Source organism: Adiantum capillus-veneris, chromosome 3 (assembly GCF_014529385.1).
Source record: "Adiantum capillus-veneris isolate H3 chromosome 3, ASM1452938v2, whole genome shotgun sequence".
Lineage (NCBI taxonomy): Eukaryota > Viridiplantae > Streptophyta > Polypodiopsida > Polypodiales > Pteridaceae > Adiantum > Adiantum capillus-veneris.
Window position 1 is genome coordinate 161,196,442 of NC_140933.1, and position 72,089 is coordinate 161,268,530.

General features: G+C 41.6%; 1 protein-coding gene across 2 annotated transcripts; it reads right to left on the reverse strand.

Moving 5' to 3' along the window:
* Window positions 1-19,459: 19,459 nt before the first annotated feature.
* Window positions 19,460-41,231, reverse strand: LOC147462075 (mitogen-activated protein kinase homolog MMK1-like). Of its 2 annotated transcripts, XM_086509519.1 has the most exons (7): window positions 40,933-41,066; window positions 21,233-21,362; window positions 21,014-21,151; window positions 20,555-20,893; window positions 20,288-20,471; window positions 19,984-20,195; window positions 19,460-19,770 (listed from the first exon to the last, which is right to left on the reverse strand). In XM_086509519.1, exons 2-6 carry the CDS (start codon window positions 21,245-21,247, stop codon window positions 20,017-20,019), a joined length of 855 nt encoding a protein of 284 aa, XP_086365645.1. In that variant the 5' UTR covers window positions 21,248-21,362; window positions 40,933-41,066; the 3' UTR covers window positions 19,460-19,770; window positions 19,984-20,016. The 2 variants fall into 2 exon arrangements, with proteins under 2 accessions (XP_086365645.1, XP_086365646.1); XM_086509520.1 differs by having other exon boundaries at window positions 19,460-20,195; window positions 40,933-41,231.
* Between the last annotated feature and the right edge of the window lie 30,858 nt (window positions 41,232-72,089).

Consider the following 72,089-nt stretch of genomic DNA (forward strand, 5'->3'; position numbering starts at 1 on the left):
CATGGATGCTTGCATGCTCTTGTCCTGCTAGTTCAACCGCATCTGCTATGTCGATCCCATGCCATAACTCCTGGAGCTCGCCAACTAGTGGTGCACAATCAAGCCTAATATCAAATGACCCTTCTTGATGGCAAGCCATGGCGGGAGGTTGTAATTGACAAGGCACACAGGCCAAGTGCTCCATGACGAGCTTCTCAAGCCAAATGGATTGACTCCATCCATTGCCATGCCCAAACACAAATTGCGTGGTTCACTCTTAAAATGTGGCCAGGTATCTTCAATGTGCCTCCAAGCCTTTGAATCAGCGGGCACCCTAAATGTTGCGTCGGTGGATCTATTCGTAGAATGCCACCGCATCAACTTTGCAATGGAACCACAATGAAACATGCTTTTTATCCTCAGAATAATAGGGAAATGCCGTACACTTTAGCTGGCACTGACTCGCCAATCGCATCTTGTTTGTAGTGCATTGCTCCGCACTTAGGACACGACAGACAATCTACGAAGTCATTGCAAAAAAGAATACAATCATTTGGACATGCATGAATCTTGTTGTAGTACAAGCCAACTGAGGTCAATAGTTGCTTTGCGTCTGGCCTGGAGGGGGGCATTTCATTGCTAGCCGGGAGTAGTTGCTCCCGCAAAAACCTGTTTAAGCCACATTAAATTAAAAGCTCCCCAAGCACGTCACCATTGCAATCGAAAAATCTCTTTTGTAAGTTATTACCTAACAAAGCAGTGACGCTTGCATCTCACCACCCGTACACTGACTGCAGATTCAAAAATGACAAACAAGTATGAAGCACATATATTTTGACACCTTCATAGATTGGTTGACGTGCCAACTTTCTCAACATGTCTTCACAAGATAGGCGCACGTCTTCTGGTGCTGCTTCATTAGCGTTCTCCTCGCTTGTCTGCAAGAAGGCATTCAGCATCTCCTCCATGCCGTCATCTTGTGTCTGTAAGCCCTCCTCTGCTTCCATCCTTGGCTCTGGATTGGTCGGACCTTCATGCATAATCCTTTTTCTCTCTCTCTTAGATATAGGTGTTATGTCACAAAAATCAATGCCCGTTTCGTAGGAGTCGTATCGTAGATTCTGTACGGTTTCTCTAGCAAACTCTCCGTACTTGTGCACATGCTCATTACATATCCTACGCTTGCGCAGGATTTGATACTTGCAAAGCGTGCACGAGCATGCAATCTTTTCCTCCATGTTAGTTGATGACGTTGCCATCTACAATGATTATGAATGTTGTCTCAATATATATACTCCTCACAATATAAACTACCTCGCAATCTCTAGCCTTGCCCGATCTCCGCACACCTCGGTCCAGAGGTGTACGGAGATCAGGACCACCGGGTCAAAATCTCGTCTTTATTGGTCAAATCCTATATGGGTTGACACATACGTGCACACCCAGGTGTACATGACAATGCATGTAGCGGGCAAAACCCCTTTGCCTCTTTTAGTTCCATAGTTTCTTCTAGAGAAAGAGAGAGAGATAGAGAGAGTTTCTGTCCTTTTCACACAATTGGTCAGCCAAGCTAACTCTTTCACCACTACTTTTTCTATCTACTACTATCTCTCTCTCTCTCTATCCATCTCTGTAGCTATCTCTAGTTAATTCTCTCTCTCTCTCTCTCTCTCTCTTGCTCTACCTCTATCTCTCGCTCTCTCTCTCTCTCTCTCTCTCTCTCTCTCTATTTTCCTATCTCTATCTCTCTCTCACTCTCTCTCTCTCTCTCTCTCTCTCTCTCTCTCTATTTCTCTATTTCCCTCTCTCTCTATCTCTCTTTCTCTCTCTATTTCTCTATTTCCCTCTCTCTCATTCTCTATTTCTCTCTCTACTTCCCTCTCTCTCTCTCTCTCTTTTTAATTTCCTACACATACATTTCTCTCTCTCTCTCTTTAATTTCCTACACACACACATCTCTCTCTCTCTCTCTCTTTAATTTCTTACACACACATACACACATTTCTCTCTCTCTCTCTCTCTCTCTCTCTCTCTCTCTCTCTCTTTAATTTCTTACACACACATACACACATTTCTCTCTCTCTCTCTCTCTCTTTAATTTCTTACACACACATACACACATTTCTCTCTCTCTCTCTCTCTCTCTCTCTCTCTAATTTCTTACACACACATACACACATTTCTCTCTCTCTCTCTCTCTCTCTCTCTCTCTCTCTCTCTCTCTCTTTAATTTCTTACACACACATACACACATTTCTCTCTCTCTCTCTCTCTCTAATTTCTTACACACACGTACACACATTCTCTCTCTCTCTCTCTCTCTCTCTCTCTCTCTCTCTCTCTCTCTCTCTCTCTCTCTCTCTCTCTATCCTACACACACACACAATGTAGCTTGAGAGAGAGAGAGAGAGGGAGATGGGGGGGGGGGGGGGGGGGGGGGGGGGGGGGGGGGGGGGGGGGGGGGGGGGGGGGGGGGGGGGGGGGGGGGGGGGGGGGGGGGGGGGGGGGGGGGGGGGGAGAACAATACTTGCGCTGTAGGTTTCCAAGAAGGCTAGATCTGTGCGTGCTCACAGGCGAAAATGACCGCTTGCGCAGGGATTTGGTTTTTTTCCCAAATTTGTTTCCGTCGATATACGCGTGGAAATACATGTGGAAATACGCGCCTTTTGACAGACATTGCCATGTGTATTACCATGTATGTATCGACGCGTATATCGACGCGGGGTATGCCTGTCAAAATGCGGGTGGAAAGGTACGGCGCGTCGAAATATTGCGCGTCGAAAAGCACGTAACATGTTGTAGTGTAATAGCAGCTATATGTACCACTAATACTAATTCATAGATAGCTCTCACACTCACTCTCACATACTAATTTGTAATCCATCACTAAACAAACATCTTCCTAATGATGGACACCCGCCCATTCAAGATAAGATCATCACAAACGGCACAATCAAGGATAGCTTTCTGAGCATTTTCTTCCTACTCGGCTTGGGAAATTTAATTTTTTGTAAGTAGGGAATATTTTATTTTTTGTTGTTAAATATAATTTTCTTTCCTTGGTTTTTTTAATCTAGTTATCGACATTGCATGGCAAATGATAACATCTTGTGATTCAATTTTGTTTTTACAGAGTAGTTGAGTGCAAAGCTGTTGTAGTATTCCGGTGAATGATAAATAAATAAATCACATAATTTTTTAAGTGGGATCACACTATCTATCTTGAACTTCTCTTGCAATAAAAAAAAAATTGTACCATTTTTTCTTGCAATTGAAAACAGTTTGTGCATAAAGCATTTGCATTTTACTCTTCTCATGGATCTCCTAGGTAATTATTTATGGATGCACTATTCAACACAGCCTTTCATAAACAATACAAGCACTTAGTATCAATAACTTAATCGAAATAGGGGACAACTAATTTGTGTGATGACTAACCTTACCAACTCTCACTGTCCTCTTTACTTTGTCTTAACAAGACTCGTACATGAGCATTTTTGTTTTCATTCTAATGATTTTACTAGTCATTCCTACCTTCAAGGAATTTGTTTAAAAGTTTTTGTAACTATATGGTTTTCTAATTCTGGTATAAACAGTCATAAACATCCTCCATGTGCAATCAAACTAAACATGTGTTCTTTTATACAATGGTATCACTCGAGAGGCCATGTAGTATTGCTCTTCTTTTGTTATTTCATATCCTCTTTTCATCACAATTTAACACATTCTGGATTTGTTAACTCTATCTTGGTCCGACAGTGATAGTTGCAGTTGTCTCCTATTTGTACCTCTCTCTACACGCACACAATGGTGTCTACATTTTCAAATACGGTTATCCAAGTACGTGCCTCCAATACCTACTTTATCTTTTCAGGTTATCTTATGAGCTACGAACCCAGCCATCTCTCATATAATGGCTTAAATTTTGCACTAAATGGAATTTATTAAGATCATTTGACATTATATAGCTACTCACATGAGCTAATGTGTTTTCCATTCATGAACAACAGTTTGTATGTACTTTGCTATTCCACTATACCCTAAAGTGGTGTCAAACAGATAGTAAATATTTTTCTCTTTTATGTTTTGTTTAGTCCATTGGTCACGTGCACACAGATTCGCGGATTTAAACAATGTGAAAATGCTTAGTTTGGTGTAGATTCATCGATTTAAGCAACAAGTGCAGATTTGCCGATTTAGGCAGCACATCGACAAATTCCATATTCTCAAAGGTAAATGCAGATATGTCGATTTAGGCAGCATCAGTGTATATTTGCTGATTTAGGCAGCACGTCTTATTGGTGTAGATTCGCCAATTTAGGCAACACCGACCATAGGATCATGCTACAGTGGCTGGCCACCACTGTCCTTAGTATGATTTTGCTACCCGGGTATACAAAATGAAGGATATTTGGATTTGGATTTGAAACTGGATTTGGAATGGGCATATGATGATTTTTTTGTCGCGACATTAACTTGAGATTGATCAAAATTGTTTATTGAATGATGAGTGTGACCAATGATATCCTGATTCATTAGGGTATGACATATACTGCTTATTCTAGTGGTATGGGACACTAGAATAGGTAGTATGTGGATAACGGCATGCATAAGCAATGTTGTTTTGTTTCATAAATTTTTCATTTTACTACGTGCTATTTCTGACACAAAATACTAATCATTGTTTTTGACAAGTACGGTTTGCAAATCTAAGGACAATTGCTTTCTAATGGAGAGGTATGTAATGGAATTGATATTTTATTATCTAGTGCAGCTGACATGTGGAAAAGGCTTAACCAAACAAAGGCCTATGTGAACAGATATACACTTTATGTACATTTTATTATTCAAGTGCTCTTTATGTGCTTCCGCCATTTATGATCGACCGACCAGTTTGTACTCATTTTTTAGCATTCAAGAAATCTATAAGTAAATACGTGCAAGAGGGAAATGCTCACTCTTGCACGAGGGGAGATTGCACCCAGCTTATGTGTCATTCTTCTCCTCCCTCACTTCTCCTCTTATCGTGCCGGCGTAGCACTCCTCTCTAGGAGGTACACCTGCACGCTTTATTTCTCTCTCTCTCTCTCTCTCTCTCTCTCTCTCTCTCTCTCTCTCTCTCTCTCTCTCTCGCTCTTTGTCTCTCTATGTTCGCGTGTAGTCTCGATTATGTTCTATGCAATTTGTCAAGTATGCAAATCATGGTTTTATCGCTTGTAGCATGTTGTTCTCGGTATTTTACAGGGCTCGCGACGCCCTTGTCTGTAGCACCAAGGGCCAACTACCTAAATGTGGACAGGGGAATATCGAATACGGAGGCCAAGGGCCTATTTAAAGGGTGGTTGGGTGGATGTATTCTCACGGCAGTCCTTGGGTCCTCGTAGGTCGATCCTTACACAGAGTCTCGTGCTTCTACTAGTCATTTACATTTTGAAGTTATGGTATACTTAGTTTATAAACTTGCATTAATTCATGGTTTCCTATTTCATTTAGATGGGGCATCTAAAGATTCTCTTTCATTCTGTCTCTACGTACTATATTTCACCCTCCTCTCCTCTCCTCTCTCTCTCTCTCTGTTAAAAACAATGGAACCTAAGCATGCAATACATTGTTGGAATTAGGGTTGCAGAGAAACACACACAGCTTGGAGAAGATGAAGGGAGCTCAAGGCACACAATAGAGAGTGTGTTACTTAGTGTGCAATGGAAAGATAGATAGCCCTAGAGTGATGGGTGTATATACAATGCACGGGGGAAAAGACCTCCTAAAGAGGGAAAAAATGCCCCGGCGGTCCTAGTGTGTTCACACACATCACTACCACATATATATGGTAACAAATCCCCCCTAGAGTGATGCGGTGAACGAGAGCTGGCACATGAGTAAAGGGAAGTGCCATGCCCTGAGGACAGGATTAGTCCACAAAGGGGAGTAAGCCCAAAGCTTTGCGGAAAGCTTCAAGCTTCTCACGAGACAATGCCTTTGTGAAAAGATCTGCAAGGTTGTCCTGTGTTGGCACATAAGCCAAGATGATCTCTCCTGCTGAGAGCCTCTCCCTGACATAGTGGTAATGCACCTCAATGTGCTTTGTGCGAGCATGACAAACTAGGTTCCTCGCAACTGCCAATGCGCTCTGACTGTCAGTGTAGATAGTATTGGCAGTGTTCTGTCCAACACCCAAATCAGCCATAAGGCGTCTGAGCCATACACACTCAACCGTAGCTGTGAAGACTGCCCTGTACTCAGCCTCACAACTCGAAGTGGCCAAAGTAGGTTGCTTCTTGCTCAACCATGATATACATGAACTGCCAAGCATGAAACAAAAACCACTTGTGGACACTCGCGTGTCAAAACAACCAGCCCAATCTGAGTCCGAAAAAGCATGTAAGTCTGGCGGCAATGATCCCCCCTTGGGATAAAACAAGCCAAGATGTAAAGTGCCACTAAGGTAGCGGAAAATCCTCTTGACAGCCTGCCAATGTTAGACCCTGGGCTATGCATAAATCTGCTGACTTGTGAGACTGCAAACTGAATATCCGGCCTCGTGTTGCATACATAAATGAGGCAGCCAACAACAGTTTGGTAAAGAGTGACATCAGCAGGATCACCAGCATCATGTAGACTCAACTTCAAACCTGTTTCCATGGGAGTGGCAATAGGTTTGCAATCCTCAAGTCCAAACTTACATAGCAATGTCTCTATGTAACTTTTCTGACACAAGGCAATACCACCATCATACTGCTTAAACTATATACTCAAATAATGATGCAACAGCCCCAAATCTTTCATCTTGAAAGTAGCATTCAGATCAGCCTTAAGTTCAGCAATATGTCTCTCATTTGGTCCAGTGATTAGCAAATCATCAACATAAAGAACCACGATGAGAAATACATCACCCTCACGCTTTACATACAATGTGCTTTTTGTTGGACTGTTACAAAAGCCTTGTTTGACCAAATGAGTGTCAGCTTTCTCATACCAAGCACGAGGAGATTGCTTCAACCCATACAAAGCCTTGTTACATTTGCACACTTTGTCCTCTTGTCCTTTTATGACAAAACCGCGAGGCTGCGTTACATAAAATTCCTCAAATATGTCACCATTCAAGAAAGCAGTAACAATGTCTGATTGATGTACATCCCAACCAAAATGAGCTGCCAATGCACATAGAAAACGCACAGTAGTCATACGACAAGTGGGAGCAAAAGTCTCTTCATAATCTATGCCTTTTTGCTGTGCATAACCCTTTGCAACAAGTCGAGCCTTATGGTGATCGATCTCACCATCCGGCTTGCGTTTCAACTTGTAAACCCACTTCGTACCAATGGCCTTTTTGCCAGGAGGCAAATCACATAAAGTCCATGTGTCATTTTCTACAAGTGCATCATATTCTGATTGCATGGCAGCCATCCAATTTTCTGAATTCTGTGCTTCATCAAAAGACAGAGGCTCCTCAACATCATGTAAACTAGACAGAGCCAAAGCATAACAATCTGATGCATAAGATGCATGGCGAGAGCCTGAACGAGTATGACTAGACAAAGGTGCATCCAATTTACTGTCACGCAAAGTGTGCACCAGCCATTTTGGCATACCTCTAGCCTGCTCATTTTCAGCTCTTTCCTCATCAAGTACATCATGTACATCTGCATCAGTAATAGGCTGATCTACGACATTTTCAGAAACCCCCATAGGCTGTACATTTGCCTCATTGGAACTTACATTCGTATTTCCACTACTGAAAAGAGGCAACAAAGTGTCATGAATGTCCTGTGAGCTTACATTACTGTCTCTAGTACATGACAGCAAGGGCTGAACAGAATCTTCCACAAACTCTACATCCCGTGAAACCAGAATACGTTTTGTTTGCGGATGATACAACCTGTAACCTTTGCTTTCAGCACTGTAACCAACAAAAATACATTTGACAGCCTTATCATCCAATGTTCTGCGCTGCACTTGTGGCACCAAAGCATATGCCAAACAACCAAAAACACGCATGTGCTCAATAGAATGCTTTCTATCATGCCATGCTTCATATGGAGTAATAGACTGCAAAGCTTTCGTAGGACACCTGTTAAGTACATAAGTGGCACACATGATGGCCTCAAGCCAAAAAGAATGCGGTAAAGCTTGACTTTTGACCATACATCGTGCCATTTCCGTCAGTGACCTGTTTTTCCTCTTAGAAACACCATTTTGCTGAGGTGTATAAGGCATTGTACATTGGTGTTTTATCCCACGACTAGCCAGAAATGCATTAAATTCATGAGACATATACTCCCCCCCTCGATCGGAACGGAGGGTGCCCATAGTACATTTCGAGACATTTTCAGCCATAGCCAGAAATTGTTTGAAGCACATAAAAACTTCGAACTTCGCTTTAAGCGGAAATACCCATGCATGCCTGGAGTAATCATCAATGAAAGTCACGAAGTACAGGTAATTGCCCAAGGACGGAGTTTGCATGGGCCCACAAACATCACTATGCACAAGCTGCAACCTGCATGTGGCCCGAACTGAACCATCCTTTGAAAATTTAGAACGCTGCATCTTACCCAAAATACAGCCTTCACAAACATGTTTGACAGGTGCTTCAAGAGGTGGCAAAGAAGCAACCATATCAGATTTCTGCAAACACAGCAAACTGACAAAATTTAGATGACCAAAACGTGCATGCCAAAGTTTTGCATATGAAATAGCCCTTGAATCTGCAACAGCATTTGCAAAATTTTGTCCACACTTGTCATACAAAGTGAGCTTATACAGCCCACGGCACAAAAGCCCAGATGCAACAATTTCATCACCAAAACTGAGATCATGAACTGTACATCTGTCATCCACAAATTTGACTACAAGTCCAAGTCTAGCAAGTGCGGATACAGACAAGAGATTCTTCTTGATCCCAGGTACATAAAGTGCATCAACAAGTGTGAAGGAACTGCCATTTGCAGCAGTGAGCACAATCTTTCCAACTCCCTGAACTGGATAAGAGGCATTGTTGGCACAAGTGACTGAATTCCCATGAGGGACAAACTCGAGAGAGGTAAACAATTCACGATGTGAGGTAATGTGCTTTGTAGCACCACTGTCGAAATACCACACATGTGAATCTGCAGCAACTGACAAGCATGCATCATGGACAGCAAGATTGTAAGTGCACTCTGTGCTAAAAGCTCATTCTACATCAACATCAGCAACACAGTCTCCTTTCTCAAAAGACTCAACAATGGCTGCATTTGTAGTGGAACCAGCATTTCGATTGGAACCACCCTCTTTCTTCTTAGCCTCTTTGGCCTTCAACTTAGGACACGACTTGATCAAGTGATCAGTGGCTTTACAATAATGGAAACGCATCTTCTTTTGGCCCTTATCACCAGAATTGCCAGACGAAGTACTGCCAGCAGAAGCATTAGGAACATAATTTTTGGCACTCGCAGCAGAACCATAAGAAGTGGCTGCATTGCTATTACCACCCTTTCTTTGAGAAGCAATAAAAGCCTGTTCAACTGCACGCTGTCTAGTCCTGTTTTTTCTGGACAGTGACTCTTGCAACAACAATGTGCATAATGCATCAAACTTGACATCTTCTGGATTTCCTTGGGTCATCAGTCTCCAAGTACTAGCAAAAGTCTGGTAGGAATCTGGTAAGGCATCAAGAACAGTCTGCACAAGGGAACTGTCTGAAATGACTTCACCTGCAGAAATAAGCTTCTCATTGATATCCTTGACACTAGCAAGGAAAGTTTCCATATCATCTTCCTCATGCATAATCTTCGACTCCAGCTCTTTACGCAGCAAAGGAATTTTAGCCTCATTGCGGCTTGCATAAAGACCTGCTAAAATATCCCAAGCTTGTTTTGCAGATTTTGCTGAACGGATGTGAGGAACAATGGTGCGCTTCACAGACAACGCAATCAATGCATGAGCCTGCGCAGCCTTAACATCCCAACGAGCTTGTTCTGTCGTAGGCAAAACAACTCTAACAGCTGCAATGCTTGCAGCAAGACCTGCAACATCACCTACATCCTCAGAAGCAGGACGTACATCAATGCCCTGCACAATGTTCCAGACACCTTTTGACACAAGAACATGTTGCATCATATAAGCCCACATAGGGTAGTTGTCCCCATTCAACCTGTCCTCAGCAGCAAACATCTTGAACACATCTGTGTTGTTGTTGTCAGCCATGGTAAATGCTGCACCTGATGTGAAAACTGCCCGAAAATAGGAGAAACGGAGCGGGAACAACCTGTGCTATATAGCACAAACCGTAGAGGACTATAAGGCACCTATTATGCTGAAAACGGCACTGACAGAAATTTTGCACAAAATGACGAAATAGCCTGTGCAGTACTGCCTGTAGTGGAAACGGAGGCCGAAATGAGCCCAAATCAAAATTCTGAGCAGACCAAGCTCGTCGAGCTTACCCAAAAATTTTATCGACCTGCGAACGCTCGCCAAAGCTCACTGAAATCGGAGAAAGTGAGCAGGCGTGTGCTGGAGCAGCTGGTGACTAAGCCCGGGAGGACGTGACCTGCTCCGATACCAATGGTTGGAATTAGGGTTGCAGAGAAACACACACAGCTTGGAGAAGACGAAGGAAGCTCAAGGCACACAATAGAGAGTGTGTTACTTAGTGTGCAATGGAAAGATAGATAGCCCTAGAGTGATGGGCGTATATACAATGCACGGGGGATAAACCTCCTAAAGAGGGAAAAAATGCCCCGGCGGTCCTAGTGTGTTCGCACACATCACTACCACAGGTATATGGTAACATACATCAACCAAATAATTTACCTTGGAATCTATTAAAGACAATAAAACATTCTCTGTATGTGCAATAGGATTCATGGTATCATCCATGATCTCAACATAACCAAGAGTGTCCAAAATTTTTAAGTCTCTAAACTATTCACCATGGTTGGCCATGTGACTCAATGCCCCACAATCCGCATACCATACGTTATCACCAAAATTTGATATGTTTGTAGACATAGTATATGTCATAGATTTCATTCTACCCCCCCCCCCCCCCCCCCCCCCCCCCCCCCCCCCCCCCCCCCCCCCCCCCTTCTCTCGATAGTACCTACATAATCTTTTTGCTACCTTCTTGGTAGACAGACATGCTTGAAGTGGTCATGACTCTACCACATGTCCAACATCCCATAGTATTATCGTGCACTTTTGTTTTGCAAAATTTTCCTCGACCTCTTTAACTCCCCCTACCTTGGAAATTTCCTCTTCCACACTTATTTTTCTTCTGGTTTTTGTTGGTGGTTGACCTAATTTTGGTTTCCACGGCCATGGAAACACTCATTGACCTATGGCCCATCCTCGACCTCTATCTCTATAATTGTAGAAGGCCTATTTAAAATTACTTGCATTTTAAGAAGATGAATCTTCACCAATGTTCTTCTTATACAATCAACAAAGACACAAGATCTATGAAACTTGGAATGTTTTCCTAAGTATAAATAGAGGTTTTGAACTTCTTTCATGCATGCCCTAATCGACATAAGCATGCATAATCTTTTCATCTCATCATCGATCGTGGAACCAATGGGTGCAAGAGATTTGTATGTGTCCTTAATCTTGAAGGAAAATCGTTCACTAACAAATCCATTTTCTTCATAGTGTTGAACTCTAGCTTCAACAATAGCTTCCTTGCCTTATTATTGGTCACACCTATTGAGAGCAAATGATTTAGTGCCTACTTGAGGGAATCGGCATCCTATGTAATTCCTAATCATAGTATTTTCCACATTGACAAATGACCAATACATGACCTTCTGTGTTGTCATTCTGATTTTAAAGGCTTTCACTCTTTGAGAAGTAGGATTCTCTGTAGGCAACAATGGTGCATCATTGTTCACCTTCAATGTACTCAAGATAACCTTTACCCATCAATAATATGGTCATTCTAAACTTTCAAATAGAAGTTGTTCTTGTATAGCTTCCCATTGACAATAGTGTTGATTCCATCAATGACAGACATGTCTGCCAAAAATGAGAAATCTATACAAAATCTACATCAACACCAAAAAGTAGCAAGTATTTTCACATTTTGTGACCACATTATGTGTGCATACATCCTATACAATGCTTCATACTACTAAATAGTAGCTGTGAAAAATATAGTACCAACCAAGCTTCCTACAATACCAAAGTGGGAGATTTGCAAAGACCCAAACCTTTGTGTCCCTGCACACAAACACATTCTACCTCCAAAACAAAGGCCAAAATATGCTTGAATGTATAGAATCCTAAACCGCACAATCTCCCATATTAATTTTCAAAATCTAAGATTGTTACGGACGCCTCTCAAGAATCCTAGGGAGTAAGTGTAGTACATACACACGAGGGAGGAGAATGAAGAAAACTTGCCCTAAATTGGTTCTTTTGTTTCTCCTTCTTGTGCCAGTCACAACTCCTTATCCATAACTGCTCTAATACCATGTAAAGAGATAGTGGAGGAGAGAGCTTAAGCTCTTAGCACACATGGAATGGAGGCTGAAAGCTACCTCTTCTTCTTCTTCACTACTCAAAATAATGATTAGGTCTACAAAATAGTAGGAAAATTTACAATGGTCAAATCGCTAGTGAGTTAGCTGACAAAATAAGTGTCCACCATTCTTGATAGTAGGAAGACCAAGTCAGTGAAATTCAGTTGTAGTACCACTGGCAATGATTCTTGTGTTTGCTACCTCGTGCTACTGGGTGGATAAAAGTAGGCAAGAAGTCATTCAAGTCGCAGACCATGTGTTGACCTTGATATCTCAACAAATTTGTCAATCCTCGTTTTTCTAAATGGTTTTAGGCCCATCAACTCTCATTCTTTGAGTGAGCTAGAGTGACATGAAGGAGTAGCAATAGTATCAAACCTTGGAGCAATTGGGGATCGCATGCTCACCACTAGAGATCTTGGAAATCCTCACACCATCATCTGCATGAAACTAGTTCTTGGGTAGTGGTAAAATTGGTATCCTTGCCTTTGTGTCTTGCAAAATATGTTGTCGCCTCAAACCTTGAGGTGAGATGTAAACTTTTGGTGATGGATTCAAGCCCATAGTGGCTCAAAGGCTTGCCTCTTATCATAAAAATATAGATCCTAGGGACAATCACCTTCTCAAAATTTTGTGAGGTTTTTTTGGCCAAACTTTATAAAAACTAACATGCATTTTTGCATATACGTCTTGCAAAATCCATGTGAAATGGACACAGTGGAGCTAGTATTGATAGAGAAGAGCATGCCAAGGGAAGAGGTCGTGGGGTGAGGCAATCATGGACACCTACACATCTTAGAGTGTGGGAGCACTTCGGAACTCAAAAATAGTTTTATGTGCTTCCATGGGGACCAAACTTTAGAAGAGACTACAAGCTACTGACAAATGGGTAGGATGACAATACCATAGTAACTGAGTTTGAAGGCCAACCTTGAAGGATACACATTGATGGTATAGCTTTCTAGAGAAGCATTTTCGTTGAACCTAGGCTAGCAAGTGATGAAAATAATTCCACCTGTAAGAGAAAAATATTAGATCCTTAAATTATATGAGCCATAAGAGCCATTCACTTGGAAGAAGTTGTGTTATCAAGGGATCAAGCTTCCATTGTGACTTCGCACGCATCTCTTCAAATTGTTGTGTCTACATTGATCTAACATTCTAGAGCACAAATATGCCACAAAATTTACCTAGTATGTGGTCGCTATAGCATGTCATGTCTAGTATGCATATATCCCCTAAATTGTCAATCCAAGAGCATGGAGCCCTGCCAAGGCTTTGAACCCCTCACTTTGGGTAAGATGGCACACCTTCGTTTGATGTTGGAAAGATGAACTATTGGAGAGGAGAAGCTATTCGAGAGGAGCCATGGCAAGGTACTCTCGTATTTTTCTCCCAACCTCACATACTCACAATTCACTAGTCTACCTTGTTATCTACCAATACACACTCTCTCACACACACAATCTGCTAGTGTAACTAGCTATGTACATACACGCACTCTCTATACGCATAGATGTGGCAAGCAATCACACACCTCTACACTACTCACTGGCATAGACATGCATGGAGATGAGTGGCCTCATATGTTTAGTTAAATATCCAGCACCCTCTAAACATCAAGAATACAATCACAACAAGAATGATCAAGCATACAAGGATGCAAGAAAATAAAGCATGCTTAAACACACAAAGCATGTAATCAAGAGATGCATAGAGAGAGAAAGAGAGAGAGAGAGATGATGGAAGTCTCCATAGCCAAAGCTTTTACACTCCCTTAGTTCTTCTCACCTCTAAAAAGGTAAGTTCACATATCTAGGGTTACAATATGCATTGTTTAAGCTTCCAAAATTTTTGAGCACCTTAATCGCTTTCCTAGTCAACTCATAGCTCTTACAACTTGAAGCTCAATCAATTTACAATGTATAACAATACATAGCAAACATTCCTTTGAAAACACTACTACACCATGAATTTTCGTAGAACATTTCTACACTCCTAACTCAAATTTTTTCTTCACTTTGGAAATTGTAGCTTGCATCTGTGGACTCCATTGGCACTACATAGCTCCCCCCTTTCTAAAGGTTACACATCCTTAGGCACCACTAGAAAAGATTGCTCCAACCAACTTAAACATTCTCCATGTTATGGAGTTTCTTTTGAGTTACCCATTTTGGATTTGATGTCCCACCATCAAGTGGGTAATGTGGTCCTTGTTGTGGTTGAGAAGCTTTTGGTCTTTATACCAAGTCTATATTCATACATCCATTGGTCCCATGATGTTAAGATGTTGTTCATTTGGTTGGAATTGTGTTTGTTGGTAGCCACATTGTTTATAGATATTATAGTAGCCTTGTGCATCTAAGGGATTGGGATTTTCAACGCTTCTTCTCTCTTATGGCTAGATGTCAATGATGCCTATTGTTGATTTTCCTCTAGGTTGATCATGTAGCTTGACACATGTGCTATGGATTTCTTGTGGTGAGTACTTGAACTTATAATGCCTCAGAGTCTTTAAGATCATCTATATTTCTTAGTTTCACCTTTACCTAAGCTATTAAAAACTCTTTGTTAGCATGTAATTTGTTAAATTATTTTGAGAAAGAAGATTTGGCATATAAGGGGAGAGAGCCATGGGGCTAGTGCCATCATCACAAGAAAATAGCATAATCAAAGTATTCATATAGCTTTGTGTCACATAAGATTTGCTACTTGGGTACAATCAAGCATATCCTATAGTGTTGCTTTGAATTTCCAACCATATTGCAATCATAGCATCGAGTCCATAATAATCAAAGTTCATACAGTTTCTATAATATAGTTCAATGCTATCTAAGTAACACTAGAAAGATTGCATATATTAGTAACTCCATGTATTCTTATCAAGAATCAAAGGAAAATTCCTATTTTTATTGGTGCAAACAGGTTAAATTCTATAGCAATTATATAATTCTAAAAATATATTGAGATTAAAATTTTGATAATACATACGTTCCAAGCTACTTATGGATTATTAAAAATTCAATTAATAAACCCTTGATAGTTAACCATATGTTAATTGCCTTGATTCCGATTTCCACAAACACGGCCACCTCCTTGATCGAGCAAAATGATTCAATAACACCCAGAGTATTCTACAATGATTATTAATCTCTTTTTAAATCTCGTACAATCAAGGATCTTACACAACTTTTCTTGTAGGGCATCTCTTCCCGTGACAAAGAAATCTGTATGCTTCATTACATAGCCATGTCACCTTCCATCACTCTTATCAATGTGCAATAATTGTTGTACACTATTCTTCATATACCGTTCTTTGCTTACTTCTTGCAATATCCTAAAGGACTATTTTATATTCACAATGATTGGCAAAATGGAGCAACTTAAAAAAACTATACACTCCCTAAGTCTTAGGGTATCTACCCACTAGAGGAGGATCTCTACACCGGCCCAAAGTTAGCTAGATTTCTAACCTCTACCACATGTATTTTGCATTTGATAGTGAACCATATGCTAATTGCCCTGATTTTGATTTCGATGAACATGGTCACCTTCTTGACCAAGCAGAATTAAAAAAAACCTAGTCTACTCTACAATAATTAGTCATCTCTTTTTAAATACTTGTAGAATCATGGATCTTACACAAATTTTCTTGTAGGCTACCTCTTGTCGTGACATAGATATTTGTATGCTTCATTATAGTTGTGTTAGCTTCCATCACTCTATCAATGTGCAGTAATTGTACACTATCGTTCTTCGACTGTTGTTTGCAATATCCCAAAGGACTATTATATATTCACAATGATTAGCAAAAAGAGTAACTTAAAGACTTTACACTTCCTAGGGCGTAAGGAATCTACCCACCAGAGGAGGATCACTACATGCACTCAAAGTTTGCTAGATTTCTAACCTCTATCCCATGCATTCTGCCTTTGATTGTCAACCATATGGTGATTGCCTTGAATTTGACCCAATTTCGAGTTCCATGAACCCGACCAAGTGGAATGATGTAAGAATACCGAGCGTACTCTACAATAATTATTCATCTAAGTTTAAATACTCATAGAATGGGGGATCTTACACAATTCTTCTTGTACCCTCTCTCTTGCCATGACATAGAAATTTGTACGCTTCATTATACATCAAGTTTTGCCACTCTTATTAATGTGCAGTAATTGTACACTATTGTTTGTTTATTGTCCTTCAACTGCTACTTGCAATATCCTAAAAGACTAATATATATTCATAACAATTAGCAAAATAGAGGAGGATCTCTACACCCACTCAAGTTGTGTAGATTTTTGACCCTTACCACAAGTATACCAGTTAGTTGTCAACCATATGATAATTGCCTTGATTCTGATTTTCATAAACACGGCTATCTCGTTAACCGAGTGAACTGACTCAAGAATATCCAATGTACTCTACAATAATTTTTCATCTAATTTTTAAATACTCGTAGAATCAAATATCTTACACAACTTTTCTTGTAGACTACTTGTCGTGACATAGAAACTTGCATGCTTCATTATGTATTCCTTATATAACCATTAGCTTTGCCAATTTCCGTCATTATATCAATGTGTTGTAATTGTGCATTATTGTTTGTCTATCATCCTTCAGTTACTGCTTGTAGTATCCTAAAGGACTATTCTTACCTTTCCAAAAACCAGTCGCCAATGCAATCACAAAGAGAAACTAGAATGGTATTCGAAGGATGTTTTGTTGTTCATCAAAGCATATTACATTACAAATAAGAACTACCCTTACACTACGCAACAAAACAAGGCCACGTATCTACAAAGCTGATGGACACCTATCTAATCCAACAACAAAGCAATGGACAAATTTGGAGCAAAGAAAAAAGAGTCTAAAAAGACAAAGTACTACAAGCTAGAAGCCACACTAAAGAGAATCGAGACAAAGGTGCCTAGTCAAGCAGCTACAAAGTGTGTTGGAGCAAATAGAACCATTTCTATGCAAAGGTCTTATATGAAAACACTAATGTAGGAAATTCAGGAGAAAGCCAACAAAAAAATGTACTATGAGGCAATGCTGGTTGATTGGATGGCTGAAATGAAAGTGGCATTGGATAAAGAGATAAAAATGCTTGTGAACAAGAATGTGGAGTTGGTTACGTTCAAATGAGATCTTGTTGTAAGAGATGACAACCTTGAAGCTAATTCATGGCCAACTAAAGAATCTACTAGATCAAATGAGACGGATGTTGAACCGAGTCCCAAAATGGAGCTTTGGAGTGAGTAAAATGCCATTGGGAAAAGATTGCACCACATTGAGTAGAGACCAAACAGCGGCTATATAGTGCAACATAACAAGTCAAGAAGGTGAGTTTAAAAAGCCAAAAACTAAGAGAGCACAAGAGACACATGGAGGAGTTGATTAATCTAAGAAAGATATTTGATTAATCTAAGAGTGATGGCACTAAAGACTATCCAATAAATTGAATATCTGCGCTCTCTCTCTCTCTCTCTCTCTCTCTCTCTCTCTCTCTCTCTATTTTCGAGCTCTGTAGAAATGGGTTGAAATACATCTAACATTTAAGTCCATCTTGAGCATCAGTTAACATAGGGAATTATTGCTACATGCCATGGATGGACCCAAGCATGCATCGTGCATTCTCCCTTCTGTTGCGAGGAACGGAGTTGTATTTGTTCCAACTTCATAGTTAACATAGGGAATTGTTGCATCACGCCATGGATGAACCCAAGCATGCATTGTGCACTCTCTCAAGTTGCAAGGTACATTGTCACATTTCAACGACATTGCCACTCTCAAGTTGCAAGGTACATTGCCACATTTTAGCGACATTGCATCTTGTGTGAGACAATGCAAGTGTGTCAAATGACCATATTTCCTTTATACATCTTTAGTGGAGAGGATCACGTCTAGTATATAGCAACATCACGGCAAGCATCCCTAGAGGCTGAGACATTATCCAAGCATAGAAACCAGATCCACATGTAAACCCTAAACACACTCTTTAGTTATTCTGGAAAAAATCACCCCACTGAAAGCTGCGTTGATAGAACTGTGTCAAACCCAAGAGTTAGTAGACAGCCATGTGTAGAGACGCAACTAAACTACCAACAGAAAAATATGCACGAAGGAAGGCACATGCCAGGCATCCATATGCAAGCCTCCAAACATAGTTCACCACTATAGACGCATAGACAGTAATAAAGTGGTGTGGACCTTGAAAACAAAGATGCCATCAATCTCCCTTGTTGACTTCATTGCCCTGGCAATATAGTGGTGTGGACCTTCAAAACAAAGATGCCATCAATCTCTACAAACAATAAATTCTTACTGACCATTTTCCTCCATCTTAACTATACATGCTACTCACAACACCACGAGCATCGACTCACACGTTCGACAAATTTGTAGAAATTCTCTTCCAATTTATCAAAGCTCCCCAAACATCATATGCACAAACAGGGTAACGTGAGGCATTTAGGCAAACTTGCCTAAATGCTATAAAAAAAAAGGGACATCTTCGCATGCTATCACAAATACCTTTCTTGAATTGTTTTCTGAATTCAACACACTTGAGCTTAACTGCACAAATTACAGATGTTCTCGGTCACTTGGTTACTGAGCAAGCGACCGTTATAATCGGATATAGCCCCCCCCCCCAATACTGGTTAGGAGCTGCTTTTGTGCCTACCCAACATTATCTACATAAACAGTAAACTTTGAGGATAAAATGTCTCCCCGCTTCGTAAAGGTAAACCATTTTTTGCAAACATAATCTCCATTGTCACCAGCAGACACTACACAGTTTCCTCTGAGATGCATCTTGACCAGTCTGATGTTGAAGGCAGTTAGTCACCATCCCAAAAGGCTTTTTTATATGATGTAGCCAACACATCTTTGGCATAGTGAGTCCCCCTTCCAGCAGGCTAATAACAGTACTTTCTAGCCACCTGCCACCACTATTACTTTTGGGACTGTACTTTGATGAAACAAACTTATTGCTTTTGCTTTTGCAAAGAGAAAAACTGACAGTAGCATTTGCCTGGAATTTACAAAGAAGGAACAAATAGTTCATCCTCTCTCAGTGTTTCCAATGTATGAGTATCTTTACCAGCATACACTTGACAAAAATATATTTTCAGTGAGGCTTGCAATATCAAACAAATCGTTTGTTTCACCAAAGTGACCCCATAGTGAATGCAGCTGCATCTATGGCTCTTTTGAAGAAACACAAATATGAGCAGTTCCTGGTTATCCTTCAATTGTAAGAATCTACAATGTTTCCAACAACCTACACATTGACAGCCAAATCTTCATCTAAGTGAGCTTTCAGGAAAAATAAATAAAATTACATTGTCGTGCGCAAGGGTGGTAGAAATTAGTTGCTGCTTCTTTTATCAATAATGCCCTGATACTCGGAAGACGTTGCTTTCATGGCAGATTCATGCTAATTATGTGTCGGTGACAGCAGCTTATCTGAATTAACAAATTTTGGATCAAAAACCTTTTGGATGCACAAGATATTCCGTTTCTATCATCAGCCTTGCACCCTGAACTTTGGATTAAATAGCAGTGCCTCCTTGTAAATTAGCTCTCTTATCTTCCCCTCTGTTAATCTGTGCTCATCCACGTCGAAAGTGAACGGTTCCGGACAAATGGGCTCGTCAGATTCGTCGTGCATGGATGCTAGGTAAGGATGAACAAGCGCATCCTCCACTGGTCCATGCCACATCAAATGTCAATTTCTAAGTAAACATGATTCATTACCTATAACAAGAAGCAAGCATTGAAACACAAGCATGCTTTACCAGTGATCCTTTTTGCAGGATTGAACTCCAGCATTCTCTCCATAAGATCTAGAGCGTCTGGAGGCACCATAGGAAACTTCTCGCTTAAAGATTGCTTTTCGTAATGAGGCAATTCACGGAGATAACGCTTAGCATTTTCACCCTTGACAAAGTTCATACTTGATTCATCGGGTACTCCAATCATCTGCAATACAAAGGCCCTTAGTGCCTCTCAAAGACACTGGGGTAAACCATGACTAATCAGAGACAAGGCCTGAAGCACCATACCTTCGCAATGGTTCGCAGTTGATGCATGTAGTCCCTGCCCGGAAACAAAGGCTCATGAATAAAAAGTTCCATAAAGATGCACCCAACAGACCACACATCAATAGCAGCCGTGTAGTCTGCAGCATTGAGTAGCAGCTCTGGAGCTCTATACCATCTTGTCACCACATACTCTGTCATAAAATCAAGCTCCGAACTTGATGATGTACGAGCCAGTCCAAAATCGCCAATTTTTAAGTCACAGTTGGCATTTATGAAGAGGTTCCCGGGCTTCAAATCTCTATGTAGAACATTGGCAGAGTGGATGTATTTCAGACCTCTCAAAATTTGGTACAAAAAGTACTGCAAACACATAGAATGGAAGGGCAGCTCAACACTTGCTGTACATGTAAAGCGTCATCGTATTTGAGAGCTTTTACAAAGGAATACTAGAAAGGCCGCAAAAATTAGCAGCTGACTTACTTGACAGTGGCCCTCTGACAAAGTTTGCTTTGACTCGATGATTCGAGAAAGATCAGTGTCCATCAGCTCATAAGCAACATATACATCTTCAAAATCACGTCGCCTTGGAGGAGGTAGAATGTCTTTAATGGCAATAATCTGCACAAGTTGTTGAAGTCAACTCAAAATTCATCGAGCCTCAATCAAGATATCAATAATATGAGTTGGCAAAGAACACACATTCTCATGCCTCATGTGGCGAAGAAGTTTAATTTCCCTGTAAGTCCTTTTGGCATCCACTCTGTTGCTTAGAACATTGCAAATCTTCTTTATTGCAACATATTCATTTGTTTGAGAGTTCAGGGCTGAGCTGCAAGGATGAGAATAGAAACAACCTATCTGTTTTAGTGTTTACAATACAACTGAGCTTCCCACATCTTCTTCAATAAATAAATTTCAGCTTCTTGCTTTTATCAAGAAATGCACACGCACCCAAATTTTTACATGCAGCTATGCTGTGTTTGAACCCTTCTACATGTTTATATTATCAAGGCCAACAAATCGAGAATGCGAACACTAGCAATAATTCATTTTCTCACATTAGCAATATAAACCACCTGATGACCAATCCTCTTTTGACATTAACTATTTATCACACACGACTTGCCTAGAATTAGTTAAAATCCAAGAAGCTGCAGTATTTCATTTTGCGTAAATTTGATTGTCTATCTGCTGCATCCGGACTCGGCACAGGAATGTGTAGCCATACCATGCTCTGTGACCCTCTAGACTACTACTCACCAAGGTGAAGAGAGATGCACACAAGGAAGGAGACAAACACGATATGAAAGGACGAGAATGAGAGACAATGACCCAGGGGCAATAGCTCAATAACTCAAGAGAATGCTCATTGTCACAAGACGGGCACCATGTGCCAATAGAAAAGAACGACTGAACAGACTTTTAGCACTTTAATAACAACTGAACTGAAAGAGAGAGACAGACGACACGCGACACGGAGTGGCGGAATTCCACCCCAGAGAGTATTGGCCCCAAACCTTGGCACCCCTTTCGGTATTTTTTTATATTGCATCAACAAGTACAAGCCGGTACTCCAAACTCTGCACCTTCTCTAGGAAGCATGCCAAAGGATGAGCCCTAACCTGGCCCTTGGCCTGAAAAGCAATCACAGTGAAAAGCCGTCAAACTCAAAAGCATTTGGTCCAAAAGCAAAGCCAAAAAGCTGCCAGCGCAATTTACGGAAATCCGTAGTCCTGCCATGTCAGCACCGCCAGCGTGAAAAGTGGAAAGCCGTACAGTTCTGCCACGTCATCAGCCATCTTGATTTTCGAAAATCTGCGTTCTTACGCGTATTTTCTTACTCAGTTCGGATTTCCTCCTTAGCCTACGGAATGCCCCCTTTCTGATGCACCCGTCACCCATCATGTGACGTATCACGGGCACTCGTAACCCCGCCCTTTCCACCGAACTTACGGAAACTCCTTCACGATGTTTACCGTCACCCATCAAATGACACATCAGAGTTGTCCGTTCTTGATGGCACTTCCTGTAGCTACAATCTTTTAACAGTTCTTAGTGTACACAATAAAATATCCTAGAAAAAAGAGATTAATCATTTAAAAAATTAAGAAAATAGTCCAATTAGCAACACCCTTTTTGGATTAAACAGGCCGGTTTCAGCATGTGCTGGAGCAGCTGGCGACTAAGCCCGGGAGGACACAACCTGCTCTGATACCAATTGTTGGAATTAGGGTTGCAAAGAAACGCGCACAGCTTGGAGAAGACGAAGGAAGCTCAAGGCACACAACAGAGTGTGTTACTTAGTATGCAATGGAAAGATAGATAGCCCTAGAGTGATGGGCGTATATCCAATGCTCGGGGGAAAAAACCTCCTAAAGAGAGAAAAAATGCCCCGGTAGTCCTAGTGTGTTCACACACATCACTACCACATGTATATGGTAACAAGAGCAACCCAGAACAAAAAGATAAGGATGCACGACCCAAGCTTACTCTTCAAGAGAGGGCTCTCTACATAAAGGAGGGGAAGTGCTTTGAATGCGGGGAAACTGGGCATATCTCCGCGAAGTGCCCTAGCAAGGCACCGAATGAACAAGATGAAGAAAGGCCAGAAAGTTCTAAAGCAGCTGAGAGACGTGGCAGAAAAGGCAGATAAAAAGCAGAAGTGGTACCACATTGCGTGGAGCCTGAACCGAATCAAATGAATGGAAGTACAAAACTGATTTGGAATGAGCGGCTCGATTTGGAATTACGTCCGACAGGCTGAGGCCACAGGCGGAGGTAGTTTGAGTGGCACCCGGACGGGATGTTGCCATTACACCGAGCATTGGCAAACTTCGTTTGCAATGACGGGTGTTTAGGGCACGAGGAGTTTTACGTATTTTCCTTGGAAGGTTGTGACGTTCTACTCGAAATCCCTTGGTACCACAACAACAATGCAGTGGTTGACTACCGGGCTGAGAAAGCGACTTTGAGAAATGAAGGGCTTAGAGATTGTACTTGATGAACTTCAGTTTCTTTACTCACTTTTTTTTGGGAGAGAATTGAATGATGGATAAAGGTCGAATATGTTTTGGACCTGAACAAACAAACGCCAAGATTTTCTCCACACTCATGCCGATTGCTTTTCAGAGGGCCTGTTAGGCGAGTTACCACCTGCTCGTCCTGAGGATTATACTATTGATATGATACCAGCCACCTTACCGTGTGAGCCGAGCCCAGAACGAAGAGATTATGAACCAAGTGAAATACCTCTTGGAAAAGGTCTTGTCCGGCCTAGTACTTCACCGTATTGCTCTCAAGTATTGTTGGTTTTGAAGAAAGATGGATCTTGGAGAATGTGCATCGATTATAGAGCTCTCAACAAAATCACCATCAAGAACAGATTTCCGATTGATGATATACTCGACAGATTACAGGGATCCTCGCTCTGCTTTTGGCATCCCTTGTAACTTTAAATATGTGAGCAGACCTCTCACAACTCAGAGCATTTGGATGCACAGTCTGAGTGTGAGCGCCTGCCCGCACTCTTGTACCGAAAGGGGCGCCAGTCTTTGGGGCCAATATCTCTAGGTACGGAACTCCGTCGGGCCAGTGTCGAATAAATTGTGAACTGTGAACTGTTTTGAAGTGATTATTTGGTGTTGTCGCGGTAGATTCTTGACTTGGAGTGTCCAAGTCTGTTACACGTACTACCTGCGACGTCAGCATCTATACTGCCTGCCATGTCAACCATACTGACCGGGTGGTCATGACACGTCATCACTTTGTGACATACCCCCCTCTTGAAAGAATTGTAATCGCCCTCGATTACGCCTGCAAAACAGACCGAGGCCATAAACTAGTTTGGTAGACACTGACTCTAAGTACCGACGCACTAGACGACACCAATCAGCACTTGTAAAAGACGATAGTCACATCACATCAGATCACATTCACATTCACATCACATAGAATCTAGGACCGTGATTCTTGGCAACGTATTTAGCAATCGCATCTAGATCCGCACTGGACCTCACTGATGTCGATTTAACTAATCCCATATCGCAATCACGTCCATAGATTCTGAGAGCGAAATGCTACAATCATTTGGTCAATCATTCCACTCAAGCACTGTCGTGTGCGAGTCATCATTTTCGGGGATCCCAATGCCCATGTTGAAGTACTTCTCTCATAAAGTCATTCAACATAATACTGTCAGTCCATCAGTATACCTGAAACCCAAAGGGAGTCAATGACTTTATTCCATCGAGGTAATCTGTGACAAAGGAGTGGAGTAACTCCCCTCTTGTGTAGTCCCGCTTGCACCAAATTCAGCCCGCTGATCAGTGAGAACTCTTGGAATAGTCATAGCTAGACCAAAAGCGTCGAGGTGAAGTTCCAAATCTGAGGAGTATCTACTAGGTCCTCCTCCATCCAAATCGCATTCAATTCCGGATGGTTCTTAACTAAGAACCACCTTTCTCTTTCATGTCTTGGGAAGTCGGTATCTGTTCCTGAACGAGAAGTTACATACTAGGCAATCTCACCCAATTAGGAATATTTAGTGGTTGGCACATCAAGTGTCACAAACAAGTGATGTGGCATGGCTGCCATTATACACACACCCCAGGCAAGTCCGGATTTTCCATTGTCTTGCTCACGTGGCAGGCTCGTACGGACGGTCCCAAAAATCACGGCGCATTTTTCGGAATGCTGACGTGGCGACAACTTACAGACGGCAGATTTTTCCCCTGCTTTATTCTACGCAAAGGCTGAAGATTTCCTACGATGGCAGCTTTTTGGGAGTTGTTTTAATTCCCTAAGAGAGCTTGTGAGAGAGCCTTGCTTTATTTTTGAAGGCTTTTGATTTACAGCTTTGGGGCTCTGCTTTTGGCATCCCTTGTAACTCTTTATAAGTGTAGTTGGCCTCTCACTTCTCAGAGCATCTGGACACAGAGTCTGAGAGTGAGACCCAACCACTCTATTGTACTTTGGCAACAGATTTAATCCAAAAAGAAATAATGAAAGGGACGCCAGTCTTTGCGGACAATAACTCTAGGTAGAGAACTTTTCTGGGCCGTGTCGAATCAATTGTGACCTGTGAACTGTTTTGAAGTGAATTCTTGTCGTGTCGCGATAGAATGTTGACTTGGAGTGTCTAAGTCTGTTACAGTGGTATCAAAGCGCGGCCGATTTCTCTTCTACCGGGAAATCCAATCCTTTTTAGGCAACACTTCTGAATTCAGATAGAGATCAATCGACTTCCTCTGCATCTCAAGATGTGGGAAGAGATCACAACGAAGATTCACGCGAGGAGTACGGTCCGCCTCAGCCTACTCAGGCGGAGCTCGAGGACACGGAGCGTCGATGATTGATCGATGATGCAACAAAGATGCTGTTAAATTTGCGAAGGACCAGAAATTTGCAAAATTTACAACTTAGACCTCCTTCGACGAGGTGCACTCACAGTGGCGGCAAACCACAGAACCACCCCTCAAACGGGCACTCAAGAAACCTCCTACTCCAAGGATGTTTACGGAGCAAGAATTAGAAGAGGTGGTTGATACACGGATTTCTCAGCTTTTTGACGCACAGAACAAAGCCGAAAAGCACGACAAAAAGCAGAAGAATGAACCGACTTCCCGGGTTATTTGGGTTGTCAGTCTACATTTGCCTCGGCAAAAAAGCAGAAGAAGCATGTGCAATTTGAAGGAGTACCCAGTTCTTCTTCTTCTTCTTCTTCTGACAGGTCTTCTAGCTCCTCTGACTCAAGCAAAGAAGACAAAAAAGGGAAAAAGGGAAGCAAAAAGCAAAGCTTCGGAAAGGACAAGAAAAAGGCAAAGAAGTCTAAATCCCGCCCAGTTGTTGACAGTTCTACGGGGGACTCGTCTTCAGATTGTTCGCACTCTGACGACAGCAGCTTTTATGCAAAGAAGAAGAACTTTTATAAAGTCAACCTGTATGACTTTCTGGAGGATAAAAGCAAGAAAGTCCGAGAGTTTAAAGAAGGTGGACAGTCAATTAAATTTGACACGTTTTTTGGATATCGAGCTGCTTCGAAGGCTTTGGCCTTCATACAACAGTTTGACATAGCTTTCTCTGGAGAGCGTTACTCAGAGCACTCCAAGATACGGAGGGCTACCTCTTACTTCAAGGGAAATGCTCGAACTTGGTGGTCCACGCTTCAATTGAACAAGACAGCGCTAGTTAAATGGCTGAAATTCAAAAGGCTTTTTATTTCTTCTTGGCTGACTCGAGAGTACGAACGCCACATACGAACTGCTTGGAACCATCTTCGGATGACCAAGAAGGATACATTGGACGCATATTGCGAGAGATTCTAGAGCTTTTTTCTACCAGCTTCTTCATTTAAGAAGATCTCGTTCAAAGAACAGATTGAGCGGTTTACCTTGGGACTTCCTACAGAGATCCGAGATCACTGCTTAGAGCAAAAGTCAGATTCCATTCAAGAATAGATGAGTCGTGCAAAACGGGGTTTTTCCATTCATTCAGGCAGTTTGACCTACCCCACATATGAAATCATGACACAAAGGACCGAACAGACTTCGAACAATGAAAGTAGAAAGAGGAAGAGCAACCCAGAAAAGAAAGAAAAGGATGCAGACCCAAGCTTAGTCTTCAAGAGAGAGCTCTCTACATCAAAGAGGGGAAGTGCTTTGGATGCGGGGAAACTGGGCATATCTCCACGAAGTGCCCTAAAAAGGCACCAAAACAACTGAATGACAAAGATGAAGACAGGCCTGAGGGTTCAAAAGTAGCTGAGGAACGTGGATGAAAAGGCAAGATGAAAGCAAGACTGGTTCCAGATTGCATGGGTATTGACCTAAGCACGATTGATGAGAGTACAGAACTATGCCGAGCTTGGGGCAAAGTGAAAGACCAAGAAGCCCTCATCTTCTTTGATGGAGGAGCCAAGGCCAGCTTCATTTCACCTGAATTGGCGGCACAGCTCGAGATCACACCCGATCGGATGGGACCACTAGCAGAGGCAGTTCTAGCGGCACCCGTCAAGGACGTAGCCATTACACCTGTCATTGGCAAACTTCGGTCGCATTGTCGGGGGTATTTGGGGCATGAGAACTTCTACATAATGCCCTTGGAAGGTTGTGATGTCCTCTTGGGAATTCCCTGGTACCATAAGAACAACGCCATGGTCAACTATCGGGAGAGAAAAGCGACTTTGACTACAGACAAGGACCGAACCATTGTACTTGATGTAAAACTTAAGGGCGAGTCTCTCCCTATTGTATCGGCTTCGGCCGTTTCAAAATTAATGAAATCCAGTCTGTTTGTTTACTTGATCTTTTTGAGAGAGTTGATTGATGAGAATAGGACAAATATGTCTGAACTTGATAAAGAACGCCAAGATTTTCTCCACACTCATGCCGATTGCTTTTTGGAGGGCCTACCAGGCGAGTTACCACCAGCTCGTCCCGAGCATCATACCATTGATCTGATACCTGGAAGCACACCACCGAATCGGCCACCTTACCGTGTGAGCCGAGCTCAGAACGAAGAAATTAAGAGCCAAGTGAAAGACCTCTCGAAACAAGGTCTTGTCCAACCTGGTACTTCACCGTACTGCTCTCTAATGTTGTTGGTTTTGAAGAGAGACGGATCTTGGAGAATGTGCATCGATTATAGCATAGTTACCAGGAACGGGAAAGTGGAACGGGAACGCGGAACGGGAACGCGAAACAAAATGCCATTCCCTGTTACGAGTACTCACGTTTGAAACACGGAACGGGGATTCGGAACGGGAACTTAGAATGGGAACGGGGAACGGAGACCTGAAAACGGCCATTCCCTGTTACTATGGATTATAGAGCTCTCAACAAAATCACCATCAAGAACAAATTTCCGATTCCTAGGATCGATGATATTCTTGACCGACTACAGGGATCCTCGTGTTTTAGCAGGATCGATTTGAAGAGTGGATATCATCAGATCCGAATCGCGCCAGGAACTGTCTATAAGGCAGCTTTTCGGACGACTTTTGGGTTATTTGAGTTTTTGGTGATGCCTTTTGGCCTAACCAATGCTCCTGCGACATTTAATAGGATGATGGATAGGATTTTTCGAGAGTACAGACTATTTGTGGCACTTTCTTTGACGACATCATTGTTTTCTCCAAGGATAAGGCAGAACATAGACAACATCTGCTACAGGTCTTTCAACCATTACGAGATCACAAGTTGGTGATTAATGCGAAGAAAAGTGAATTTTTCCTACCCAAGATACACTTTTTGGGACACTGTCTCAGCAGTAGGAGTGCAGATGGACCCGGCCAAGATAGAGACTATCCGTGATTGGCCCGATTTGAAGAATGTCCATGAAGTTAGAAGTTTCTTGGGTTTGTGTTCGTACTATAGGCGGTTCATTAGGAAGTTTGCAGATGTTGCTTCCCCTTTGCATTTGTTGACTCAGAAAGGAGTCCTTTCTCGTGGGGACCCACAGAGGTGACTGCCTTCCAGACATTGAAAGAGAAATTGACTAAAGGACCAGTTTTGACTTTGCCGGATTTGCAGAAGTCATTCGAAGTATATTGTGATGCTTGTGGTCGTAGTCTGGGTACGGTCTTAATGCAAGAAGGCCATGTCATTGCCTACGAGAGCCGATTGTTCTCAAGGCCGGAATTGACAGCACAGATTTATGAGAAAGAGCTTTTGGCGGTTATCCATGCTCTTACTCAGTGGCGGCGTTACCTACTCGGAGCGGATTTTATTGTCTTTATAGACCATCAGAGTTTACGCTGCTTCTTGTCACAGAAGCAGCTATCGGAAAAGCAGATGCGGTGGGCAAACATCATGTCACAGTTTCACTTTCAGATTGTCCATGTGCAGGGACAGAAGAATTTGGTAGCAAATGCTTTGTCCCGGAAGCCGTTGATTCTTGCTCCTTCCGCGATACATCATAAGAGCTTCGAGGATATGGTCGATCAATAAGCCACAGATACAGATTTTGCAGATATTTTCACTCGAATACGGAATGGGGAGATAGTAGCGGGATATTTCATTCGGGATGGCTACTTGATGACGAAAACCATGTTGTGCGTTACACAACCGTTGAGGGAAAAGGTTATGACCGAATGCCACTGTCCACCTTTTACGGGTCACCGCGGCATAGCTACCACCTTGAAGGGTGTGAAGAGATACTTCTATTGGCCGAGACTCAAGAAGGATGTGGACGATTTTGTGCGCAGTTGCTTGGTATGCCAGAAGGTCAAGTTTGACAAGCATAAAGCACAGGCATTGTTATAGCCTTTACCCATACCCACCCACCCCTGGGAAAGTATTGCAATTGATTTCATTTTTTATCTCCCAAGAACACAGAGTTGTCACGATGGTATCTCGACTGTTATTGATGGATTTAGGAAGCAAGCTCATTTCATTCCAATGAAGAAAACAGTCAAGCCGAATCACTTAGCAAGACTGTTTGTGGCCCAGATCTTCAGATTACATGGCATGCCCGATACGATTGTCAGACAGGGACCCCAGATTCACGAGTTTGTTTTAGAAGGCTATTTGGGAGAACATTGGCACGAGGTTGCAATTCTCGTCATCGTTCCACCCGCAGACTGACAGGCAATCTGAGATTGCCAATTCAATGGTACTAGATTTATTGAAGTCATACATCTCGGATCAGAAGACTCAATGGGAAAAGTATTTACCTTTAGTGGAATTTGCCTACAATAACACAATACACTCTTCAAGGGTGAAGACACCGTTTTAGATTATTGAAGGTGCTACGAAGGTTCCACCCTTCCTAAGCACGAAAGATAAGATTTTTGAAGACGATGAGTACACGCGTGACTTGGACACGGCTTTGGCCAAGGTCCGCGAGGCTTTGCAGAAATCTCAAGAATGACAGTAAAAGGCAGCACACCGCCATCGTCGCTATTTGAAATTGAAGGAGAACGATTGGGTGCTCTTACGTTTTGAGAAGGCACGTGTGAGAAAGAAAAAGGGAAAGGAGAGGCTTTTTCCAAAGCTTAGTATGCAATACTACAGACCTTTCCAAATCTCCAAAAAGATAAATGATGTCTCCTTCCGACTGAAGCTGCCCGATACTTCGAGAATTCACAATGCTTTTCATGTGAGTCTCTTGAAGCCTTTTAAAGGCGATGTGCCCGAAGATGGGGGGCCTGATGAGCAACCCGAAGTGGAAGAAAACGAGGAGATCCTTGTTCCAGAACAGATATTGGCACATAAAGACAGAAAGATTAAGGGTAAAGTGATAAGGCGGTTCTTGGTTAAATTCAAGAACTATCCTGCATTAGATGCGAAGTGGATGGAGGAGGAGGACCTAGCAGATACTCCTCAGATTGTGAATCTTTACCTTGAAGCATTTGGATTAGCATAGTCTATTCTAAATGGAACCCCGAACTCAGCTGCCGTCAAAACTTTGCTATTTCCTATCTTCTTAGTTGTCGCAAAATAAACATTAAATTGATGCAACCAAGAATGAATAACCGTAGCATCCATCTTACCATCATGCTTACTGAAAATCAACTTCTCTGTGACTGGTTGTTGGAATCTGCATCGTGGCTTGCGCCACTTGAGGAACTCCCACAATCTTTGGCTCGTTCGGACTTCGAGGCAAGTACTTGTCGAACCAATTCTTGAGTGCGGAGTTCTCTTTGAGCCTCACGCTCGACCTCCAAGGCCGCTCGTCTTGCTTAAGATTCCTCTTGTCTTTGTGCTTTCCTTTCTTTTCGTTCAACGCGCTCGCGTTCAAAGGCAATGCAAGTCGCTTCTTGTTGTATGGCAATTCTTTCGTTGCGTTCTTCGCGCTCGCGTTCCAAGGCAATGCGAGTAGCTTCTTGTTGTATTGCATTTCTTACGTTTCGTTCTTCGTGCTCGCGGTCCTTGGCTTCCTGTCGTTCTGCTTTTCTTTCTAGTTGTGCCATCATCTCTATCATCGACTTGACCATCACCTCCATAGAATTTGGTACAACTCGTGGCGTAGATGGGGAAGGGGGAGGGTCGGAAAAATCTCTTGGTGGGAAAAATTCTTCGTCGCCTCTCTCATGCTCATCACCTGTATGCGAAGTATCCATTCCGCTTCGGGTGATGACCATGCACTATGATCTCTGGTTCTTAAGTTCATGAGGAACTTGGGTTCTTGAGGGTCTTGGGTTCTTGGGTTCTTGAGGGTCTTCAGGTTCTTGAGGTTTTCTTTCGCTTGCAATCTGTGTTTTAGAAGGATCTTCTCTTTACCCGAGTTCTACTCTTCTCTGCGGGCGCACCCCTTGGCGGCCTTGCGCTCACACCAAGGTTGCTTTTTCCCACCTCACGTCGATTGGCCGGCCGCTAAGTGCACGGTCCGCTCTCAATGAGTGAAAAGAGGTACAAGGGGAGGTTGGACAAGCCCTTCTTTCCTGGGATTCCTGTCACTCTTCAAAAACACGATTAGGAATCGACACGCCCAAGCGAACTTGGGTTCGTGCGACCGCAACAAGCAAAAAAATTCTTGTGATTTTTGTGGTTCTTTCCTTGAGAGGGGAAAGGTTATGACCGAATGCCATTGTCCGCCTTTTACGAGTCACCGCGGCATTGCTACCACCTTGAAAGGGGTAGAGAGATACTTCTTTTGGCTGAGACTCAGGAAGGATGTGGAAGAGTTTGTGCGCAGTTGCTTGGTATGCCAGAAGGTCAAGTTTTGACAAGTATAAATCACAGGGATTGTTACAGCCTTTTACCCATACTCACCCGCCCCTGGGAAAGTATTGCAATGGATTTCATCTCCCGAGAACACAGCGTGGGCACGACTGTTTATTGCCCAAGTCTTCAGATTACATGGCATGCCTGAGACGATTGTCTCCGACAGGCACCCCAGGTTCACGAGTTTGTTTCGGACGGCTATTTGGGAGAACATAGGCACGCGGTTGCAGTTCTCGTCATCGTTCCACCTGCAGACTGACGGGCAATAAAAGATTGCTAATTCAGTGGTACTGGATTTGTTGAAGTCTTCTTTGTTGGATCAGAAGACTACTTGGGAAAGGTTTTTATCTTTGGTGGAATATTTCGGACAGCTATTTAGGAGAACATAGGCACGCGGTTGCAATTCTCGTCATCGCTCCACCTGCAGACTGACGGGCAATCAAAGATTGCTAATTCAGTGGTACTGGATTTGTTGAAGTCTTCTTTGTTGGATCAGAAGACTACTTGGGAAAGGTTTTTCCCTTTGGTGGAATATGCCTACAGAAACACGTTTAACTCTTTGATGGGGAAGGTGCCATTTGAGATTCTTGAATTTGCTACGAAGGTTTCACCCTTCCTTAGCACGAAAGATAAGATTTTTCTTTGAAGCCGACCAGTTCATGAGGGACTAGGTCCGGCAGGCTTTGCAGAAATTTTGGGAAAAGACAAAAAAAGGCAGCAGATCGCAATTGTCGTGATTTGAAATTGAAGGGGAATGATTGGATGCTCTTACATTATAGGAAGGCACTCTCGAGAAAGAGAAAAAAAAAAGGGAAAGGAGCGGCTTCTTTGAAAGCTTAGCATGAGATAGTTTGGACCTTTCCAGATTTTTCAAAAAGATAAATGATATCTCCTTTGGACTGAAGCTGCCAGAATACTTGGAGGATTCACAATGTTTTTTATGTGAGTCTCTTAAAGCCTTTGAAGGCGATGTGCCCGATGATGGGAAGCCATATGTGCAACCCGAATTGGACAAAAACGAGCAGATACTCATTTCAGAACAGAAATTGGCATAGAAAGAAAGAAAGAAGGTAAAGCGAACTGACGGTTCTTGGTTAAATTCAAGACCTACTTTGCAATGGATGCGAAGCGAATGGAGGAGGAAGATCTAGCAGATATTCCTCGGAATGTGAATCTTTACCTTGAAGCTTTTGGTTTAGCATAGTCTATTCCAAATGGAACCCACAATTCAGCTTGGCCGGAGATTTGGTGCAATGGGATGCACAAGAGGGGAGTTACTCCGCTCCTTTGTCAACAAATGCCTCGATTTTTGAAGACTAGAGTCACTGATGTCTCTTTGAGCTTCAAGGATACTGAGAGCTGACAGTATTCTGCTGGATGACTTTATGAAATGAAATTCCAAAAAATATGAAACTGACTTGCCCTTGACTTGTTTAAGTGCAGGAACTGATCAATGAAATGACTGCAGCATTTCGGTCTAATTGATCTTGAGTATACATGGTTGCAATAGGGGTTAGTCAATCGAGCATCGATGATGTCCCAACTGGATCTAGATGCAGTTGCTAGCTACATTGCCGATAAATCATGGTCTAAAATCCGAATGAATGTTGAATGTCGTGTGATGTCCTGTGATGTCGTGTGATGTGACTGTCGATTGGTACATCTCCTAGATGTGTGTTCCTAGTACGTAGGTACTAACAGTCAGTGTCTACTAAGACGGTTTATGGCCTCTGTCTATTTTGCAGGCGTAATCGAGGGCGATTACAATGCTTTCAAGAGGGGGGTATGTCACAAAGTGATGACGTGGCTGCCAAAAACCCTAATTCTGTTGAAACCCTAACCCTAAAACCAAAAACCCTAATTCTGTTGAAACCCTATCCCTAAAATCAAAAACCCTAATTCTGCCCTAGCCCTAACCCTGATTTGCTGGACATCAACGTGATTTACGGAAAGCAGGGTAGCTTTTTGGCGTTGCTTTTTCTACACAAATTGTTGAGAAAGAGAGAGAGAACCCTCTTTGCTTTATTTTAGCAAGAGAGAGAAAGAGAGAGCCTCTCTGCTTTATTAATTAAAAGAAAGAGAGAGGAAGAACTTTTGCTTTAATTGCCAAGTTTTTGAGCTTTTGATTTTCAGCTTTTGGGGCTCTACTTTGGCAACCCTTGTAACTTTAAATAAGTGAGCACGCCTCTCACAACTCAGAGCATCTAGACGCAGAGTCTGAGTGCGAGCGCTTGCCCGCACTCTTGTACTTTGAACTCAAATTAATACAAAAAGATATACCGAAAGGGGCGCCAGTCTTTGGGGCCAATATCTCTAGGCACGGAACTCCGTCAGGCCAGTGTCGAATTAAATTGTGTACTGTGAATTGTTTTGAAGTGGTTATTTGGTGCTGTCGCGGTAGATTCTTGACTTGGAGTGTCCCAGTCTGTTTACAAGGAGAACTCTTTTGCTTTATTTTTAGGCTCAAGAGAGAGAGAATTTGAGAGAGAAAAGCACAAGCTTTTAATTTTCAGCTTTTGGGGCTCTGCTTTTGGCAACCCTTGTATTCTTTAAATAAGCAGACAAGGCCTCATAACTCAGAGCATCTGGACGCAGAGTCCGAGTGTGAGAGCCTGCCCCCACTCTTGTACTTTGAGCACAGATTAATACAAAATGAAATACCGAAAGGGGCGCCAGTCTTTGGGGCCAATATCTCTAGGCACGGAACTCCGTCGGGCAAGTGTTGAATCAATTGTGAACTGTGAACTATTTTGAAGTGATTATGTGTGCTGTCGCAGTAGATTCTCGACTTGGAGTGTCCAAGTCTGTTACAATGGTAGCGTTTTTGTAGACAACAAGACAGCGTTTTCATCAAGGCATCAAGTACACGGGACAGCCCCAACTTGGCGCAGTAGGAACCAACTCATAGCATTTAGTTTTTCAGCCTTAGCATCGTCGACCTCAACATAGCACCACTTAGATTTGCATCAGCATCTTGTACCAGATTCTGCAATCAATAGCATAGACTTCTCTTGCCAACGAGAGAAGGGCCCTTGAAGAGGGTTTGACAACATTATGGTGTCTTATTCTTCTCTCTCTATCTCTGAGACTCATGCACCTTCATTCACAGTGTTCATCCACTTTGTTTGTGTCCATTGCACTCTCTCACTAAAGGAACGGAAGGCTCTCCCTTCCGTAAGTAAAAGGAACCCTTGAGCACAGTTCGGAGCACTCATCTTGAGCAAAGTTCAACATTCACTTCCGCTGCACCTTACAGCAATGGACACAAACAAAGTGGTGAACACTGTGAATGAAGGTGCATGAGACTGAGAGATAGAGAGAGAAGAATACGACACCAGAATGTTGTCCAACCCTCCTCCGAAGGCCCCACTCTCTATGGCGAGAGCAGTCTACTATTGATTGCACAAAACTCTACAATGCTTTGGACTTGTCGACGACGATGAGACAGGCTGAAATCTGAAAACGCTAATGGCTGAAATCTGCAAATCTTTATCTGCTGAGTTCTGACTCTATGTCGGTGACGACGATGCAACGACGACGCGCTGAAAACGTAGATGCTGAAATCTGCATTTTCCAGGCTGAATGTGCAAACTTCTGTGGATCTGACCATCCGACGAGGATCTACTGTGGGAAGGTGAGATCTGCGACGTTCGGGGATTCTATTGCGGAGTCTTGATGCTGAAAACTGAAAACGTTGATGCTAATGATGATCTTGTCGCGATGAATCTGCAAAACGCTAGGGGGACTGTGCTGATCCAAAACGCTAGGGCTGATCTGGTACTTGATGCAAAACCGCAAACCGCTAGGCTTGTCCTTGGCAAAAACGCTAGGCTGGTCTTTGGCTGAAAACGTTGTCTTGACGGGGGGGGGGGGGGGGTCTTGCTGAGAAGGAGCCTCCTGAATACTTGTTCCTGTTGCCTCTTTTGCTAGTAATGCTAGAGCTAGGTTTTCTTATGTACTTGGCTATCAAAATTGCCCTACCTAGTTCCCAAAAAAGTCACTTAAAAATAATAAGTGAAAATTGGCTAAAATAGGTCTATGCACTGTAAAAATGTTCCTGATGGATTCAGATGGAAATCTGATTATCATGCTGTGTGCAACCAATCTAAGTGTCTGGACACGCACGGTCTGCAAACAGACTCACAAAAGTGCCAGAACGCTTCCTAATCTAGACTGAACTGAACCCTTGCCATGAAGTAGCTTGTCCACGTACACATAGGGTTAGATGTGCACGTGACACTTTACCCTCTAAGGAATAAAGAAATACCGAAAGGGGCGCTAGTTTTTAAGGCCTACAAGTTGTCGTGGTCTGCTCGGAACATTCTAGATTCCGAGCCGTGTGTGCTTTGAAATGTTAGTTCCTGTTACCGTTCCTTCTGCAAGGTTTCTCTCTGTGTTAAAGTTTAAAGTAAAGTTTCGGGTGAAAGCCAAAGTCTACCGCCCTACTGGCCGATTTCATGGTTCCGTCGTCGGGACAAAATCACTTTTTCCTCAAGAAGTGAGCGTAGGTTGGTTTGGTGAAGACACAGAGTACAGGAACGTGGGATTACAATATGGCCGACAAAAGGAAGGGCATTATGAAAGAGGGTTCCTCTTCAGAAGACGGTCAGGAAATTCCACATGTTCCTATATAACCTTTTCTGCGTTCACCCTACCAAAAAGTGGTCAAATTAGGGTTGATTTTCTGCTGCGTTTTTCGGGTTTGCAAATATGAACCAAGATGAGATAGGGAGAGGTCTCACGGTGGTAGACTGGCCACTAGATCTCTTGCGGGAGTGAAGTGGGTCTGCCAGGTGGCACGTTGCTCGCCGATTCTCTGAGGCATTGGTAAATCATCTTGAAATTTGAGCTTACTTGGTCGTGGGTAGTACGCTACAGTATTGTGGAATTAAGCTCGTTTGCAGAAGCAAGAGCCTCTTGCACATGTAAAAAGTTAAGGGACAGGTTGGATGTCACAAACTGCTAACGTGTCAAAGCCCTGAAGAAGGAAGCCAACTTGCACATGTCGGCCGAGGGGCCTAAACCCTAAGAAGAACAAGTAACAGAAGAAGAAGTCCTACCAACTTATGGGGATCCCGTCCGATGGGGCCTCAAGTGACATTAAGGATTAAAATAAAGCATGACTCTCACACACACACCAAAAAGAGACTTGCACAAACTGATGACGTGGTAGATTTCCAAAAATTGCGCTGACAGGATGACGTAGCAGGCAGTACGGATTTCCGCGTTTTGCGCTGACTGTTGTACGGACTTCCGTGATTTACGCTGTTAGCTTTTGGGCATTGCTTTTGGACCAGATGCTTTTGAGTTTGAAGGCTTTTCAGTGTAAACTGCTTTTGGGGCCTAGGGCCTTTAAATATGAGGCCATGGGCTCATTCTCGGGCATGCTTCTTGGAGAAGGTGCAGAATCTAGAGTACCGGCTTGTACTGTGTCAATATAAAGAAATACCGGAAGGGGCACCAAGGTTTGGGACCAGTACTCTCTGGGGTGGAATTCTGCAACTTTGTGTCGCGTGTCGTCTCTCTCTCTCTCTCTCTCTCTCTCTCTCTCTCAATTCAGTTGTTATTGGAGTGCTAAAAGTCTTTTCAGTCTTTTCTTTTCTATTGGCACGTGGTGCCCTGTCACAATCTCTCTCTCTCGGTTCAGTTGTTATTGAAGTGCTAAAAGTCTTTTCAGTCTGTTCTTTTCTATTGGCACGTGGTGCCCGTCTTGTGACATTGGAAGATGCTATGCGGTGAAGTTCAATAACTATCCACCTATGGATGCAAAGTGGATGGAAGAGTATGAACTGTCAAAGTCACCAAATGTATTGCAGCTTTACCTTGAGGCCTTTGGGTTACATCCTACGTATGCCCCAGCCTAAGTCTGCAAAGGAGGGATAATGATAGAACTAGCACATTAAATGTACTCATGGATTCAGTGCAATAGCAGTGTACATTGTTTGACAAAAGTATAAAGGTCTCCTTAATCGTTTGTACACATGTTTTGACAGTCTTTCTTGCGGATACATGCGATGATAAAAGGGTGCTTACCACACTAAATCATCTATGGCATGTATATATGACACGCAATCGAGGACGTTTGCGCTTTTAAGAGGGCGGTATGTCACGAGGACATGGCAATTGCTAACTCAAGTTATTGGTTTCTTTCTGATGAGTTTTGTTTAATTCTTTGGAGCCTCTTTTTGAAGTTGCAAATGGTCAAACATTGTATGGCCAGTGTGAAACAATAGTTTCACCCACAGACGGGAAGTTGGTCGGCACTGGAATTCGAGTAGTAAAAGGGTGTCTAGGCTCGGTTCAAAGTCATCTAGGTCCCCTCGCCGCACTTTGCTGCAAAGCCAAATGATGCACCAGTTGAGAGATTTTTAAGCGGGAAGCCCAATGCGGGGATATTGCATGCATGAGTGCCAAGCGACACTTTTTGGCCAATTTACCATGTCTAGGAGAACAAAACTCGTAACTAAGTTTTTGGAGCAGTTTTGGAGACTGATAACTCTGATTTTCAGTCATTTCTCTACATTTTTGAGCTTCCCATGACTCTACCAAGGACCAAAAGGCTCATTTACAGCATTGGAAGGCATCAGATGCGTGTTTACAAGGCTGTTTTGTTGCGTTTTCAACAATACACAGGTTTTGGCAGCCATGGAACTCTTCCCCTTTTGCATCTATTTGTTCACAGATGCATTACAGGTCAAGCGCAGAGGAGGGGGCGCTCGATTTATCCTGGGGAGATGCTTCATTGAGAACCTGTCTCATAGGTTAAGAGCTATTGTGTGCTTTGAAGTGTTAATTCCCGTCACCGGTTCTTTCTGCAAGGTTTCTCTGTGTGTTAATGTATAAAGTAAAGTTTCGGGTGAAAGCCAAAGTCTACCGCCCTACGGGCCGGTTTCAATGGCTGCAGATAGTAGCACTAGGCTACATCTGCTACATCAAGGTGTCTGCTCCCAAAAACGTTGATGTATGAGTGTGGACGCAAAAACGCTAGGGTTGTGTGGATGTTGAAGAAACCCCAAGGTGAAGATGGGGAAACGCTAAGGCTGTACTTGCGCTATTGGGTACTGGTACTACCAGTACTGGGATGCAAGGAGAGGTGAACCTATATAGGTAAAAGAATCTGGATCGAGCAGATCCTACAAGAGCCCCGACGACTTTTGATAATGCTGCTAATATGTCAATTATTAATAAGTCATAAACCTATCAATAAAAGGTGCTTCCTATGTAGATACTACATAGGCTTGGTATTAATGCTAGTCTATGGGAAGATGTGAACATGAGAGAGAGAGAAAGAGAGAGAGAGAGAACACACCAATTACAACCATCTGAATTACCACCACCCCACCCCATTCCTGACATGGTATTCCCCCTCCATTGCATAACATAATTAAAGCACCATGGACTGACTTGACTCCAACTCTTCAAAAGAAGCAACTTCAAGCTTGATTTGACGATTCAATGTGGGCTCTGTATGGCCACCACGAGAGATATCTAGGGCTGATTTTACACACCCAATGCAGGTGGGATCGAGGATGGGCCGCAAAGGCCCTTAAGGCCCTTGCGCCTGCTGTCAAAACCCGCCAGCGAGGGGGACTTCCTGGAGGGATTATTATCTCAGCAAAACACCAGCGGGGGGAAAGGCTGAAAACACTTGGAATCCCCAAACGAAGAAAAGCATGTGCTAGAAATGGGCAGCAGGGGCTGCTTTTATAAGGAAAAAGTGCCCTAGACTTTCAGAGTTCCGACTTAGCCAATAAACTTGCACTCAAAGTGTGAGCGTGCGCACATAGTTTGGGGTCAGTGTGAGTTCTATATCTCCCACATGGGTGATTCATTTTATGTGAGATCTGGACCATGACCCAATCCTATCCTACTCTACATGTCAGTGTTGTTGAATGCCCACCAGAGTGTAATAACACCTTCCCAGCACTTCTACAAACCAGTGCAAAAAGGGGATACGAGTAACAAAAATCTTCTAATGACTCCGGACAAGTCCTAAGAACTCCGGAACAAGTTCGTAAAGTTGCCAATACAAAATCCCTTGGACTCAACAGACAAACCTTCGCTCTGCAGACGTAGCAGAAGCACATCCATGTGTGTGTGACATAATCAAATCGTTAGATTGAATAAGAAGGCCTTCACCTTCCTGCTGATCATGCTTGTAACAAAATTTACTCCCTCCGTTTAGTATCAAATTAAGAATGCAAGAAAGACGAACCATCTTCTGGTCTGATGTGGTGTCTGAATCTTCCCTTATATTCTTTAAACTTTCTATTTTGTGGAGCCAAAGGTGCTAAAATACACAGATTAACAAGCTAGAGACTTTTGAGTTGTGAAATTTAAATAAAAGATTGGTCCGTAAATGGTTCCTGCTTATGACACTTGAAAATAACAATCCTTAATAACTTCCAAGAATCATCTTCAACCCCAACGTTATTATACAATGGCTCATTCATACCTATGGCCTGGTGAAGGCTTTACACATTTGATGCACGTGTTGACAATATGTTGAAATGAGAGATCCTATTATAGACACAAAGCCGCTGTGGTAGTGATCTCAAATCATTAAGATTTGACACATTAAAAAAATCACGTCTAGCCTGACCACAATTTGCCTGCATGCTAATATCCTGAAGGTATAAAAGTGGATTTCAATAATCCATTAACGACATTCATAAGGCTTTCAAGTCTCAAAACATGCCCACAAGAGCAAAATTCCCAGAAAGGAGCACATCATACCAGACAATTCCATAAGCACCCCGACCGAGGATCTCGATGGGCGGCTTGTACTTAGCAGTAACCTCAAAGGGGCTGCCATATACATTGTACACAACATATTTGCCACCGTGAGAGGGGACCCCCCTTGTGATCACATCACCATCGTCTTCTTCTTCCTCTTCTTGTGTGTTTTCATCATTTGCCTCTTTTTGCTTCTTCTGCTGCCGCTCTTCTTCTCGCTCTGACGGCAGCTTCTCCTTTGAGAGGTTTCCACATAGAAGAGAGCACAAAGCGGCCAACCAGTACTGCAGAGCCAGCTTGAAGGCTCAACAATTAGCTCCCGCAAGGGACTATACAGATGTGTGTGTATGCGCGTGCGCGGGCGCGGGCGCGTCCGCGTTGTGTGTGACAGTGTATGTGTGTGTGTGTGTGTGTGTGAGAGAGAGAGAGAGAGAGAGAGAGAGAGAGAGAGAGAGAGCCCATGCATTTTTGGAGCGTTGTGCGCTCAATACTGCTTTTGACCTCGTGGCCTCCAGCATCTTACGACCGCATTCCGGCGGAAGACAGAAATGTATGGGTGGCCGGCTAGCTAAGAGGGCTCCGCCATAGGCCCTCGACAGCGGAGTGCCTTTTACTTGGCAGAGAGAGTCTTCTCATACAAAATGCGCACCTCATTGGCAATCCTTCAGCAGGTAACTTCATATATTTGAAAGAGCTGGCAGCAGCCGCACAAAGCTTTGCAGATCATACCCCGCTTCTTGCTTGTCAAAAGGCGCTTCTTGACTCTAGGGGGCGGTTGAAGCACCCCCTAGCTATGTTGCCCCTAGCTATGTTGCCGCAGGGATTCTCGATCAAGGGACTATCAGCTCCCAGTTAGGTATGAGGCAACACTTTCTACATTCGAGGGCCCCCCTTCAGTGACTCTAGCAGGCCTATGGGGAAGCCCTCTAAATTGATAAATCAAGAGTCTCTTGTGTCCAAACTGTTGGGTTCAAACCCCCCTTAACTCGACTGAGATGCTCCACCTCACGCAGTTGAAATTTCAAGTTGTAAGTCTCTCTCTAAAAAAAGACAAAGAGATTAGTCATTATCTTTTTGTCAATATCTTATATGCGTGAAGCATTTCAAAGAAAAGGATGACCGAAGGACAACTACTAACTCATATAGTAGTATGAAGGGGCATGTAGAGACGTAGACACCTAGAGAGAAGTGGGAAGGGAGGGCCTCTCACAGCACTAGTTCACACCTCTTTGCGATCCCGGATGGTTGTTGATCGAGGACTCTCTAATTTATTTGGAGGAAGGATTGGACGATGTTTGACCTCATGACCTCTCCATCATGAAGTGAATGTCTTATCACTAAGCTGGCACATACTTTTGTTATGCAAAGAAAAAGGTAGCAATAAATTAAGTAGTTTCAGCAGACCTGCGATCTTAGTTCACTTCGGGTTTGCACCAACTGCACATTAGTTCACATCACCAAAATGCGGTGTACATACCTTGTAGAGTTCACATATAGTTCACATGCAATTTCACGACGAGTTTCATCATATCGCATTCTTTCTTTTGGATGCATGTAAATTTTTCATAGTAAAGATTTCAACATTTGAAATTAGTGTCTCATTTATTGGATGTTGAAAAGTAGAATCATTACTCATGATCATGGAAGTCTTGAGATAGAAAGATGGGCCTTCCATATATTTCCCTCCCATCTCCCCTCTTTTTTCTGGTGGAGTGATGTGTTTGTAATTTTGTAATGTCATTTGGTACATCAAAGCAAATAACATAGCGAGTGAACTTCTTGAAATTTCTGAGTGTCACTTTGAAAATAGCCAACATTCAATGACTCCATGAGTCTAATATGAGACCATGGAAGAAAGTGTGGCCACTTGATATTTTAATATAGAGTGGTAATTTTACAAGACCACATACTAAGAAGAAACTATAACTAATAAAACTCAAACATAAAATTGGAGAGGTTTTAGAAAATAGAGGCCACATCCCTAGTGTGATTTGTTTTCGAGTGGCCCAAATTGAAGAGAAGAATGTAAATGGGGTTGTAGATGGCTCCACCAAACTACTACGATAAGGCAATACCAAAAACCATGTCGCCCAGTTTCTTACTAGAAGGGCATCCTAAAGCCTTGTAGCATAGTCGCTAACGACACTCATACCGATCCAACAAAATTGTCAATTCATGGATTGTTAACCCCCAGGGAATGGAAACACTCACTGACTCTTGGTGATCTAATCAATGACACACAAAAAGAGGTGAACTCCTTGAGGGGCTCAATTGCAATGGGAGATCAAAGCCATGGATTGGCATTCTCCATCCGACTTCTCCTTGCTTCTACTAACTCGATTTGCACACATATGGACAATGGTGCACACACTAACTAATCTCAACTAATCACCCTCTAAACACAAGCACACACGCATAGATCTAATGAGTTGAGCATGCACTATTCAAGCATAGCAACAATTAGGCCCACATCAAGGAAACCGTACGATTCCATGCACACAACCATACCTAAAAATGCTTCTGAAAAAAAGAAAAAACAATAAAGATTAGAGAGCAATTAACCCACTAATTAGTGGTTGATCCATGTTTATGTATGCACACTTTAACACTATGAACATATAGAGTCAAGTAATGGAAATAAAATGAGCACTAGCATTAGATATAAACCCCATGAACATGGAGAAGCTCAAAGACTTCATAATGATAGCTATTCACTCTCTACAATGTTAGAGTGTACAAGGTGAGTGTCCTTTCACACTTTGCATATTGCCTTATGCATTCATTGGGTGTCCAACACTAAATAGGGATGCACACTACCTATATTTGTTATTTAGGCATATAAATTGATCTCCTCATTGCAAGCTAGAGCTCTCAATGTACCCGTTACAATTTACACAAGATTACATTTGTAGAAAAATAAGAGGGATTTTACAATAGGTGACACTATAAGCATAGTGTCTAACCACTTCTAGATGCATCATTGCATAAGCACTTCATATTCACTTCAATCTTTGTCTTGAGCCTTGGCGGTAATCTCCTACCTGTGTTGAAGCTACTTAGCACTCCCCTCTTTCGATTCTAGTGCTCATACTTCGGCACTATTGAAAAGTTTTCGTGGAGATTAAAAGATTCTTTAGAGTAGGGCCTCTGTTTTTGTCGATTGTTTTAAAGCTTGAATCTTAGAGCTTAAGAGGTTCTCTTTGTTGTAGTACTTGAGAGGTATTATCGTTGTAGAACTTTGTATATACATAGTTGTCAAAGGTTTTGTTGTACATGGTAGTTTAAAAAAACATCTTCATTGAAGCTATATAATGGCTAATTTGATGCTCATTATTTATTAGGGGTTATTAGGTGTCTCTAAGAACTATTCTGAAAATGTGGATGACCAAAGAGGAAAAACCCATTGGAAAAAAAGTGTTTTTGGTTTATGCACATTTGTAGTATAGTTAGCATTGGAAGTATTAATAAGTTACATAAATGAATTACTTATTGCTAAAAAGATGTAATATAGTAAATTGGTAGTGGCTATAAATGTCAAAATGCTCATATGATTACATAGGTGGAAGCATAAAAGAGTGTTTAATGCATAGGTCCAATGATGGGACATCCTATATGCACACATAGAAATGCATTAGAAACAATACGTTGTACAAAAGAAGGAGTTTTAGTATGGTTGTTCAAAAAGACGTGCTAGCGGGTAAATCCATTAATTGGTAGAGGCCAATCAAGCCGGTTCAGATCTATCATTACTTGTTTGGCCGTTTTGATCACATAGTCGTGCAAGCAAACAAATATGAATTTCATTCTTCCATGGTTGTACTATAGAACATAGAAATTCTCACTCCCATTTGCAGTGTTTATTATTCATTTAGTTTGAAAGAGGTGCACATCACATGCATGACTTTGCAATAACTCGACATGCACAACACCCATGTTGGTCCTCACGGTCCAACACTTTCTGCAATCGCGATGGGTGTTACAATTCCGAGCCCATGTAGTGGCATCAAATTGATGAAATGTATGCCAGATAAAGTTTTACATGAAGTTTGGGCCGAGTTCGTAACTAAATGGTTGCATTTAGTAAGGTAATGTGATGCTGAATATGTAATCCAAGAATAGATCGAAAAGGTAGTCTAGGAATTTTTCCTGCTAAAAATATGTCCAAATGGGTGAGGTTCATCATTGTGGTCGCGTCGGATGCTTTTAAGCTCCAATCAAATACAAAACGAGGCTAATACATCCAATTTAGCCTAGATTATGGTCTCCCAAGGGTTTTGTTGTATAGTAGATTGTGTAAATGACACGGGTTTTTGGCAAGTTGCACACCCAATTTGAATTTCTTGGGAAGCTTGGGAAGTTCGATCGGCTTTACGACAAATCGGGATCAAATTGGCTAGCTTTTGCTCAATTTAGTCAAGGTTGAATGGGTTTTGCAAATTTTGAGAATCTTTGAATGGGGACAACTTAAAGCAAGGATGGATTGATTTGATGACTTGAGGGCCAGAGTTAATGCTCGAGGTGTGGAAATTTTCTCAAGATCCTACAAGGTTTTACAAGGAAGAAATTGCGCCCCCTTTGGCCAAGTTGTGAGTATTTCACTTTTTTTGTGAAGCATCTTAGTGAATTTTCTTGTGGCTTTGGAAAGTTTGAAGGTGTGGCCCTCACGAGCCACCATGTGGCCAAGGGATAAACCCACATGCGGGTGCATTGAAAGGAAAATAGGGGTATATATAGTGGAGGAGCATCACACTTGATTATACCACCCTTCTCTCTCACAATCTTGTGTGGCTGGCCAAGTGCATGTGCATGGGCACTGCTCGCAATGGCTATAGGTGGCTCTGGCAGGAATGACCTATTAGGCATTGTTGTCGACGACTGAATTCCGCATCCATCATTGAGGATGCTAAGGAGGGGTCCCACCTGGGCGCCCTTTCTTAGGGGGCGGCCCTTATAGAAGGACCTCTCTTATTGCTTCCCAAGAGGGGAACAATCATGTTGTCGTGATTGTTCCTCCTCAAAGGATTTGGGAGAGGAAGTGCTCATGCAAAGCCAAGTGGAATGTGTGAGTGGTCGAAGAAGAGAGCTCCTAAAATTATGAGATGAAAAACCAAATTTTTTCTATTTGGGGGGGACATAAAATGAGGAGAAGAAGGGGAGTTGGGAAAGGTTTGGACTTTTTTTTTGGAGTAGTTTTGGGAGAGCTTTTGGGAAGCAAGGATCAAGCAAGAGATGAAGAGAAGTCTTCTTCTTCTTAGCACGAGCTTATCAAGCTTTGGAGGAGGAGAACTCTCAATGGGATGGAAGAAGAGAAGTAGTGGGAAGCTTTTGTAGATTTTCTCTTGTTTTTGCTCTCTAGCTGGAGGATTTGTGCTTTTTGGAAGACGTTTTCCTTTGATCGGTTTTATGAGCAAAGGACGCTACAAAATTTTGGGAATTTGTGCTTCACAAATTCTGAAAGGGTTGAAAATTTTTGATTTGGGAGTTTCAAATCCAAGTAGACATCGACAATAGCATGTGCAATCAAGTTGTAATTTGTGTTATAAGGATCATTTGAAAAATTTTGTTCTTTTCAAGCCTGATTTATGTGTTGATTTTTTGTTTCCTACTATTATTAACCTCAATTTGTGTTCTAAATCTCTATCATCTCTTGCAATTAGTCTCTAATCTTCATCGTACCCAGTTATTAGTACTCTAGTATCTATATTTCTACCCTAAATACTTGGTTCTTAGCCCTAAGCTAATCTCCATCCATAGCCAAAGGCTTTGGGCCTACCTAGTCTCCCTTGGAATGTAGCGAACTCCGCACTTTGGTGAACCCAACCACAAAAGAGAGTGGGGTGGATGGAATTAGCCATGTCTATGAGCCAAGATACGGGATGCATCAGGTGTTATGACCATTGACCATTTGCTGCACTTATGCCCCAACAACATCTACACCATGAGCAAATGATGAATCATAGCACAATCAGAGAGCTGAAAGCCAAAATTTGAGAAGCTAGGCATGTGGTAATAAACAAATTGGAGTCGTTTGAAGGTCGAGACCTGTCAAAGTTTTGCAAAGTGTATGAGTAGGCTATGGAAGACAGGGGACGGATGAACAAGCTACAACTGAGAATTTTGCTTCTGTTGGGGTACCATAATTGTTATCATTATTACTACTTTTGGACATTTTATCGATTTTCCTTATGTTTTATCCTCAAACACCATTCAAAAGAAACAATGTAAATAGAACTCTTCTTTACCTACTACTCTTAGAGTTTAAGTAAAGAGCAACCACTTCTACTTTTGGGTGCATGCATGAAGAGAGAAAGATATTCCTGAAATCACGTCTTTGCGAGTGTTGGAATTAGGGTTGCAGAGAAACACACACAGCTTGGAGAAGACGAAGGAAGCTCAAGGCACACAATAGAGAGTGTGTTACTTAGTGTGCAATGGAAAGATAGATAGCCCTAGAATGATGGGCGTATATACAATGCACGGGGGGAAAAACCTCCTAAAGAGGGAAAAAATGCCCCGGCGGTCCTAGTGTGTTCACACACATCACTACCACATGTATATGGTAACAAATCCCCCCTGGAGTGATGCGGTGAACGAGAGCTGGCACATGAGTAAAGGGAAGTGCCATGCCCTGAGGACAGGATCAGTCCACAAAGGGGAACGAGAGCTGGCACATGAGTAAAGGGAAGTGCCATGCCCTGAGGACAGGATCAGTCCACAAAGGGGAGTAAGCCCAAAGCTTTGCGGAAAGCTTCAAGCTTCTCACGAGACAATGCCTTTGTGAAAAGATCTGCAAGGTTCTCCTGTGTTGGCACATAAGCCAAGCTGATCTCTCCTGCTGAGAGCCTCTCCCTGACATAGTGGTAATGCACCTCAATGTGCTTTGTGCGAGCATGAAAAACTGGGTTCCTCGCAACTGCCAATGCGCTCTGACTGTCAGTGTAGATAGTGTTGGCAGTGTCCTGTCCAACACCCAAGTCAGCCATAAGGCGTCTGAGCCATACACACTCAACCGTAGCTGTGAAGACTGCCCTGTACTGAGCCTCACAACTCGAAGTGGCCACAGTAGGTTGCTTCTTGCTCAACCATGATATACATGAACTGCCAAGCATGAAACAAAAACCACTTGTGGACACTCGCGTGTCAAAACAACCAGCCCAATCTGAGTCCGAAAAAGCATGTAAGTCTGGCGGCAATGATCCCCCCTTGGGATAAAACAAGCCAAGATGTAAAGTGCCACTAAGGTAGTGGAAAATCCTCTTGACAGCCTGCCAATGCTTAGACCCTGGGCTATGCATAAATCTGCTGACCTGCGAGACTGCAAACTGAATATCTGGCCTCGTGTTGCATACATAAATGAGGCAGCCAACAGCAGCTTGGTAAAGAGTGACATCAGCAGGATCGCCAGCATCATGTAGACTCAACTTCAAACCTGTTTCCATGGGAGTGGCAATAGGTTTGCAATCCTCAAGTCCAAACTTACATAGCAATGTCTCTATGTAACTTTTTTGACACAAGGCAATACCACCATCACACTGCTTAAACTGTATACCCAAGTAATGATGCAACAGCCCCAAATCTTTCATCTTGAAAGTAGCATTCAAATCAGCCTTAAATTCAGCAATATGTCTCTCATTTGGTCCAGTGATCAGCAAATCATCAACATAAAGAACCACAATGAGAAATACATCATCCTCACGCTTTACATACAATGTGCTTTCTGTTGGACTGTTACGAAAGCCTCGTTTAACCAAATGAGTGTCAGCTTTCTCGTATCATATTCTGATTTCATGGCAGCAATCCAATTTTCTGAATTCTGTGCTTCATCAAAAGACAGAGACTCCTCAACATCATGTAAACTAGACACAGCCAAAGCATAACAATCTGATGCATAAGATGCATGGCGAGAGCCTGAACGAGTACGACTAGATAAAGGTGCATCCAATTTACTGTCACGCAATGTGTGCACCAGCCATTTTGGCATACCTCTAGCCTGCTCATTTTCAGCCCTTTCCTCATCAAGTACATCATGTACATCTGCATCAGTAAGGCTGTTCGGAGGGTGCCCATAGTACATTTTGAGACATTTTCAGCCATAGCCAAAAATTGTTTGAAGCACATAAAAACTTCGGACTTCGCTTTAAGCGGAAATACCCATGCATGCCTGGAGTAATCATCAATGAAAGTCACGAAGTACAAGTAATTGCCCAAGGACGGAGTTTGCATCGGCCCACAAACATCACTATGCACAAGCTGCAACCTGCATGTGGCCCTAACTGAACCATCCTTTGGAAACTTAGAACGCTGCATTTTACCCAGAATACAGCCTTCACAAACATGTTTGACAGGTGCTTCAAGAGGCGGCAAAGAAGCAACCATATCAGATTTCTGCAAATGCAACAAACTGGCAAAATTCAGATGACCAAAACGTGCATGCCAAAGTTTTGCATCTGAAATAGCCCTTGAATCTACAACAGCATTTGCAAAATTTTGTCCACACTTGTCATACAAAGTGAGCTTATACAGCCCACGGCACAAAAGCCCAGATGCAACAATTTCATCACCAAAACTGAGATCATGAACTGTACATCTGTCATCCACAAATTTGACTACAAGTCCAAGTGTAGCAAGTGCGGATACAGACAAGAGATTCTTCTTGATCCCAGGTACATAAAGTGCATCAACAAGTGTGAAGGAACTGCCATTAGCAGCAGTGAGCACTATCTTTCCAACTCCCTGAACTGGATAAGAGGCGTTGTTGGCACAAGTGACTGAATTCCCATGAGGGACAGACTCGAGAGAGGTAAACAATTCACGATGTGAGGTAATGTGCTTTGTAGCACCACTGTCGAAATACCACACATGTGAATCTGCAGCAACTGACAAACATGCATCATGGACAGCAGGATTGTAAGTGCACTCTGCGCTAAAAGCCCATTCTGCATCAACATCAGCATCACAATCTCCTTTCACAGAAGACTCAACAATGGCTGCATTTGTAGTGGAACCAGCATTTGCAGTGGAACCACCCTCTTTCTTCTTAGCCTCTTTGGCCTTCAACTTAGGACACGACTTGATCAAGTGATCATTGGCTTTACAATAATGGCAACGCATCTTCTTTTTGCCCTTATCACCAGAATTGCCAGACGAAGTGCTGCCACCAGAAGCATTAGGAACAGAATTTTTGCCACTCGCAGCAGAACCATAAGAAGTGGCTGCATTACTGTTACCACCCTTTCTTTGAGAAGCAATAAAAGCCTGTTCAACTGCACGCTGCCTAGTCCTGTTTTTTCTAGAAAGTGACTCTTGCAACAGCAATGTGCATAATGCATCAAACTTGACAACTTCAGGATTTCCTTGGGTCATCAGTCTCCAAGTACTAGCAAAAGTCTGGGAGGAATCTGGTAAGGCATCAAGAACAATTTGCACAAGGGAACTGTCCGAAATGACTTCACCTGCAGAAATGAGTTGCTCATTGATATCCTTGATACTAGCAAGGAAAGTGTCCATATCATCTTCCTCATGCATAATCTTCGACTCTAGCTCTTTACGCAGCAAAGCAATTTTAGCCTCATTGCGGCTTGCATAAAGACCTGCTAGAATATCCCAAGCCTGTTTTGCAGATTTTGCTGAACGGATGTGAGGAATAATGGTGCGCTTCACAGACAACGCAATCAATGCATGAGCCTGCGCATCCTTAACATCCCAACGAGCTTGTTCTGCCGTAGGCAAAACAACTCTAACAGCTGCAATCCTTGCAGCAAGACCTGCAACATCCTCAACATCGCCTACATCTTCAGAACCAGGACGTACATCAATGCCCTGCACAATGTTCCAGACGCCTTTTGACACAAGAACATGTTGCATCATATAAGCCCACATAGGGTAGTTGTCCCCATCCAACCTGTCCTCAGCAGCAAACATCTTGAACACATCTATGTTGTTGTTGTCAGCAATGGTAAATGCTGCACCTGATGTGAAAACTGCCCGAAAATAGGAGAAATGGAGCGGGAACAACTTGTGCTATATAGCACAAACCGTAGAAGACTATATGGTACCTGTTATGCAGAAAACGGCACTGACAGAAAATTTGCACAAAATGACGAAATAGCCTGTGCAGTACTGCCCGTAGTGGAAACGGAGGCCGAAATGAGCCCAAATCAAAATTCTGAGCAGTCCGAACTCTTCGAGCACACCCAAAATATTTGTCGACCTGCGAACGCTCGCCAAAGCTCACTGAAATCGGAGAAAGTGAGCAGGCGTGTGCTGGAGCAGCTGGCGACTAAGCCCGGGAGGACGTGACCTGCTCTGATACCAATTGTTGGAATTAGGGTTGCAGAGAAACACACACAGCTTGGAGAAGACGAAGGAAGCTCAAGGCACACAATAGAGAGTGTGTTACTTAGTGTGCAATGGAAAGATAGATAGCCCTAGAATGATGGGCGTATATACAATGCACGGGGGAAAAAACCTCCTAAAGAGGGAAAAAATGCCCCGACGGTCCTAGTGTGTTCACACACATCACTACCACATGTATATGGTAACAGCGAATACCGCACTTTTCCAACAGGAATAAAATTTGGCATGAAGACTCTCAAGAAGATCGCTTTTGGAAGGCTCTCTCTTTGCTAAAGATGCAAGAACAACAAGCTTCCTCATCTCAATAGTTTCAATCACAACTACAAGGAGCCTATTTCAAAGAAAATGATGCAAACAATTGAAGAAAAGTAGCAAAGGCAATTCATGCATCACTTACACTCTCAAGGAACAATCACAGAGTGTTGAAAATTAGTCTCAAGTCAATCAAAGTGCCTGGAATCATTAATGAAACAAGAAGATGCTCTCTCAACTACTTCTAGCCATCATTTTGGATTGTTCAAAGGCTTTGCATATTCACTGGAGGTCTTCTTGGAAATTTTTGGGCTCGTTCAACATACACAGATATCATCTTGTTTCTTTTCTTATGCTCTTTTATTTGTCCTTTCTGCAATTTAACTCTTTCATATATTTTGGATTTACATCTTTATTTTAACTTTTGTTTGCTTGAGTTAATCGACCATGACCACCAAGATTATCTCGTTATAGATCAAAAGATTGATGTTCTTTTTTGAAAGGAATGTGTTGCTCGTAATCTCCTTCATCAAAGCTTGACAAGTTACAAAATCAAAGTTCCCACGAGCGCAATCATGAAGATGACAATGAAGACAAGTGGCTTCTCAAAGTGATCAAGCATACTTTGGATGCTCAAATCAAAACAAAACAAAACAAGATCTCCAAAAAGGAATTCAATTTTATTAATTATGATAGAAGAAAGGATGCATGTACGCTTCTTATCCTTAAATGACTACTTTCAAGGAGAAAAGTTCAACAGACGAAAACAAATTAAGTGTGCAACAAACCAAATGACATAATGTGCTTCTCTTTGGTGGAATGTGACTTGCAAATGACACAAATCGCCATGAACTTGGAGGAAATTTCAAAGAATGTTAATGAAGTAATTTTTTCCTTCTCAATACAAAGAGAAATCTAGACATGCATGGGATACTCTTCAATCTAGGACATGGGAAACTATTACACAATACACAAATAGATTTTGGCAAATTCTACTTGCTCTTCAAAATGTAGAAAAAGTTCCCGCTCTACTTGCAAACACAAACATATTGCCAGCTTGGAGTATACTTTGCATGCTGAGGTCAATAAATTTTGTCCTCATACATTGGAAAGAGACGTTTCTTTAACTCATGATGTTAAAGCTATGAAAGGTAAAGATACAACTCCAAAAGGGTACCCAATTAGAAAGAGTTATTCTTTTCTTCTACCACCACAATGTACAAATTCTACTACGTCCCAACCAAGGATCAACAACACCAATGGACAATGATGGACACTGTTATAATCAATATCGACCACAATCAAGCAATTCCAATCAAAATAGTTATGAAAACAAGAAGGTAAATAATAATGGTTTGAGTAATGCTTTCAAACCTTCATGTTTTCAAAATAGTTTTGCAAACAATAAGGTAAATAGTAATGGTTCAAGTAATGCTTTTAAACCTTCATCTTTCCCTTTCTTGAAGTCACATAACAAGGCTCCACATAGTCACAACAACAACAATATTGGCAATATAAGAATAATGGAAAATTTTATATGAGACCGTTGTTTGTTACACTTGTTACAATATGGGACATATAGCTAACAAGTGTCCTAAAAGCAAGTCGGCACATTCCTCACACTTTATTGAGGGGATGAAAGAAGATAATGACCATCAAGTGTACAACATGGAGATGGATGTCAAAATTGCCAACACTTTTGAAGGTAGCAATCAAGTACCTCGAGGTAACTCAGACTACCAAGATCACACAGGTACTCCTACTTCTCAGTAAGCTTGTGAGCGTCCATCCCTACTTGCTCCACTTCACATCATTACCTAGAATCCTGCGAGGTCACACACAATGAAAATTCTTTCACATTACAAGCTAACCAAAAGGTAGAACTAGAATCTCTTCTTAGTCACGCTCGTGCTAAAAGGTTGGCTCGAAAAGATAACAAACAAATTTTGGCTCTAATGAATGGAATTAAAAGACACAAAGACCAATTGTCTTCTTCTCAAGAAATTTTAATGAAATTTAAAGAATTTTTGGCTCAAGATTTACCTTTATGATTACCTCCTTCTAGAGTAGAAGACCACGCTCGAAATGACTACAGAGAGTGCACCACCTTGTCGAGCACCATATCATCAAATCCAAATTAAACAAAGATAAATTTAACATTAAATTGATGAATTATTAAATCTTGGTTTAATTAAGTCAAGTAGTTTACCTTTTAGTGTACCACATCTCTTATTCAAAAAGAAAAATGGTACTTATTGTTTGTGCATTGACCATAGAGCACTTAATAAAATTATAATAAATAATTGTTTTCCCAACCCTCGTGTTGATGACTTACTTGATAAACTAAGTGGTGCATCCATTTTAAGTAAGGTAGATCTTAAAACAGGATATCATCAAGTGCGTATGATGGAAAGTGATGTTCATAAAATTGCATTCACTACAAGAGGTTGTGTGCTCTTGTGACGCTGTTAGCGACGGAAATACACTGGGTTTTTATAACCCCCGGCGTTGCTAAAACCGTCGCTAAGAGCGTCGCTATAAGCGTCGCTATGAGCGTCTCTATATAGAGACGCTCATAGCGACGCTCATAGCGACGGTTATAGCGACATTTACACTGAAGACTATAGCGACGCTCATAGCGACGCTACAGAGCCATAAATAGCGACGCTTATAACGACGCCCGAAAGATTTTTTTTTGGTGGCAGGGCATTGAATGCCCTGCCACCCATCAACCATATTGTACTTGATTCACTTTTTAAAAAAAGTGCAAGGGTAGATAATAGACCCAAAATAGTCACCCACAAGACACATTGTTTGCAAAATTGACAATTGTACACATCATAGGCAAAATGAATTGATTGGCAAATGTAATAATGACAATTGTACAACATCATAGGCATAAAGAATTGATTGGCAAAAGGAACTGCGGTGACAAATGTAATAATATACATGGTTCAAAAAGACGTATAAAATCCGTCTCATGATACATAAGCTATGAGAAACCCTAAACTAATGCTATCTAGCTACGGCTAAACTGACGTCGTCTAGTCAGACGTCTCATCGCGTCCAAGCGGCGTATCTGTCGGATTCTGCAAAAAAAGACAATAAGACAGCTTTCAGTAAGTATAAACATATAACGACATTTATAAAACAATACAAAAAATAAAAACGAGTAAACCCTAATACTAACCATGCCGCCGCGAGAACTGAGAATGTCCATCAGGGCGTTTAAGCCCTTCCTGCATGCGTACTCGCGCTCGTACGGTGTGGGATCACGTCCTGTCATCGACCACTGTCAAAACATACAAAGATTTCATTATGTTAGAATTAAAAAACTCATAAACCCTAAACTATCGAACATAAAGAGCAATGCGAAAACACTTACAAAATCGGCCTCAAATGATGCCCATCCACCGCTCCCCAAGTGGTGCGAGCTCCCTGCCTCTACTCGCGCTCTGGCTGCATCCTTTTGTTGCTTCCACTTGTCGGGATTCTCGCGCGCTGCTTTCTTCGCATTCTTCCAATCTTCTTTGGCCAGCCAATCTGGCCTGTTCCACCCATTCTTGATTGCTTTTTGCACTTCGGAACGCTTGTGTTTGCAGTATTCGCGCATTCGAATCTTCATCAGGTCTTCATTGAAGCGCTGATCCCGTGTTGGGACGGGAAACTCATCATGAAGTATGCTGATGACTCTGTTTTTTAAATCACTTGGTACTTCACTCCATTTGTTTAGTATGTAGTGTCTAAACAGTTGAGAGCAAAGACCACGCATGCGCGAGATCACCTTCTTGCCGTCATCATCCATGATGATGCCGCCGCTGAAGTCGATGGAGTAAGACAAGCCCTCTGGCCGGTGACGCGTGAATCTAGGTGTCCCGGCAGGGGTCTCTAGCGGCGTGTCGATGGGGGTACGGACGTCAGGTGTCTCCACCGGCGTCTGGGCCCCGAAGCGAGGAGTGTCGAGTGGGGTGGCTCCTGGCGGAGTAGGTAGAGGTGTGTAGCTTCTAGGAACAGTCAGCCGTGCAAAACCTAGCGTAGATGGTGATGCTGTGGCTGGTGTGGGGGCGGGCAAAGAAGGGGAGGGTAAAGAGCCTCGTCAAACACGAGGCGGTGTGGAGGCATCGGTGGCAGAATCCCCACAACAACCGCCACCGCCACCACTAGAGCGCCGGTGTCTAGATGAGTGTGAAGCTCGTCTCGTCGACGCCAAAGCTTCGGAGCGCGCCGAATGCTCCGAAAGAGAGGGAGATGCGGATGGAGTAGGAACGTGCGATGATGCGCCAGAGCGATGACGCTCCACGTACCACTGTCTCTGCTGCGGTGACAAAGAAGAAAGAAACTCCTCATCATCCATACCTGCATTAAACACACGAATATTTAAACTTAATATTGAATGAATAGAGCAGACAATGACGCAAAGACCATTAAATACAATGACGTAATGATGCATATAAATACAATGACGCAATGAATTGAGTGATAGAAGAGGCAAGTCGAAAACTCAGAATTTTCAATCAAAAGATGTGAGCGCGAGTAGAAAAGAGCGTTATACACCATGGAAGGTACTTAGAGAGCCAGAGCTTTTACAACACGGAGCAAAATTGTTCAAATACAATATTTGTGGCTTTAAGAGATCTCTCTCTCATCCTCGCATAACTCAGCATAACTTCCTATATCTATATAGAGCTCTCCGTTTAAACACATATCCTCTGTTTCATTTTGTAGCTCCTCTGCATGCACCCCATATAGAGTAGTAGCATCTTGATGCTCGTCTGGCACCACCGCAGCGGCTTCTGATTGAGCATCTTCTCTGATCTCCTCCATTGATGCCGTTGTGATTGGCACATGGTAGCCTTCATACGTCCTTGCACTATGAGGGGCTACCTCTATGACGTACCACCAGTTTGATGTAGACTTTGTAGGATGAAATATTACCTGCCAGAGCTACATAACTTACATGAGAGCTTTCAAGCACATAACTTGTAAAAGGGGGATGTTAACTATTTACATACTTACTTGTTCGCAATGCTCGGGTAGTACGAAAGTGTCTCTTAGGTCAGTCCATTTCTTAGTAGAATCCACCTCAAGAAAACCAGACTCTCCTCTACGCACAGTAGCGTTGCGACCCTCCATGATTATCTTGAACCATTGCACGTCGAACAAGTCGACAAAAAATCCTCTGTAATCGATCCTCAAAATCTCTTGCAGCGTGCCAAAGTAAGTGAGTTCCGCCACCACAGGATCTGCATCAGAGGAACGTCGTCGACTAGACTGTTCAAATTTTGCCATGATTCCACAATCTTGAGTAAAACGCTTTTTGTCGATTCTTTCCACCCTAAAATGTCGACCTTTACACCATGCTGCTGTGTATGACTTATACTACAATGAACAAAGATTATGAGTGGCCGTTCAAACGTTTATAAATAAAGTCACTTGCTAGTCGTACATTGCAAACTTACCTTGGTCGCACAACCCCGAGAGTACTCCCACTCTTCCTCAGTCACTTCGTCACCGCATTGTTGTGCGCTTTTCAATTGGTTGTGCAACCATCTTAAGCTCATGAAGGTTGGTAGGCTCTCCAGAACCGCTGGATAGTGCATCGGTGGTCGTCTTCCCCGTCTCTACTTGATTCGTGCCCTTTGTTGCTCTTGCTTTGCATCCTCATATTGTGAAATCCACTTTTGCATCACTAGATTGTGAAGCATGCAAAATCGGTTGATTTTAGCCTCTAGATCTTCCGTCATCTTCTTCTCAACACCGAGATTGCACATGACAATCCCAGATATGCGCTCATCATCTATGGTTCGCCATAGCGTGTCCCGGGCTTTATCAAATCCGTCTAGCCACTCTCCAATGTACACTAGGGACTCTGATACCAACCAACCTTCTGCCATGCTACCCTCCGGACGTGCCTTTTGACGCACATATCCCTTAAGCGTTTTCATGAAACGTTCTAAGAAGAACATCCATCTGGAATGAACTGTGCCAGCTATTTCCACCTCATCAACTATGTGAACAAGAAGATGCACCTGAATGGTTAGCATTGTAGTAGGAAAATGTTTCTCGAACATGCACACAAGCTCCGCAGCATTTAGTTTAGCGAATGGTATGGAGTCTACGTTGATCTCCTTTTGTGAGATCCATTGCACCAGCTTTGCAAGTTTGTAGATTGTGTTACGGATGTCGAGAGACAAACATCCCTCAATGGCAACAGGTAAAATAAACTGTAAAGTATGTGCAGCAATGATATTAAAGTCCACATTTTATGCAATGATATTAAAGTCCACTATGAATGTACCTGACACATTTTATGCCAATCGTGTGACTTCAAACCGGTAAGCTTTCCTTCTTTAGTAAAACACGTTCGGAGCGAGTGCATTACGCCAGTGGGGGTCCGCAAAGATCGAATGGTCTCTTTTACTTTGCGTTCTTGGGCTCCTGTGAAAATCCATGGTGCTTTAGGGAGTTTTATCGATCCATCAGACGCTGTTTGCGGCCAATATTGCTCCATACGATCCACATTTCTAAGGTCAACTCTGGCTCCCAAAGTATCTTTCTTGCCGGTCAGATGGTCCCATAGTAGATAACCCACATTCTTGAATATGTGCATTGGATCGAGCAAGTGATTGATCATGAGTCGGGGCCAGTATGGTAACTCGTACCATAGAGATAGTCTCTTCATCCCTAGAGGCAATCCGTCATCGCACATCTCCTTCTGCTCTAACCATGCTTGTGCAGACATCCTTGGTGGCTCTCTTCCCAAAAAGCTGTCGCGTAACACATGATTCTCTGGAAGATACGCTTGATGACCTTCGTAGATTTGCTTCTTCAGTGAGGGTGCCCTACGTGCATTCAGTCTAGGTCCACATGTGACACATGCTCTGTATCCGCTTGTTTGAAGCCCTGCATGTATACACATGATAATAGATCAACTATGGGAAAAAACAAGATTTACAGTGTCTGAGTGAGGAGTGTCAATAGATCACCTGAGCATTCTGTTAGCCCGGGATAGTCATGCATGGTCCACATTAGAATGCATAGCCAGGCCTAAGCGCAAATTTCGAGCTTCCCTGGCAAAATCCGACCATGTTCCATCTATATGTTTCCAGGCTACGCAATCTGCAGGAATTCATAGCACACCATCCGAAGATTTATTCTCCTCATGCCATGATGCTAGGGCGGCCATGGACTTACATTCGAAGAAATGCTTGATGCGAGGAAGCAGAGGGAAATGTCGCAAAACCTTTTGTGGAATTTTTGTCCCGTGGAGATCTACTCGATATCTTTCGGAATCACATTTCGGACACTTCTCCATGTCTATGTATTCCCCTCTTAAAAGAATGCAGTCATTAGGACAAGCATGGATAGAATTGTAATCCATCCCCAAGTTTCGCAAAATCTTTCTTGCTTCATCTCGGGAATTTGGCATCACATTGTCAGCTGGTAGTATGTGCTCTTTCAGCAATCTACACAACATAAAAATATGATATAGTCGTGTAAAAATCTATCAGATCATTATACATTTAGAGTTTTATTAAAGTAAACTAATTGTAATAGATCACCTGAAAAGCGCTGTGACGCTAGTGTCACTCCATCCAAACTTTGCCTGCATGTTGAGAAGAACCAGGAGTGCTTTCAATCTAGACATACGTGCTCCATTATACAATGGCGTATCGGCTTCACTTTTCATATCATCATAGATAAGCCTTTCTGAATCCATGATCATCTCGATCATTTCATCAATCTCGGGCTCAAACATTGCCTCGTTGGGAATGTGCTCTGCATGATCATCCCCCGAGCTGTCAGAGGCTACATCTTGTGGCCTCACATATGCTGCTTGACCAAAGCGCCTGCGAACACGTCTATTGGGTTGCAAGATTGCTGCTTGTTGGCCAGCGTCAGAGTCCGACGAGTTATAATTGGCAACAACTCGATCTATAATAGATGGATCGAACTCGCCAAATTCGCGAACGTGCTGCAAAGAAACACGTCTTGTCCGTCACACAGAATGCTTGCATTGATTACAAGGACATAAGACCCTCGTTGAGAGATAGGTGTTTCGGTTGGACGGTCCCACATCCTCGTCACTACTCATAATGAGGATAAAAAACTTATAACCTGGACAACAAATTTAATATTCTATTGGCATTCTTCGTCTTATCTCTCTCTCTCTCTCTCTGTCTCTCTGTCTCTCTCTCTCTCTCTCTCTCTCTCTCTCTCTCTCTCTCTCTCTCTTTACCTCACATTCTCTAGTCATGTCCAATCCCCGCACACCTCGGTCTAGAGGTGCACGGAGATCAGAACCACCGGGTTATAATCTCGTCTTTATTGGTCAATACCTATATTTGTGGGTACAAGAAATCTACACACCCACGTCTACATGATACTGCATGTAGTGGACAAAACCCCTTTGCCTTTTCTCTAGCTGTAGCACTTCACAGCATCTTAACATGTTTTCACAGTAGATCTTTTCACTGTTCGTCTAACTCTAAACCCTAAACCGTAAGTAATTCTTGCGTGGACTCGATCTAACGTAAATAAGCGTAGATCTAAATAAACGTAAATCTAACTAAAAATAAACCTAAATCTAGTTTAACGTAAGTCTACATCTAACCTAATCTTTAATGTCTTTTGGGATAGTTTCCTACGACGTTAAAACTCTCTTCTTCTTGTGTGTGTGTGTGTGTGTGTGGGTAAACCTAAACAAACCTAAGTCTAATCTAATATAACATAAATCTAAATCTAACGTAAATTATGTTATATTAAAAACAAAGAACTAAACTAACAGGGATTATAAGAACCTTAAAACTGATTTAACACATAATTTTTCACATAACTCGGCAAGAGTTGGCATTCTCATCACTAAAGATGTGAGAGTTAACTTCCGACGGTGACGCTGCCTCATCTCTATCCACATCTGACGACAGCAATTGGCCCTTTAGACCGTTCTTGCTCTTGTTACTAACTTTGAAGTTGCTGTTGAATGACTAGAGGTTGTCTAGATGGTCATTGTGTCGGGGATGTAGTGACTCTTGCCGCCCTGAAGATCCACCTTCTTCCCTATCTTCTGAAGACATTTCACTAGTACTTTTGGATCGACGGAGCCCACCATGAGTGAAGGCACCAATACCCTATATTCCATTGAGGGCTTTCTTCACCCGCTTCATGCAGGCATCGCAGTCTATGGAGGCCTAAATCTAATCTAATATAACGTAAATCTAAATCTAGCGTAAATAAACGTAAATCTAGTTAAAAATAAACCTAAATCTAATTTAATGTAAGTCTACATATAACCTAATCTTTAACGTCTTTTAAGATAGTTTCCTACGACGTTATAACTCTCTTCTTCTTGTGTGTGTGCGCGTGTGTGGATGTGTGTGCCAATAAAAAGAGATAAATGGTATAACCTTTCTATCACCCATGCCAAGTATGATAGATTGATTATGCCATTTCCCTCTTGAATAATAGGTCTTGAGTTCAACTCCTCGTCGGCTAGATCTTTAGGTCTTTTAATTTTAATTAGTTTCCTACGACGTTAAATTAGTTTCTCTCTCTTTCTCTCTCAATGTGTGTGCGTTTTTTTGGATCGTATGCATGTTTTCTCTCTCTTTTCCTCTCTCAATGTGTGCGTTTTTTGTCTATGCATGTTCTCTCTCTCTTTTCCTCTCTCAATGCGTGCGTTTTTTGTTTATGCATGCTCTCTCTCTCTTTTCCTCTCTCAATGTGTGTGTGCATTCTTTGTTTATGTATGTGTGTGTGCGTTTTTGTTTTTGTTTGTACTCTCTCTCTCTCTCTCTCTCTCTCTCTCTCTCAAAAACACTATGTGTGTGTGTGTGAGAGAGAGAGAGGGAGAGAGAAAGAGGGGAAGGGAACATGAGAATGAGGAGAGGGAAGGAGCATACCTGGCTCTCCTTCCTCTCCTCGTGTGTGTGTGTGTGTGTGGAGAAGAAAAAGAGAGAGAGAGAGAGAGAGAGAGAGAGAGAGAGAGGGAGAGCGTTACCTGCTCCTTGCTTGAGGGCGCCGAAAAACTCAGATCTGAGATCTGAGTTTTTGGGCGCGCTCGGTTATTTTTTTAGCCCAGCCGGCGTCGCTATGAGCGTCGCAAATTCACAAAGAAATTTGCGACGCTCATAGCGACGCCGGGAATTTTTTTTTTAAGCGTCGCTGTGTGAGCGTCGCTAATATGAATAGCCTCTTGTAGTGATTTCGAACACAATTTGGTCGTTATGAATTTCTTGTAATGCCTTTTGGTTTAACAAAGGTATCTGCTATATTTTCACGCATGATGAATCACATCTTTTTTAAGCATCAAGATTGTGTTATGGTTTTCTTTGATGAAATTTTGGTTTTTAGTAAGAATAAAAAGGACCATTATGCACATTTGGATTTTTTTTAAAATTGTTGCATGAAAACTAACTTTATTTGAATCTCAAAAAAACCTTATTCTTTAAAATTGAGATTGAATATTTAGTTAACATTGTCTTTGGTAAAGGAATCCATGTGGATCCTAAGAAAACTCAATGCATCAAAGAATAGTGTAGACCTCAATTTGTTCATGAGATTTGTTCCTTTCTTGATTTGTGTTGTTATTATAGACAATTCATTCAAGATTTTTTCATCTTTGGATTTACCACTCACAATCGTTTAAAAGAGAACACATCTTTCACTTGGAATGACAAACATCAAAAATCTTTTGAGACACTCAAATATGAACTCACACGTCCCTGTCTTACAAATTCTTAATTTCAAAAGACCCTTCCTTTTTTGTTAAAATTGATGCTAGTGGACGTGTTATTGGTGTTGCATTAATACAAGATAATCCTTAAATTTTGGAAACCACTCATTCAATATCAACCAAGGCATCAAAATATTGTTGCAGACACACTAAGTCATATAAAGCCACTCTTCTCTCAGTTTCAACATAGTCACACAAGCTCTCAGAAGTGGAAGCTCTCTTGCCTTGGACGTTGGAGGTATCTTCTCTCCCTCAAATTCTCTCTCTCAAGCTCTCACCCTCAACCCATCTCCATCTCCATCTCCATCTCTGCCTGTCGTTGTGTTGTCCCTTGAATTCTAGAGCTTTCTTTTTCTATCTCCCTCTTCTCTACCTCGACACGATGGTCCCAAAGCGACTGACATGAAGCTCCAAAGACGCTCCTACCGTTCCCCCTTCAAAGAAGGTAGAAAGAAAGGTATCAACTACTCTAATCGTAGCTCAAGCGGAGGTATCAGCTATGGAATAAGTTCAAGTTGCCCAACCTCCAACGAGGGAGATAGTCGAACACGTTGCTAATTTGGTAAGACAAATCTATAAGTCTGCATTGTTATACATGCTAGTCTGGTAAATCAAGCCTAACAATTGCCTTAAACCATCCAAGAAATGTGATTGTATCACAAGAAAAAACATATGATTTTGTAGAGTAGTGAATTGTTTGATAAATTGTTACTGTTTGATATTAAGAGTTAGTGTATCATCTTTGAAGAATCGATAAAAGAGAACAATTGTTGAAGGAATATATTTTGTCCATATGGAATTCACAGTTAGCGGAGAATAAGCTGAGGTTATCAGCTTTCTTTTTTATCCCTTGTGGTTAGCAAGATGCCACTCGCAGTTAGCAACTGAAAAACTTTGCGCATTTTGCGATAAGAAAATAAAAAAATCATTGGCAAGGACTCTATTGGTTAGACAAAGAAAGTTCGCACGTAGCGGCAAACTCATAAAAGAAAATTGGATGATTCTTTTTTGTTGAAATATTGGGTTGTTTTCATTAGACTCTATATGAAGAAGAATTGTTTGGGTCATGTTTGAAGGGCTGTATGAAAGAACTTGTGCTCAAAATTAATAAAGAAACCATGTTTGTACATATAAAACAATGTGGTAGTAATTGAAAAACAAGAGAAACGAGTGAGTGCAGTGTGGAAAATGGGAGACCAGTATCCAAAAGGAACTATGTCTACGGATAGATGGACCCGATTAGTCGGGTACTTTTCATAAGACTACTTGTTAGTTAAGAATAAGTCTTATATCATATTTAGGAAAGCTGTGCCTCTTCAACATGGGGCAAAAGTCATTGTTCATAGATTCTAGGTATGTCAATGATATTTTACCTTTATGATATAGAAAATTAGCTCCCATTAAAATCCTTTGATCTATCGACCTGGCTTGTGGCATATGACCCTTACAACCACGATCACGATGGATCGAGGACTTTCTTCTTTTGTTGCTTGTATCATTGCTTTGTGGAATCAGAGTAGGGTGTCGATGGAACTTGAGAATAAAGGAAGGCCAACTATCAAGTCACCCCAATCTTTCAGTTGGGGACCTCAGAATTGGTATCAGAGCCTTAGATTAAAAGTTGGATTCTCAACAGTTTGCACTATTCTTGGAATTGAATGTATAAATACATAGCTTGAAATCGTTATCTTGTTTGTTTTGTAGCACAAATTTATGGACACCAACTGTTTAATTGTCTTTAAAGAAATGTACCACACTACTTGCTAACCACCAAGCTTCAAATTCCTAGAGAACGTGTTCATCATTCTTGACAAGCTTTTTGCATCTCATATACATTTTGACCCACCAAATACATTTGGCTATATACAAGGCATTGGGTTCATGGATCAATCTTTGCCATCTGAGCACGTCACATTGAACACTTGGAAATTGATTTCCACCAAATCAAGTGGGCTGAAGACTTGAAGCCGATTCGACACTTCTAAGTCTATGAAGCCACACCGACCGTCATGGCCCCTGATGGAGTTACGATCTGTAATTGACGGTTTTATGACAAAGTGACATCAAGAATCCCTACCAATTTTTTTTTTATTGACAATCACACTCGACCAATGTTGAAGAAAAAAGTTTGCATTGTATACCGCGAGCTTCCTCGTGTGTATTGTTTTCTATACCCATGAAATATTACGACATGCCAACAGATGTGTATCATAGTTATGGTTGAAACCTCTAATGTGTTGCTCATGGAGAGATCCTTGTAAACCCCCCTATATGATATTTTGATGATTTTATGAATAAGAGATCAAGTTGTTTTTTCTTCATAAATTTTTTTTGACTGGTTAAGTCATTTAATGAGTTTTTGGTGGATTGGATAAGTCATGACTAGTTAAGTCATGTGATTGAGATAAGTTATGACTAGTTAAGTCATAGCCTATCTCATACTAAGTATTAATGGAGCTTTAGAACGTTTAGAACAATTCTATTTACACAAAATTCTGGAAAAGATGTTGCTGCTCAATTAATTGCAACCATCTTCTTTTAACGGAGAAGGTTATGGTATTGAGAAGGATGCAAAAGTATGGATTGAAGCTATGGATTATTACTTATTGGCTCTGCAAAGATTGCACCTGCAAACCAAGCGATGCTAAGGATGTTTTGTCTCTCAAATGAATCACAATTATGGTGGAAACAACATTGCCATGACATGGGAGTATTGAAAATCTTTTAGAGTTGGAGGGAAATTAAACAAGAAGTGAAGGAAAGATACTTACCTCTTGTCCATGAAGAAAAAAAGATGAATGAGTTCTTTAGCTTGAAACAATACACCCTATCCTTGGAAGAGTACTACTTAAAGTTTGTAAGGCTTAAACATTACACACTGCTAATGATCATAGAGCAACAAGTATCCCGTTTCTGTTAAGGTTTAAGAGAATCAATTAGCTCCCAATTAGAAGCCATGAAACCTACCACTGTACAAGATGCCTTACTATGAGCTAAACCCTTAATGAAGGAGCAAGGGCTTAGAAGGAGAGACAAACAAAATTAAAGCTTCAATGGTGCTAGGAAATCAAAAAGATTTCCCAATGATAGACAACCACAAAGAGCTTATGCCGCTAATGGCCAAAATCCTCCACGCTTGGATGTTTGATGCTTTGAATGTGGAGAGTTGTGGGACATTATCGGAACAGATGCCCATGTCTAACTAATAGAGTAGCAATAGAAACTGATGCAGACCAAAGACATCTCCCTTTTGGACATAACAATGGACGAGGTAGAGAACGAGGAAGAGCAGCCAAGGCCTTTGGAAGAGATTGAGGTAGGAGCACACATGTACATGCGGCCATAGGAGAGCCTGCCCTTGGTAAAGAAGTAGAGAGAGCAACTATTTATGCAGCTATTGACAACCCTTAAGCTCAAAGACAATTCGATGTTATTTAAACACCAGCCACGCATCAAGGTAAATCTTTTAAACTCCTCACCAATTGTGGCAGTACTCACTCTTTTCTATCCCCAAAATGCTTGCAAAAGTTGAACTTGAATAAAAAGCAAGTTAAACCTATGACCGTGGCATCTTAACATTATGTGGGAATCCTTGATTTTGAACTAGGAGGGTATGCTACTTCATCTTTCTTCAGAACTCTACTAGTTGGGATGTATGATGGGATTCTTGGGATGGATTGGTTATCTAGAAATCAAGCTAGCATCCATTATGGCCAAGGCAGTTTGAACTTTAGAGGTAGTCAAGCAAAGCAAGTCAAAATACAAGAGAAGAATGGGATTCCAAAGATTCAATTAGTTAAAGCAAACCATCTACTCAAAGCTATGAGAGCTGGACAACAAATATCATGGTCAAGCTTAATAAAGTTGATCCAAAGTCAAGCGATACAAAACCCTCTTGGCTTCATGAATATTCAAATGTCTTTCTTGAAGACCTCACCACTCTTTCTCCAAATCAAGAAATTAATAATGAGACAGAGATTCTCCCAAGAAGTGAACTTGTATCAAAGTGACCTTATAAAATGGCACTACCAGAGGCCATTGAATTGAAGGAGCAACTTCGTTAACTTATAGAACATGGATTTATTAGACCGAGCAAATCAAGTTGGGGAGACTAGTACTCTTCCAAAAGAAGAAAGATGGGACTCTACAGCTTTGGATTGACCATAGAGGACTAAACCAGATGAGAGTTAAAAATAACTATCCTAAAGCATAATTCCGTGAATTTTTGAATAGGCTACATGGATCCAAGATCTTCTCAAAGATAGATCTAAGATCTGGTTACTATCAAATCATAACAAAGGAATCATATATTTCAAAGATGGCTTTCAACACCCAATATGGCCATTTGATTTTATGGTAATGTCATTTGGTTTGACTAATGCTCCGGCTACATTCAATAAATTGATGTAGCAGAACCTACCTATATGATTTTGTCCTTGTCTTCTTTGATGATAATCTAATTTACTCAAAGGATGAAGAAGAACATGAAGGCCACCTGAGGAAGGTGTTGGACATCCTTCGACAACACAAGCTATATGCAAAGATGAGAAAATGATCGTTCTTCTCTCCAAAGATTGAATATTTGGGATTTATTGTTTTGCATGAAATGTTGTAGCTGATGCTTTGAGTCAAAGACCCTCTCTTAATAATTTATCAACCATTAGAGGTACCTCATTTGATTGTATGCCTAATACTTATGTACAAGATGATGATTTAAAACCATATGGTTGCATTTGCTTGATAATACCATCATTCTCTTCTTACTCCTACTTCATCTCTTTCTAACATTGTGCCTGCTACATATAGTTTTATTGCAAAATTTCATGACATTTATGCAAATGTTTATTCTGCTATCAAGCATTTGTAGGAACTTTATACTAAGCATGCTAATAAACATCACAAGGCACATGAGTTTAAGGAAGGTGATTATGTTATGCTTCAAATTGAGAAACGTAAAATAAAAGTGTTGACACCAATGTTTTTATAAAGTTTGCTCCATGTTTTTCTAGTCCATTTAAAATTTTTGCTATTATAAATGGTATTTCATTTCGTTTATATTTACCCTCACACTGGTATATTCACAATGCCTTCCACATTAGCCTTTTATGACCCTTACAAGGACACCTACCTACACATCATATTTATGAGGATCCATCGTCACTTGTAGATCAAGAAGAAGAGCTCATTACTGCAAAAATAGTTTATCATGAGACCACCACCACACACACTAGCATGGTTTACAACCACTATCTTTTGACTTTTAAAGGCCACCCTAGAAAAGATGCCAAATGGATACCTTAAATTTTTTTCTAAAACTTTCTAGATCTTCTCCACACTTTTCATCACTTACGGTCCAGTTGATTCTCTATTGAGAAACTTGAGCAACTAAGGATAGTTGATATCCCTAGTGGGAGGGATGTTACAAGATTGGACACCCTCCTATTGTATGTGATTAGTATTACAATTGGGATAGCTAGTGTATAATGATTAATTCCTATATTGGCTTTTATTTCATTAATAGTGAGTTGATGCTATAGGTTGGAACTCTGGGAATTGTGGAGAAGGTGCCAGCAATAAGTGATACTTTTGGGCAATTTACCTTTGCATAATGTTGTTGTTATTTTTTCAATAAGTTGACATGGCTCCACTGTACATATTTAGTGAGAACCCGCCCTATAAAGGGTCATGCAATAAGTGATAGGTACCACACATGAACTAAAGTGTAAAGAGGGGCTTCAAATTTTTGACACCTAAATAATAAAATCAAATACTCAGCTCCACAAGAGGTGCTGTGGAGTTTGGGGGGCTACAATTTGAGGCCATTCTCTTGCCAGATTCCTCTCTCTATTCTCTTATGCTAAGTTGTGTGTGCAAAAATTGTGTTACCACTCCTTCTTTTATAGACTATACCTATTCTCTTGTGTGTGTGTGTGTGTGTGTGTGTGTGTGGTGTCCTTGTCTATTTGTGTGTACTTGGTAAGAGGGAGAGATGGTGAGAGGCTTGATGTGTGCGCGCGTGCGCACGCGCCTATTTTGTGCAACTTTAAGCTTGTGCCAAATAATCTGCAGCTTACAAGGTTCGGAGTAACATTCATCCGAGCAGTTTGTCTAAATTCTTGCTACCATTAGAGGTAGAGATCAATGGTTAATACTTTAGCTACCAGAGATCCTCTATGTTTAAATATAGCTAGTGTGTTGTTGTGGTGAGCTATGGTTTCTCATGCTAGAAGCTTGTGGATTGTAAGACATATGTTTTTATTCTAAAGTAATTTTATTCTAGGATTTTGGTCAATATTTTAGCTATACTTTTAACCATGCTTTTAATACATAGCTACATCCCATACTAGACTTTAAGACTTAAATGGGCTTCTATTCGATACTAGGATGTTAGTTATGTCCACCTAGTATAAGTGAATATGTATTTTTTGCATTGGTATCGACCCCCTATACTGCTTTTTGTAAGAACCTCTCATTTTCTTGTCCACTTTGTTCCTCTTGTGGTGCTTACCCTAAGTTTTTCATTTCATTGGTTTCTATTTACGATATAGTTTAGTGTTTGGAAAAATTTGGGACTCTATTTTGATTTTATTTTATTTTAATCCATTATATAAACTCCACTTGGAGACCTCACATGAGGATTAGGATCCTTATTCTTACTTTGATTATGTTTAAAGGAATGATGTTTTAATCCTGAAACTTTTAGTTTGATACCAATGAGATGAGATCTAATCTCTTAATGACAGTTGAAACCCAATGATTAAATTCATCATATTCCAGGCTATTTAGATTATGTAAACTGCCAGTATCTTAGCTGGTACGAGTCTTTTTGTAACAAACTAAATCTTAAAGGGTTTTTTGTAAAGGGAACAATTTTAAAAAATAGTTACTGTATTGCTTGTATATAAAAAAAAATCGAATAGGTTTTCTTGAATATCCTAGCCATCGTCATTGTGTCTGTATTAGGAGTGGTGTTGCCTCGCACAATGAGTGTAATCACTTTCATACGTTGTACATGATATCAAATATATTTTTTTCTGGTATATGTCTCTCTACTGCTTTAGTGTGATAATACTTCAAATTATTCTTATAGAAAACCTTTCCTTTCTAACTCCTATAGTGTGTGCTAGATGCAGTTAGTGATGTGTATGCATGCATGCATGCATGTGTGTGTGTGTGTGTGTGTGTGTGTGTGTGTGTTCTTGCTAGTATGAGTGAAGAAACCATCCTCAACAATCTAGTAAAAAACTGAAGTTTGTTGTATAGAAAGACCAAATTTGCAATAAACAAACCAAGTTCGCATTAAAATAAACATGCCAAATTTGATATAAAAAAAGAGAGAGACCAGATTTGCTTTAAAATAGAAAAAAAAGATGTTTGCAAAAAATTTTGGTTTGCAAAAAAAAACTTTTTTCCACATCGATTGTGTTTGCTCCAAATTGGCACTATTGTTGTATGTTTGTATGTGTGTGTGTGTGTGTGTGTGTGTGTGTGTGTGTGTGTGTGTGTGTGTGTGTGTGTAAAAAACCAGTGCTCATAGTAAACTAGGTAGCAATTTCTTTTTGCCGATTGTGTTGCTCTCAAACATGTGATGTTAGTGTGCATTTGTGTGTGTGTGCGTGCGCGCATGCGCATGATTTTGTGTGAGGGACTAAAACCCATCATTCAATGGTTGTCTGTACGCAGCTTCTTTGTGGTTCTTATTGTGGCCTAGAAGTGAAGAGATACTGAACAATTTCTGCCATGCAATAGCAATACTACCCATATGTGTGTATATGCTTGTACATGCGAGTGTGTATATGTGTATATACACCAAGCTGATTCAAAACACATATTTACTTGATTGCCAATTGTATGTAGAGTCTTTGTGCGTTCCTTGTGGAGAACTTCATATGCGCACTAATATGTATGCTCGTGCATCATAAAGTGTGTGCTCTTGAGTATGTGTGAGGATGCTTGGCTCGAGTGCATGGTTTTGGCTTAGGTCTCGTTCTGTTAATTATGTTAATATAGTTTTTTTTCTGAAGCCAATCTAAGCTTATGTACTTGCATGCTGATTATTTTAGTTTGGCCACTATGGCTTATCGCTTTTGGGTTTATTTTTAAGCAATTTCTAATCAACCTTAACTGTTAGGGTAAGCCCAACTTGTGGTACCATGTGGAAAAACCTTTAGCCACCTAGGAAAGGATAATTGATGACATGGTCCAATAGCAAGAGGATGAAACCCATAGCCAATGATTATAAAGCACTAAGCCTGTATAGAGGCTATTTTCTAATAAAGCATTGCACTTTGACTCTTATCAATTGTGTTTATATTCTTTCTCTATGCTCTTGCTCTTGTTCTAACCCTAACCCTAACCCTAATCTCCATCTCCCCAATCGTAACCCTAGCATCATGGTTAAGCTAAGGCTTCACCTTCCATAGCCTAACGCTAATCATTGGTGATTAGGGATTATGCTCCCGCATCCACTAACCCATCAAGTGGTATAAGAGCCAACGGTTTTGTACCTAGGCTTGTCACTTAGCTAATCTCTATTTGCATTATCTTAATAACCCAAATGCCTAATTGCCCTTTTGGGCAGGAGCATGCTCCACTACCCTTTGGTGATTAGGTGAGGAGGAATTCACATTTATCTTTGGCTGTAGTGTGCATCATTTCCATGCTAGATTAATTGGGAAATCCATATCCTTACCCAATTAATTGACTAATCACCTTCTTTTTATTTAGCTCTTGTATTAAGCCTACATTTTTCATGTTTTTAATTCTCCAATTACTCTTGTCTGCATGTAGTGTCATGGTAGAAACATTATGCACATGTACATGCCCATGATCATGTTCTTTGTTGGCTTCCTGAAATATTCTCAACACTTTCAACACAACTTAAGACAATTAAATTAAAATAAATTTAGCACAACGATTGATTGAATAATCACAACACATAGAAAGAGCAACATAAACAAGAATCAAAACACAAGACACCATATTGGGTACCAACCATCCCCCTCAATCAAGATGATTGAGTATTTGCCTTCCACCTCTTTATTCATCTCATGGAGCATGAAATACAATAGTATAAATATATGAAAGATAAGAGAGAAAGAGCTACACAATTGAGAGAGTGTATGCCATGATTAAGAGAGAAAATAAGCATAAAAGAGGGCAAAAGTGGTTTTGCTCGAATGGAGATTCTGATGGCTTTGTTGACTTCAAAAGGGATAAAATAGGAGGTCACTCAATCAAGATGATCTCGGAGCCTTGTCTTCCTCATGAAGAGCCAAGAAGCTAACTCCTACTAAAAAGTGTGGAGCACGTGAAGATGCAATTTTAGGATTCTCTTTCTCTCTTCATCCATGCACCCAAAAGTAGAAGTGATTGTTTTTTACTTAAACTGTAAGAATAGTAGGTAAAGGAGAGTTCTATTTACAGTTCTTCCTTTGAATGGTTTTTGAGAATTTAAAACATAAGCAAAATTAATAAAATATCCAAAAGTAGTAACATTGATAACAATTCTCCCTAATAGGGAAGCAACTATCCTCAGTTGCGAAAAATAGAAAAAACTAGGAATCTTCAAAATTTGTGTGGAGAAGAGGCAGATCTCCACACAATATATGTCGACTCAAGTAAAGTACTTTCCACTACTCATCATAATATCCTGGAAAGAGGAAACCAAAAAGGTAAGTGCAATCCATATATTCACATATTATGGAAACTCAAAGAGATCTTTGTTTCATTGTATATTGGCTTGAGCATCCAAAGTATGCTTAATCACTTTGATAAGCCGCTTTGTCTTCATTGTCATCCTCATGCTTGCGCT

Coding starts and splice junctions, on each gene's coding strand:
- LOC147462075 (XM_086509520.1), bottom strand. Junction 20,472..20,554: donor AACTGCGAACCATTGCGAAG/GTATGGTGCTTC, acceptor TTTGTATTGCAG/ATGATTGGAGTACCCGATGA. Junction 20,196..20,287: donor TCCTGCAAAAAGGATCACTG/GTAAAGCATGCT, acceptor GGCATGGACCAG/TGGAGGATGCGCTTGTTCAT.